Source organism: Scyliorhinus torazame, chromosome 4 (genome assembly GCF_047496885.1).
Source record: "Scyliorhinus torazame isolate Kashiwa2021f chromosome 4, sScyTor2.1, whole genome shotgun sequence".
NCBI classification, from domain to species: Eukaryota; Metazoa; Chordata; class Chondrichthyes; order Carcharhiniformes; family Scyliorhinidae; genus Scyliorhinus; species Scyliorhinus torazame.
Window position 1 is genome coordinate 32,026,474 of NC_092710.1, and position 72,089 is coordinate 32,098,562.

At 45.6% G+C, this 72,089-nt stretch overlaps 1 protein-coding gene and 2 non-coding genes across 9 annotated transcripts; 2 read left to right on the forward strand and 1 right to left on the reverse strand.

Moving 5' to 3' along the window:
* Positions 1 to 8,668: 8,668 nt before the first annotated feature.
* On the reverse strand, positions 8,669 to 58,306 carry LOC140410169 (erythroblast NAD(P)(+)--arginine ADP-ribosyltransferase-like). 7 transcript variants are annotated; one of them, XM_072498138.1, is made up of 5 exons: positions 58,139 to 58,306; positions 39,365 to 39,496; positions 23,121 to 23,216; positions 14,669 to 14,839; positions 8,669 to 12,009 (listed from the first exon to the last, which is right to left on the reverse strand). In XM_072498138.1, the coding sequence occupies exons 4-5, from the start codon at positions 14,712 to 14,714 to the stop codon at positions 11,171 to 11,173; spliced, it is 885 nt and encodes a 294-aa protein (XP_072354239.1). In that variant the 5' UTR covers positions 14,715 to 14,839; positions 23,121 to 23,216; positions 39,365 to 39,496; positions 58,139 to 58,306; the 3' UTR covers positions 8,669 to 11,170. The 7 variants fall into 7 exon arrangements, with proteins under 7 accessions (XP_072354239.1, XP_072354236.1, XP_072354241.1 ...); XM_072498135.1 differs by having other exon boundaries at positions 39,295 to 39,496; XM_072498140.1 differs by lacking the exon at positions 23,121 to 23,216.
* On the forward strand, positions 44,650 to 44,731 carry trnas-aga (transfer RNA serine (anticodon AGA)). Its single transcript has one exon. It is a non-coding gene; the product is annotated as a tRNA-Ser (tRNA).
* A 6,529-nt stretch (positions 58,307 to 64,835) lies between the features above and the next one.
* Positions 64,836 to 64,917, forward strand: trnas-aga (transfer RNA serine (anticodon AGA)). The gene has a single exon. It is a non-coding gene; the product is annotated as a tRNA-Ser (tRNA).
* Positions 64,918 to 72,089: the final 7,172 nt, after the last annotated feature.

Sequence of the window (72,089 nt, forward strand, 5' to 3'; positions counted from 1 at the left end):
GTTTGATGGAACAGGCCACTTTCCTTAAAAGCACATTTTCATTAATCACCATGAATCAAAATTTTGACAGAAAGCTAACAAAAAGAGGAAATTAGGGAATAAGCAGGAAGGGCCCTTAGACTCTCCGCGAGAAGTTCTGTCGATGGGTCAATGCACTCAAAACATGGTTTTCGCTCCACAAAGCTGCTGAGATTATCCAGCATTTTCTTACTTTATTGCATAAAACCTCATTCCTGTGCTGTGGTCTGCACGGAGTTTGAATGTTGATGGTTTTCAAGATGATTTTGACAATACTAAATGTATGGTCCCGCGAATGAATGTATCTGACGAGGGAATGTATTTTAAGTCAAATTGCCTGGATGTTTTACAGAACCACAATGTCCGCTTTTTGCCTCGAACGTTCAGAATGTCCGCTTTTTGTCTCTGCTGCTTCTCAGGCTACACACGAGGCAGAAACGCAGCCGGAAACACATACCCCAAATATTTGCTTTCATTTTACTTTCTCGCCCAAATTCCATGCAAAAAAGAGTTAACCATCCTATACGTTACAGTTTTCTGAATGTGATTTTTGACCAGGAGCTCCAGGAAATAATTTCAGCAGCGAGGGTTTTAATGCGATTTTTCAAGGATTGCGAGGACGTCGCTTTCTTTATGGCTGAAAACAATATGCTGTGATTTTCACAGTATTCCAGGGCAAGAACCTTGCTATAAGAATTACGGATTAAAGTAACGGGTGGGTGAATTTGAGTGGATGTCTGTGTATGTGTGGTGTGTGGCTGTGAGATTGAGTGAGCAAACTGAGGTTGGGCCTTAGGTCAGACACACACTCACTCCCGCACACGTTCAATGAGTCGCACTCCCTCACCACATTCTCACACATCTCTTGCACTTAACTCAACATATGCAGTCGCATTGTCCCCATGCACTGATTCAGGGTTTTCTCCTCTCTCGCGCAAAATAAATAATTTGAAATGCAAATTCAGCATCGAGCTGGGGGCCATGAAACGCAGCGAGCACATAATAATTATCGCTTATTGTCACAAGTAGGCTTCAATGAAGTTACTGTGAAAAGTCTCTAGTCGCCACATTCAGGCGCCTGTTCGGCGAGGCCCGTACGTGAATATGTCGAAATGGTGAACGCGAGTAACGAAGGCGAGGTGAATAACATCAAACATTTGGATGAGCTCAGCTTTACTGAGGATCAAAAGCACTTCAGGTGGATAAGAGCATTCCGGGACCCATGATGTACCAACTCATTGCCAAATGTGTCCGCAGGGCATGGGCTGACGATTGAAACATTATGGAGGCAGAAACAACTCGACTCAGGACGATATGGGACTGAGAGTACTATTGCATGCAGCAGGGCTCAAACAGCTGCAGAAATCGCGCGAATCAGTCTGGACCCGCTGTCGATATTTTACCAAGAACGTTAAAGGCGGGACCGGGATTAAACCGGGGAGCTGAGGATAGGAGGCAATTACATGCACAATCAAACTGAGAATGTGCCTTCCAAGAATCAACTGCTTGTTATGTTTTTTTGTCAGCACATCCGTGTCGTTCTCGCACATTTACAACAAATCCGTTCTATTTACCATATTTTATTGTACAAATAACACCGTGTGAAATTGATCTGACCGTGGAGATGTGGGATTCGGAGTTCCATCCTCTGGCTGAAATCTGATCTACCAGTTTAATTTCAAGCTTAGTCATTTGCGTCAGAACACGGAAAGGCTTTCCTGGTGAAACAGCTCGAAGTGATTTCAAAATGTTTTATTACCTTCACTGTTAACAGTAATATTTGTAAACATTCCTTATTACAGTGAATTTCTGGGAATACATGCATGCAACAGATCAGGCTTTCCCTCCAAAACGGTTTTTATTTTACCACTCGTGACCTGTGTGAAAACTGTTGGCTCTTGATGATATTCACCATTTACCCGCCTTTCAATGAGCATGGCATTGTCTCGGATACTAGGTTAATGACGCTGATTTTCCACAGTTAAATTCATCAATCCATCTGGACATCAGATGCACAAGTAATCAAAGAGACAATGTTGGAAAATCTCAGCAGGCCTGGCAGCATCTGTAGGGAGAGAAAAGAGCTAACGTTTCGAGGAGGGAAAACATCTAACGTTTCGAGTCCAGATGACCTTTTGACATCTGGACTCGAAACGTTAGCTCTTTTCTCTCACTACAGATGCTTCCAAACCGGCTGGGATTGTCCAGCATTGTCTCTTTGGTTTCCGATTCCAGCATCCGCAGTAATTTGCTTTTACACAGATTCACAAGTAACATTGGCACTTGTATAAAAACATATATTTCCTGTGATATGTTCGACATGCGTATTGAATGTTCATCGTTTTCAAGAAGATTTTAAGGTAATAATGCTTGAAACTATCCCTGACGAACGTATCCGGTGTAACAGTTTGATAAAGGGCAAATTACGCAAACATTTCAGAGGAACTGAATGCAATATACCACTGCCCATGACTGAATTTCCCAAAACTCTAACTTTCTTGCTGCACCTTGATGATGATTAACGATTGTCATCACCGGAGAAACAGGGAGTGATCGTAAAATTCAATCTACCCACCTACTATCCGTCATCCTTCTCAATTGTGAATCTGCCCACCTGCCAACCTACTCAGCCGACTCATCAGCCTTCCACCATACCACACACCGAACTGCCAATCTTGTCACTCTACACACTATCCCACTTCGTCACCCACCATTCACCTTGACTAACTTTCCTCAACCAGCATGCCGTATAGATTCGTCCTGCCCTATCCACAACGCACACCGCGTATACAACCACCTCGACTCACCTCGTCTACTTTACACAAACATCTGCGCATTCAGCCTTGACCTTACCCATTGGTTGGGTGGTGTTGATCAGGTGGCAACGGAAAGCGGGGGCAGGAGGTGGGTTGGCTGCGATTCGACAAGAGCGTGATGTTGCACCGGAGTGTCTGAGTAATCTGAGAGGGGGAGAGAATCAGCCTGGGAGATGCCGTGGTCGGACGGACAAGTGAGGGGCAGTGGCTGGACTAGTAAGGATTTCTCGGACGAGAGAGAGGTGGCTGCAGGACAGGGGAAGGAGCACAGAAACAGGGAGACGTGATTTGACCAGGAGGTTGGTGGGGTGGGGGTAGTAATGAGTCCGTGGAGGGGAGGGGAGGCTTTCAGTCTGGGAACTGGTCGGATCATGAGAGCGTGTATCAGTCTGGGAGAGGGGAGTCTGTCAGCCCGGGAGAGGGTGTCAGAACGGACGTTGGGCCAGTCAGGGAGAGAGGGATGTTGGACTGAGGAGCGGGGGGTGGGGGGCGAATCAGTTAGGGATATAGGGTCAGTGCGTGAGAGGGACGATGGCCCCGAGTTGGGTTCAGTGTTGGTCTTGATCATGTCGGAGCGGATGGGAGCTTCAGGTTTTGAAAGTCGTCTGGGATAGATGGTTCATTCTGGACAATAGGATTCGTACCGGGAGAAGGTGAAGCCTGTGAGAGGGGTCCGAAACAAATGGAAGTGGGTCTGTCCAAGAGAGGTGGTTCCGTTTACAAGATGAGGTTCGAAACGGAGGAGATTCAGTCTGGAAGAGGGGCATGACACCGCGTTGAGCGAGTCACTCCGGGATGGAAGCTCGCCGCGGGAGGGGAAGAAGGCCGTGGGAGGGGTTAATTCTGCGCGCATACAACGGACCGGAGTAGTCAGCAATTCTGGTGTGACCTGGGTCGGATCGGAGTGGGCTTGTCAGCCCTGTAGTGGGTGTCAGTTCGAGATGGCGGTGCCATTCCACGAGATAAAGTTGCGTGGGTAGGTGTCAGTCCAGGATGAGGTGTCACAATTTTGGTTTGCTGGAGAGTCGGGTCGCATGCGAGGTGTGTGTGGGTTTTTTTTTTTTTTTGGGGGGGGGGGGCGATGGGGGATGGGTTTTGTGCTCGACAGACGGCTGGTTCGGGCCTTGTCAGAAGTATTGTGAACTACTTGGTCCCCTGGATTTCGTGTGTGTGCCGGGTGTCACTTGCGAGGCTGTCTCTGTGTTTTCTGAAAAGACAGTCGAGATATAAAAGTAACTATCAGGGTAAGAATGGCACAGCCATCCGATGTAATACATTTAAATCGCATCCATGGGATCATTCCTATCTCAATGCAACTGTCCAAAGCGATTGCGAGGTAAACTCTTACATTGGAGCTGGGGTGAGGGGGGGGGGGGGGAGGGGGGGGGGGGGGCGGGCGGAGAGTGGAGGGGGCGGTGTGTGTTAATTGTGACTATTGGTGATAAGACCATAAGACGTAGGAGTGGAAGTAAGGCCATTCGGCCCATCCAGTCCACTCCAGCATTCAATCATGGCTGATTTCAACTCCATTTACCCGCTCTCTCTCCATAGCCCTTAATTCCTCGAGAAATCAAGAATTTATCAACTTCTCTCTTAAAGACACTCAACGTCCTGGCCTCCACCGCCCTCTGTGGCAATGAATTCCACAGATCCACCACTCTCTGGCTGAAGAAATTTCTCCTCATCTCTGTTCTAAAGTGACTCCCTTTTATTCTAAGGCTGTGGCCCCGGGTCCAAGTCTCCCCTGTTAATGGAAACAACTTCCCTACATCCACCCTATCTAAGCCATTCATTATCTTGTAAGTTTCTATTAGATCTCCCATCAACCTCCTAAACGCCAATTAATATAATCCCAGGATCCTCAGACGTTCATCGTATGTTAGGCCTACCATTCCTGGGATCATCCGTGTGAATCTCCGCTGGACCCGCTCCAGTGCCAGTATGTCCTTCCTGAGGTGTGGGGCCCAAAATTGCTCACAGTATTCTAAATGGGGTCTAACTAATGCTTTATAAAGCTTCAGAAGTACATCCCTGCTTTTATATTCCAAGCCTCTGGAGATGAATGACAACATTGCATTTGCTTTCTTATTTACGGTCTCAACCTGCAAATTTACCTTTAGAGAATCCTGGACTAGGACTCCCAAGTCCCTTTGCACTTCAGCATTATGAATTTTGTCACCGTTTAGAAAATAGTCCACGCCTCTATTCTTTTTTCCAAAGTGCAAGACCTCGCACTTGCCCACATTGAATTTCATCAGCCATTTCTTGGACCACTCTCCTAAACTGTCTAAATCTTTCTGCAGCCTTCCCACCTCCTCCATACTACCTGCCCCTCCACCTATCTTTGTATCATCGGCAAACTTAGCCTGAATGCCCTCAGTCCCGTCATCTAGATCGTTAATATATAAAGAGAACAGCTGTGGTCCCAACACTGAACCCTGCGGGACACCACTCGTCACCGGTTGCCATTCAGAAAAAGAACCGTTTATCCCAACTCGCTGCCTTCTGCCTGGCAGCCAATCGTCAATCCATGTTAGTACCTTGCCTCGAATACCATGGGCCCTTATTTTACTCAGCAGCCTCCCGTGAGGCACCTTATCAAAGGCCTTTTGGAAGTCAAGATAGATAACATCCATTGGCTCTCCTTGGTCTAACCTATTTGTTATCTCTTCAAAGAACTCCAACAGGTTTGTCAGGCACGACCTCCCCTTACTAAATCCATGCTGACTTGTTCTAATCCGACCCTGCACTTCCAAGAATTTAGAAATCTCATCCTTAACAATGGATTCTAGATTCTTGCCAACAACCGAGGTTAGGCTAATTGGCCTATAATTTTCCATTTTTTCCTTGTTCCCTTCTTGAACAGAGGGGTTACAACAGCGATTTTCCAATCCTCTGGGACTCTCCGCAATTGTTGGGATATTAATCATGTCTTCTACTGTGAAGACTGACGCGAAGTACTTATTCGGTTCCTCAGCTATTTCCTTGTCTCCCATCACATAATTACCAGCGTCAATTTCGAAGGGCCCAATGTCAACATTTGCCTCCCGTTTGTTTTTAATGTATTTAAAGAAACTTTTACTATCATTCCTAATGTTACTGGCTAGCCTACCTTCAAATTTGATCCTCTCTTTCCTTATCTCTCTCTTTGTTAGCCTCTGTTTGTTTTTGTAGCCTTCCCAATCTTCTGACTTCCCACTACTCTTTGCCACATTATAGGCTTTCTCTTTTGCTTTGATGCATTCCCTAACTTCCTTTGTCAGCCATGGCTGCCTAATCCCCCCTCTGATAACCTTTCTTTTCTTTGGGATGAACCTCTGTACTGTATCCTCAATTACTCCCAGAAACTCCTGCCATTGCTGTTCTACTGTCTTTCCCACTCGGCTCTGCTCCCAGTCGATTTTCGTCAGTTCCTCCCTCATGCCCCTGTAGTTACCTTTATTTAACTGTAATACCTCTACATATGATTCTACCTTCTTTCTTTCAATTTGGAGATTGAATTCGACCATATTATGATCACTGCCTCCTAAGTGCTCCCTTACTTTAAGATCTTTAATCAAGTCTGGCTCATTACATAACACTAAGTCCAGAATGGCCTGTTCCCTCGTGGGCTCCATCACAAGCTGTTCCAAAAAGCCCTCCTGTAAACATTCAATGAATTCCCTTTCCTTGGGTCCACTGGCAGTATTATTTACCCAGTCCACCTGCATATTAAAGTCCCCCATGATCACTGTGACCTTACCTTTCTGACATGCACTTTCTATTTCGTGGTGCATCTTGTGCCCCTGGTCCTGACCACTGTTAGGAGGCCTGTACATAACTCCCATTATGGTTTTTTTGCCTTTGTGGTTCCTCAACTCTACCCACACAGACTCCACATCATCCGACCTCATGTCGTTTAGTGCTATTGATTTAATGTCATTCCTAATTAACAAGGCAACTCCGCCCCCTCTGCCCACCTCTCTGTCTTTTCGATAGGTTGTGAATCCCTGGATGTTTAAATGCCAGTCCTGAACCCCCTGCAACCATGTCTCTGTGATACCTACCACATCATACCTGCCAGTCACAATCTGGGCCACAAGCTCATCTACCTTGTTCCGTACACTGCGCGCATTTAAATATAGCACCTTTAATTCTCTATTGACCGTCCCTTTTTGTTTTCTTAGTGTGGTGGACCTTGGTTTACTGAGCCTTTCCATACACTGTGTCATATTTTGTGGGATGAGGACTATTGTAACCTCTCCTGAGTTCTGTCTTTTCGTGCTTTTTTGTATTCCTAAGCAGCTACGCTTCCCACTGATTACTTCACCTCTTGGTTCCCTGACTTTCCCTTCCCCACCCCCCCCCCCACCCCAATCTTTAGTTTAAAGTCCTTTTGACCACCCTATTTACTCTTTTCGCCAGAACACTGGTCCCAGCTCGGTTCAGGTGGAGACCATCGCAACGGTATAGGTCCCCCCTGTCCCAAAACTGATGCCAGTGTCCCATGAAAAGGAACCCCTCATTCCCACACCACTCTTTCAGCCACGTGTTAACTTCCCTTATTCTTGCCTCCCTATGCCAATTTGCACGTAGTTCGGGTAGTAATCCGGAGATTATGACCCTTGAGGACCTGTTTTTTGATTTGAATCCTAGCTTGCTTTTTGTAATTTGTTTATGTGACATGCGGGCGAATGTTTGGGGTTTGGTGTGGGTGGGGGGGGGGGGGGGGGGGGTTCGTTGTTATTGATATGGGGATTGACATATTTGTTACTGATTATTGTTTATTGTTGGTGGGTGTAAATTTGGGAGAAAATGTGAAAAAAGAGGAGAATAGGAAATTTTTTAAAAAAAGAATTCTTACTTTTGAGCTTTGGAGAGGGATTCCCCAGTGCACCATTGGGGTACACCTGACAAACGACGCCGGGAAACCAGGAAAGAAGTAGGGGTGGAGCGGCAATTGGCTAATTATTGTTGCTCCAAGTATTGTTCGAGACTTTATTCATCACTGGACCCCTGAATTATGGGCTACCTGATAGGCAACTGAGATACACCTCGGATCCTCTGGAAGCGCCGATGATTGTGCCTAGATGGTCATTACCCAGGGAGGTTTATTTCCCAATGCGCAACACCTTGGCTCCCCTCGTGAATGTCAACTGACAATTAAACTCCGAGTCTTGAGACAGTTATATGGCACTTAAATAAAAATTGACCTGGCTAGCTAACAATTAAGAAGTTCGACACCATCCATGAAACGCCAGTCCACTTGAGTGGCTGCATTTTCACCAGTTCCACACTCACGCCCACCACGGCAACGCTGTGGGGCGTTACTGTTTACTGTCTACAAAATGGTCTGCACCAATTTACCAAAGATCCATGAATAACAGCTTACTGTTATCGCGATCTCTACTCCCTGGAAGGTCAAGGAAACAGAATGCAATACCAGATTGAATTTCCCTCCCCCAAGTCAGACACCGTCATCATTTAGAACGTATTTTCCATTTCTTGGGTCAAAACACAGCAAGATATTCCTAACATCACCCTTGTTGTGCCATATGTGTTGCTGCAATTGGCGACAGTTTCGCACCGTTATCTTCTCAGGGAAAATTGTGGATGGACAATGAATGCTCAGAAAGTTAGCGCTGCCCACACCCAACAAAAACAAATTTAGTTTCCCGTCACGCTGCCAATCTAATCTACCCGCTCTAGCTTTCCATTGTATTGTATCTCATACAGCTAAAGCGTTGTAATAGTAACAACCTCTGTCCCAGCGTATCTCTGTCTTCATCCTTGAATGGGTAACAACCCATTTTAGTAATCTGGATACATAGAGAATTAAAACGGGACACAGTTGCTTAGCATTCAATCATTCAGATTTATTTGCAAACATGCATTTGTTCTGTGTCTATATTCATCCTGAAATTTCGCCTGCACAGAAAAAAATTACAGGTGTCAATCCAATAAAAATACCAGCTGTATCATTCATTTTGCCACAATTACAGCATTGATATGCAAATATGTGAAGATATTTCAACTTGTTACTACTTTAGTAAGTTTTTGTCAATCAATTACAGTGGATGAGGGCGTGTTTTGTATCCATCAGTTCATCATTGTTATAGTTTTGGACATCTTCATTATGGTTTTCCTTAACCGTTCTTTACACAGGCGGAAGCAACTCCGTTCCATTTTACAAGTTCTCCAGAAAATCCCTCAATCATGGAGTATTCTGGTTTCGCTCCTCCATGACCTTGGCAAAGTCTTGGAGTCCTTCTGAAAATGTAGTGCACTGAACAAAGCAGAAACGTCTACTTCATGGGTAACCCTTATTGTGGATGTTTTGTGAGGAATTCCTGCTATCTACCGAAAGGATGTCGGTTTCAATTAAATTCCCGAAATCAACATATGCCAAGCTCAGCCCAAAAAGAAGGGTTTCTTCGGGAATACGCAAAGTCCTTTGCATAGCCTGGCCATCATTCCAGAAGCCCCAGATAAATCCCACGCACTAAAAATAGTGTGATAAATGTCGCAATTAGATATAGAATTATGTGTCTGTCGCAGTAATGCTACCAAAATCATTTATATTAAAGTATACTCATTATATGACTGCTCAAGCTGTGATTTTGTGACCTTTTGTGATGCCACTGATGGGGGGGATTGGGTATGTATGTTTTCCATGTCAGTCCTGCCCTGTGTCTGTTTTTCTTTTAGTTTTATTTCTGGAGTTCTGCTCTAGTTTCTGAGGAAAGTTGGTGTGCTTCTCAGACTGGTGGCTGAAGGCGTCTCTCCCAAGGATTTTGTGAACAAACCTGTAAGCTACTGAGTACTAACTTCATGAATAAGTGACTTTTAACCTGTGTGCGGATTTTCCTTGATTGGAATTGTCGAAGTCGATGGACAAGTGGGCTGAACGAACCTTCTTTATTTTTATTTGTAGAGCCATTTAAATGTTGGTTGAACAGGTGTTTCTGTAATTGGACGTAAATGGGGGTACCCCTGTGTTAATAATAAAGTTTGTTCGAATATAAAACATCTGTAGTTGTCAGTTGATCCACTCGTGTTAGGGAGACAGGGTGGTGCAGGGGTTAGTTATGTTGTTTCATGGTGTCAAGAGCCCAGGTTCGAACCCGGCCCCGGGTAACTGTCCGTGTGGAACATTCTCCCAGTGCCTGCGCCGGTCTCACCCGCTCAACCCAAAATGATGTGCAGGGTAGGTGGATTGGCCACGCCGTTAGGGGGGAAAAATGTTGTGTACTCTAAATTTATTTTAAAAAGTAATCTCTCCTGGAGAGAACTATCCTTTTCTCACAGTTCACAAATTGAAATAGTGTCTCCTAATATAAATTGGGGTCTGGTCTGGGTACCATAACGATAGTGATAGGTTTTCCAGATATGTCATATCAAACTCGATTCTTGAATTTCTTCATCGGACGTCCAGTTGTATCGTAGACAGAATGTTTGTTCACTATTCAATTGAGTGATTCTATGAAGGGAGAGGACGAAACATTCAGTGAAATAATGTCCTGAGTTAAATCGGGAGATTCGGCTAACTTCACCTCCCGTGAGAGACGAACTGGTCATGAGCAGCATTCGGAAATATCGTTCTGAATAACGGATCATTCTCTCCCCATGTGTCTGGCCAGTGCGTAAAATGCCAGTTTTTGCAGCTGCGAAGAACAAACAAACGTGTGATTTATATTGTTTACCCTTGATTTCCCAGGGATCATGGATGCTTTATTCTATTCATTCTGGAGCCATTAATCATTGGGTACAGTTCCCTTCGCAAAAGATCTTTGAACTGGATGCTTAATAACAATGTAATCAGCTGATTCAGAAGTGTCGATCAAATATCACCAAACGTGGCTTCATTCTTATTTGGGAAATTAATGGAACATGTTTCGATTGAAAACTGCAGATCCATTTTGATTTAATTTTGTGAATTCTTTTCAGCAATAAACTATGGGGCGGTTGGGACCATAGACATTACGAACTGCTGTACCTGCTCGGTGGTATCTTGTTAATTCCCAAATTCTGCTCCTGGCCTCCAATTTTGAAATTTATCAAGTCCTTATTCTATCCCCATTTTAAACTTACAATTGAAACTGCTCCGTTCAGTCTGTGTGCTTTAATTTACAACAACTCAGCTGTGAAAATAATCTTTTCGTACTATTGGCTCCATTATTTGTTCAAGGTTGAGACAGAGAGATTTTGGAAATACCGAGGAGTCCAGAGGATTGTCGAAGAGTAGAGTTGAGGACAACGTTAGAACAGCCTTGTTTTTTTCAATAATTCAGCAATACTTTACATGGAGATGGGAACCAAGGACAACAGCATCTAAAATGTTACGACCAACCACGAAACTATATGGTGATGGAAATCAGTGCCGCCAGAATCCACAGTGACCTTGAAGCCGAAATATCACTCCCTTTACAAGGTACCACAATTACTTCCCCGTCTTTGCCCATTTCCAGTTTCACCCGGATTCCCTGCTTCCTCTGCCCCATGAGAGAAATACTCTTCCCATATTTCCCGGAAGAGCTCTTTCCAACTCGAAACATCTCATAAGGTGGGATCAGAACCTCCTTCTGGCCTGGAAAACGGGAACACTGCGTGATGTTAGCACCGTACAGTGTGCGTATCTCGAATAAGGTGTTAGATTTGGTTGTTTTGTTAATGAAGCGAAGTGCAACATCTTTACTAAACGAGGAAGAAGTAAAGGATCCAAATCGCATCTCAGATCCCTCCGCGCCCTCAGCCTCAATTCTTATCCCTCTGTAACTCATCACTGCTGATTTTGTAGAATCATCTTTTAGTTTTTGCAGGGCAACAGTGAGCAGGTACTGAAAACTTTTGAATTTGAATTTCTTCGCATAGATTTCGTCAGTGGCTCCGTACTTTCTAACTTCTTCATTGAATATTTTGTTGAACGGGTTGCCTACAGGGTATTGTGCAGTATATGCGTAAACTGCTAGCATGTACTCCTTTCTAAGGCCACGAGGTATAGTGCAATTCATTTTCTCTTCTGCATTGCGCCAAATATCAGCAAATGTGTTGTTTTCTCTATTATGTTTGATGTTTTCTATTGCAATCTTATCGGATTCATCGCTCTGAATGAAGATGTAAGCTGCAGAGCTTTCCATCATTCCCAGGTGGATGACATTGTTCATTTCACTGACACTGGCCACAGAAAGTTCTTCGTCTGTAAAATAGAGAATAAATGTGACCTACTATCAGGACTTAAAAGGATATGTACATTGATTATCTAAGATGAAAACAGCTGCAAAGAACGAATAAAGGAGATATCACATTTATGTGAGATATTTCACACATTTGGAAGTCCACAAGTACTTTACACACAGCGAAGAAAATGTCTGAAGTGTATTTCTTCCTGTAAGTTGGGGAAATGATGTGTTTCTCAAATCAAGCACCCGCCAACAGAAACACCTTAAATTGCCACAATCTGTAGTTCACGTGATGTTTCGTAGAGCATTACTATTGGCCATGACTTTCGATGAGTTTCCCTGCATGTGCTTTAGGTAATGCTACGTGATGATTGACGCCAAGCTAAGGGTATGAACTCCAAATTTACACCTGCGACATTGTGTCCCCTCATCAGAAAACTGTATTTTTGTACTGAAACACTTTTTCAAAGTCCACATCGTTGTCGGAAATAACTAGTCATAACATTTAAACATAGATAGTTAATATAAATAATTTAAAATCAAGATAATAAGAATATAAAAATGACTAGCATTTGTCTGGAAGCTCGAAATACCTTAAACGTTGAATTGCATTTGTTAAGATGGGTAGGGATTTATAAGTTTGCAATTCTTCCTACTAATTTTCGATCATTTACGTGCTGTACATTATGGCATTTATTTCATTTATGTGCTGAATAATGTCCTATTTTAGTGCAAAGGACAAAGCTGAATCATTCACAACTGTGTTCAGCCATAAATACCGAGTGGATGCTCCATGCCTCTTTCCTCAGGGTCCCCAGCATCACAAGTGTCAGTCTGTCAGTCTTCAACCAATATGATTCACTCCACGTGATACGAAGGCTATGGACCCTGACAATAGTCCGTAAACAGTACTGAAAACATTGTGCTCCAGAACCTGCCACACGCCTAGCCAAGCTGCTGCAGTACAGCTACAATGGCGCGGCACTGGGGGAAATTGCTCAGATGTGTCATGTGCACAAAAAACAGGACAGATCCCACACGAACCAATTGCCACCTTGTTAGTCTGCTCCCAATTGGCATCAAAGTGATGGAAGGAGTCAGCAACAGTGCATCAAGCAGCAACTACTCAGCAATAACCTGTTCATGGCAGCTCATTTGGGTTCATCCAGGGTCACGCAAATTCTGACCTCATTCCAGTATTGGTTTCAACAAGATGTGAATGCAAGAGGTGAGGTCACAGTGACTGCACTTAACATCAAGAAACATTTAACAAGATCTGGCATCAAGGAGTCCTAGCTAAAGTGGAGTCAATGGGAGTCAGAGTGAAATATCACCCCTGGATGAAGTCACACCTGGCACAGGGAAAGATGATTATGGTGGCTGGAGGACAGCACTTCAGGAATTCCTAGGGGTTGTGTCCTCGGCCGAACCGTCGTCAGCTGTTTCATAGATGACCTTCCTTCCATCATAAGGTCAGAAGTGGGGATGTTCGCAGATGACTGCGCACAATTCGGCATCAATTGTGACTCCACTGAAGATAAAGTAGTCCATGTTCAAATATAGCAAAATGTACGCAATATATAGGTTTGGGCTGAAAAGTGGCAAGTTACATTTGCGCCACACAAGTGCCAGGCAATGGCCGTCTCCTACGGGAGAGGAACTAGCTACCGCCCTTGACATTCAATGGCATTGCCATCGCTGAATCCCCCGCCATCCAAATCCTGGCGGTTACCATTGATCTGAAACTGAACTGTACTAGCCATATTAATACTGTGACTACCAGAGCAGGTAAAAGGCTCGATATCCTACGGCGAGTAACTCACCTACTCACCCCCCCCCCCCCTCAAAAACCGACAAACTGTGGCAGCCGTCTATACCATCTACAAGCTGCACTGCAAAAACTTGTCAATGTACGTCAGGGCAGCACCTGCCAAACCCTCGACTACTAACACCTAGAGCAACAGATACGTGGGAAACCCACCGCCTGGTGGTTCCTCTCCGTGTCACTCACCACCCCGACTTGGAACTATATTGCAGTTCCTTCAAATTCATTGGGTCAAGATCCTGGAACACCCTCCCGTACAGCAATGTGGATGTGCCGACACCTCAAAACTCCAGTGTCTCAAGAAAGCAGCTCGTCACCAGCATAAAGAGCAAACTGGGATGGGCAATAAATGCTGGCCTAACTAACGACGCCGACATCCCTAAAATGAATAAGACCATAAGAGCATAAGACACAGGAACAGAACTATGCCACTCGGCCCATCGACTCTGCTCCGCCATTCAATCATGGCTTATATTTTTAAGCAAGAACCTTATTAATCGAGAACCTATCTATCTCTGTCTTAAAGACGCTCAGTGATTTGGAACCACAGCCTTCTGCGGCCAAGTGTTCCACACATTCACCACCCTCTGGCCGAAGAAATGTTTCCTCACCTGTGCTTTGAAGGATCGTCCCTTTAGTCAGAGATTGTGACTTCTGGTTCTAGTGTTTCCTATAAGTCGAAACATCCTTTCCACGCCACTCTATCCAGGCCTCACAATATCCTGTATGTTTCAATAAAATACCCCCCTCATCCTTCAATAATTATCGAAAAATATGAAAATCAAATCAACCAATGTAGTGGCATTGGAATCAAAGACATACCGTCTCTGTAGAATAATGTGGATACTTACACGTAAAGCATAGGAGGATAAACGGCATAAGATGCAAACTGTCCATGGTTTCTCTCTTCCCTTCTTCGTTACTCTGGGTTTGAACGGTATTTATTCAGGTTCTGCCTTTATTCTGAGGAATATTATTCAGTGAAGTTGAATGGTTTACTCTGGATATTCCGGCCAATAACCCTGAAAGTGAAACGAAAGGCATCTTAAAATCAGCTGTCTGTCTCCGTTTCAGTTCTCTCTCTCTTTCTTTATAGCTTTATCGCTCTCTCACTCTCCTCATTCCCCTCAGGCGTTTTCTGCCTGTCCGACCGCTACACTGCTAATGAGCGAATGTTCCAGCTTCTGCGCATTTCGCTCTCAGAATGACCGTCCCATGCGGTGAAAGATATATATTTGTTTTTATCCTCCCAGGCTCCTGGATATTTACAATGCACACAAAGGGGATTAAACAGATTATGCACTCCTGTTTCGTACTGTGCATCAGCGTCAACTTCTGTGCAATCGACGTGCTGATCAAATTGCTGCCTTGTGTAACCCAGTGACAACTCATGCGCATTTGCCTTGCACATGTCGTGACAGGGATAAAGTAAGCCCTTTCTAGACCTCCTTGGTGCAATAAGAAAAACTGAAGAAAATAAGAAAAACTGCGCCCACTGTCTCAGAAATTGGGCCAGTCTCTTAAAGGAAAGCTCGCGTCTTGCCCAAGTCCAGCAGTGGTGAACCTGTCATCAGCCACTGAAATGTTTAATAAAAGTGAAGGATACAAAAAACTAGTATATGCGCATTGGAAATATCGGAAGCAGACGGGGAAACATTCACATTACACACTATGACACCGCACAACGGCAAAAAAACAACCTGTAACACCAATGAACATCGCTAGCATAATAGTCAATGCAACGTAAAATTCCGCATGAAACTGCCCACAGCGAAGCCTAAAAGCAGAAATTATATATAATTGCAGTGAGTGAAAAATAAGATGTACAGATGGAGAAGCACTACATTCATTCTCCCATAACTACTTACGTTTTCATTGTTCATAATGCGATAGGATAGCAAGGGTGGCGGTTTAACATTTCAGCTGTAACATGGCGCATCCACCTCTATTATTCTCTCAGAAATGCAGCACCAGTTTGCCAGAGGTTGCCCAGTACTGTACATCGGCCAGCACAATATCTATCGTTCACAGGGTGGAGGTTCGCTTGCCAACTGCTTCAGAGGCAGTGTATCACTCTCCCGTATTGTTTTATTTGTCTCCAATGGTTTGGTTTCTCCACAATGCTGGATGTGGATAGCTATCGTCATTATGACGAAGCGGCGCTCTCTCAGCAATGTACTTCCAACAACGCAGCATTTCCTCAGTAATAGAGCATGCAAATAACCGTGCTCCCTTAGTAACTCCTCTGCACGACAGTGGTTTGCAGGAAAATGAGAGCACAGAGATAGTATTGATGATTTCCCCCTCATTCAGCAATGCAAGACATTGTGACTTTTTTTTTACTGATAGTCAGTTAATCGTGCTGCTCAAAGATTGGCGTGCGACATAACGTTTTTCGCACATGTGACAGAGGCACAAGTATTGGGTAAAGTGGGAACAGTAAGAGTAGGAGGTGTTTCACAAACACGATCCTGCAACCACAGGAATCATAGAATATAATCCCTACAGTGGAGAAGGAGGCCATTCGGTCCAGCGAATCCGCACCGGACTTTGGAATAAATACCCTATTAAAGCCCCCTTGCCTCCACCCTTTCCCCATAACCGCCCTAATCTTTTGTGCACTAAGGGGCAATTCAGCATGGCCACTCCACCTAACCTGCACAACTTTGGACTGTGTGAGGAAACCGGAGCACCCGGAGGAAACTTACCCAGTCATGGGAGAAATCGCAAACTCCACAGAGATCAGGCGATGGAATATGTGACAAATTGATGGGACCATGGTATCAATAACGAAATTCACAATCGAAGTGTGGATGAAAGCAGAGTATACAAATTCAGAAGTGGGGCAGCAGGTAAGAAGTTCATAGAATCATAGGAATCACAGAAAGGTCACAGCACAGGCGGAAACCGATCAGCCCATCTAGCCAGCCCGGGGACGTGTTCTTTCTATTCCCACATTCCAGAACTGACCCATTGCCCTGTAACTTAGAGCACTGAAGGTGCAGATACAGGTATATTCACTGCCTCCTCCACCAACTCGGGCAGCGAATTCCAGACTCCCACTACCCACTGTGAAAACCGTTTACTTCAGGGTCCCTCTACACCTTCCATCTCGTATCTTGAATCCATGTCCCCTGGTTCTAGAATTCACCAAATATGAAACAATTTTATCCTGGCCAATCTATCTATTCCCCTCATAATTCTGTAAACCTCAAGTAAGTCACTGTTCAGCCTTATTTGTATCAAGGAAAATAACCACAACCTAACCAATCTCTCCTAGTAGCCACAATTTCTCCCCCTGGTAACATTCTTGTAAACCTCCTCTGGAGTCTCTCCAGAACAATAGCATCCTTACAGTAATGTGGCGAACAGAACTGAACACAATATTCCAGTTGTGGCCTCACCAGTGTTTTGTAGAATTCTAACGTTATAGCCTTACTTTTATGTTTTGTAACTCTGCCAATGAAGGAGAACATTCCATATGCTTTCTTAACGACCTTGTCTGTTTCAACTGCTACCTTAAGAAACCTGGGTGCACTTGCACGCCAAGATCTCTCACTTAATTTACCCATCTTACTACATTCCCATTTATTGTGTATTTCCTTCAACTGTTCAACCTCTCTAAATGCATGACCTCGCACTTCTCTGTGTTAAATTCCATTTCCAGCTTTATCGCCCACTCCAACAATCCATCTATATTGTTTTGAAGATTATAGTTTTCCTCTACACTGTCCACCACTCGGCCAATCTTTGTGTTACCTGCAGATTTCCCAATCCCGTTCACCACCCACGTTCACGTCCAAATCGTTAATATATAACACAAACAGTTAGGACCCCAAAACCGAGATCTGTGGAACACCACTTGAAACAACTTTCCAATTGCAAGTACAACCATCGGCTCTGTGTTCCTGTAATGTTTTATCAGTTTGCCACATTGCCCTCTATTCTATGGGATTTCAATTTCTTGACCAATCTATCATGTGGAACTTTGTCAAACGTCTTGCTTAAATAAATGTAAACCACGTCCACTGCACTGCCTTCATCAACTCTTCTTGTCACTTCCTCAAATAGTTCGATCAAATTTAGGAGGAAAGACCTTCCTTTAACAATCTATTCTGACGATCCCTGACTAGTCTATGCCTTTCTATGTGACAGTTAATCCTATCTCTCACGATTGATTCTACTTATTTTCCCACTACTGATGTAAGACTAAGTGTCTATAATTTCTGCGGCATTTCTGCGATCCTTATTTAAACAATGTGTGGTAGTCTGTATTAGGGGTATTACGGTACCTAGGATGAGGCTGTAAGACCATTGGTGTGGGAGGTACCTGAGACATGAAACCTGCCTGTTGGTTCCGCCCCGAAAGGTGGAGTATAAGAGTCTGTACACTCTGTACCTGCGCTGCTGGGGAAAACATCAAGTCCAATAAAGCCTTCAATTGGCATAAAATCTCGCTTCTGGAGTTATTGATCGAGCATCAATTTATTGGACTAAATTTTAAAGAATGGAGCTCTGAATCAAGTCGGAGTGTCTGCAACTCAGCCCCCATGTGGCAAACTCAGCGACAACCTTCAAACACTGGCTGGCGTGCTTCAAAGGGTATCTCAGGACGGCCACGACTGTGCCCACGGAGGACCAGAAACTGAACGTTCTCCACTCGTGGGTGAGCCCAGAGATCTACGCACTCATCGAGGATGCGGACGATTTTGAGGCCGCGATGGCCCTGTTGAAAGGACACTACATTCGCTCATTAAACCAGGTTTACGCCTGGCATCTGCAACAAGGCGATAAATCCCAGGGGAATCGCTGTATGAATTCAATCGCGCACTCCTGGTACTGGTAGGAACTGTGACTGCCCGCAAGTTCAGCCAGCGACCACACAGAACTTTTAATCCGGGTTGCATTTGTTGCAGGTATGCTGTCCTCCCAAATCCGTAACGGCTGCTGGAGAAAGAGACACTAGGCCTCAAGTAGGCACGGGCCCTTGCGAGCTCCCTGGACGTGGCCTACCGAAACGCCCGCGCAAATGTTCCCGACTGCGTGGCAGCCCCTTGGGCAGCATGGAACCCACCTGCGGCCGACCCCGAATCATCCCCCATCCCCCCACAAGCTTATGCCACGTGGCTACCAGGCAAACAATGGGGGCCCCGCTGTTATTTTTGCGCGCTAGCCAAGCACCCCGGGCAGCGCTGCCCGGCCCGCTCCTCCATCTGCAAAGGTTGTGGCAAAAAGGGCAATTTCGTGACAGTATGCCAGACCCGGGCGGTCGCCGCTTTCTCCGGGGGCGAACCGGGGCCGCCACCGCAACTCTCTCCACAGACCATGTGCGGGCAGCGGGCGCCGCCATCTTCTTTTTCCTCAGCCATGTGCGGGCCCCGGGCTCTGCCATCTTGTTCCCCAGGGACCACGTGCGATGCGTGGGCGCCGCCATCTTGCCCACCCGCAGCCGTGTGCGACACTTGGGCGCCGCCATCTTGGCTGGAGTCTCAGGACCCCGATTCGGATGACCACCCGAAGAAAATCTCCAATTTGTACCATGACTCGCCTCGGTGACCCTGGACGAGCTTCGGCCCCGAACATTCTCGACCGCGACGACGACCGTACTCATCAATGGGCGCAAAAAATCCTGTCTGATCGACTCCAGGAGCACAGAGTGCATCATACATCCCATCACTGTTCTCTTCATACATCCCAGCGCTGTTCTCTTCCCATATACCTACTTAACCAAAAAATCTTCCTGGCCTCCGGGTCTCACTCCTTAGAGGTCAAGGGGTTCTGTGTAGCGAACCTCACGGTCCAGGGAAGAGAATTAAAACATTTCCGACTTTACGTCCTCTACGCTGCCCCGCTCCTGCGGTGGACTTCCAATGCAACCTCCAGAGCTTAACTTTTAAATTCGGCGGCCCTATACGCACCCCCCCCCCTCACTGTCTGCAGCCTCGCGACCCTCAAGGTCGACCCGCCTTCCCTTTTTGCGAACCTCACCCCGGATTGAAAACCCGTCGCCACCAGGAGCCGATGGTACAATGCCCAGGACTGGACCTTCATTAGGTTGGATGTCCAGTGGCTACTGAAGGAAGGTGTTATTGAGGCTAGCAACAGCCCCTGGAGAGGGCAAGTAGTGGTTGTAAAGACCGGGGAGAAGCACAGGATGGACAGTGATACTGAGCTGGGATCGAACCTGGGACCTAAGGCAGTGGTGCTACTCACTGTGCCGCCGTGCTGCCAATGCGTAATTCTTCATGCCTATCGCATGCTTTCTTTTTCTATTTGAACTTCCCATGTTGCCTTCTAGACACCATGGAAGATCTAGATTTGGCAGTGCCAAATGTTTTTTCTTTTTTCTTTCATTTCAAAGAACAAAGAAAAGCCAAGCAAAGGAACAGGCCCTTGGGCCCTCCAAGCCTGCGCCGACCATTCTGCCCATTTAACGAAAAACCTTCTAGACCTCCGGGGTCCGTATCCCTCTATTCCTATCCTATTCACGCATTTGTCAAGATGCCCCTTAAACGTCACTATCGTCCCTGCTCCACCACCTCTTCTGTCAGCGAGTTCCGGCACCCACTAACCTCTGTGTAAAAGACTTGTCTCGCACATCTCCTCTAAACCGTGCCCCTCGTACCTGAAACCTATGCCCCTTAGCAATTGACCCCTCTATCCTGCGAACAATTCTCTGAAATCCACTCTGTTTATGCCACTCATAGTTTTGTAGTCCTCTATCAGGTCGCCCCTCATACTTCTTCGTTCCAGTGAGAAGAAACCAAGTTTATTAAACCTCTCCTCATAGTTAATGCCCTCCATACCAGGCAAGACCCTGGTAAAGCGCTTCTGCACCCTCCCTCAAGCCTCCAAATCCTTCTGGTAGTGTGGTGACCAGAATTGAACACTCTCCTCCAAGTGTAGCCTAACTAAGATTCTATACAGCTGCAACATGACTTGCCAATTTTTGTCCTCCTTGCCCCGGCCAATGAAGGCAAGCATGCCGTATGCCTTCTTGACTACGTTCTCCACCTATGTTGCCCCTTTCAGTGACCTGTGGACCTGTGCACCAAGATCTCTCAAACTATCAATTCTCTTTAGGGTTCTGCCATTCACTGTATATTCCCTAACTGTATTAGACCTTCCAAAATGCATTACGTCACATTTGCCCGAATTAAATTCCATCTGCCACCTCGCCACCCAAATCTCCAAGCGATCTAAATCCTGCTGTATCCACTGACAGTCCTCATCGATATCCGCAATTCCACCAACCTTAGTGTCGTCCTCAAACTTACTAATCAGACCAGTTACATTTTCTCCAAATCATTTATAAGTACTACGAGCAGCAAAGGTCCCAGCACTGATCCGTGCGGAACACCACTAGTCACAGCCCTCCAATCAGAAAAGCACCCTTCCATTGCTACTCTCTGCCTTTTATGACCCAGCCAGTTCTGTACCCATCTTGCCAGATCACCTCTGATCCCGTGAGACTTCACCTTTTGTACCAGTCTGAGGGACCTTGTCAAAGGCCTTTCTGAAGTCGATATAGACAACATCTAATGCCCTCCCTGCATCAATCATCTTTGTGACCTCCTCGAAAAACTCTATAAAGTTAGTGAGTCACGACCTCCCCTTCAGAAAACCGTGCTGCCTCTCGCTGATACGACCCCTTGCTTCCAAATGGGAATAGATCCTGTCTCGAAGAATTCTCTCCAGTAATTTTCCTACCACTGATCACCGACCTGTACTTCCCTGGATTATCCTTGCTACCCTTCTTAAACAAAGGGGCAACTATTGGTTTTGGAGAGGACATTTCTATTTTGTCCATTTCGGATGTCTCATTTAGTGCTTGCCATTGGTTTTCAACAGATTTATCCTCCACCAATGCTGGCCAGTTCACATCAGCCAAATGCCTTCTCGTTTCTACAGAATCTGCCTTCCCCCATTTGAAGCTTTTTACTGCTGCTTTTTGTCCGTCCTTTCCCATTGTAATAGTAATTCTAACTGAATTGCGATCATTATCTCCGATATAATCATCAACTTACACTTCACCTACTTGCCCTACTTCGTTCCCAAAGGTGTAGGATTGCATCTTCTCTCGTTGGGTTTGTCAGTAATTTGCTGAAATGGTTTTTCTGGACACACTGCATGAATTATTACCCTCGGTTTCCCTTATATTATTTCATTTCGAGTTGATATTGGGATAGCTAAATTCTCCTACTATTATTTCCCTCTTGTACTTACAGGCAGAGATTTGCCGGAATATTTGCTCTTCTATCTCCCTTTCACAATTTGGGGGTCGATCGTATACGCCAAGTGCCGTGACTGTCCATTTTCTATTTTTATGTTCAACCCATCAAGCCCCGTTTGCTGACCCGCTTCGTCCACCATCCATACTCACAGTTGGAATTGGTTTCTTAAACTTTCGTGCTCCTCCCCCTCCATTTTTTAAATAAATTAAGAGTGCCCAATTATATTTTTCCAAATTAAGGGTCAATTTAGCAGTGGCCAATCCACCCAACCTGCTCATCTTTGGGTTGTGGGGATGAAACCCACGCAGAAACGGGGAGAATGTGCAAACTCCACATGAACAGTGACCCAGGGCTGGGATTCGAACCAGGGACCTCGACGCCGTAGGCAGCAATGCTAACCACTGTGCCACGTGCCGCCCTTCCCTCTCCTTCTTTATCTCCATCTCTTGATTCAGACAATTAACTACGACAAGATTAAAGATACTCCACTTGAATGCAGTAAGCTGTCGCCATAAGATAAAGGAATTGACGACATAAATTGAGGTAAACATGCATGATCTAATTCTCATTACAGGGACATAGCTGCAGGACCGCCAAAACTGGAGACTGAACGATCATGGGATTCAATATTTAAGAACGCAATGTAAAGTATAAAGGACGAAAACATTGCGTTGATAGAAGATTTTTTTTGTAGCATAACGTTGTAGAGTCGGTTTGGGTAGAGCGGAGAAACATCAAGGGGAAGCAAACGTTTGTTGTTTAAAGATCGGTAAACATGTATATATATGTCGGCACCAAGCAAGTCAAGAAATTAGAAGCCCATCTGAAAGGCAACGGCATAATAGTCATGTCACTGGAATAGTGATCCAACGACCCAGGGTAATGAGCTGGAAAGCCGCGTTCGAAACACGCAAATGTTGCAATTGTAGCTCAATGAAATATCTACAATTAAAAATCTAATGATGACCATGGGACCAATGTCAATATGACCATCAAATCATGATTGATTGCCCTAAAATTCCATCTGTGTCACTAACATCCTTTCGGTATGGAAAGCTACCATCCTTACCTTGTCTTCCCTACATGTGACTCCAGGTCCCCAGCAGTATAGTTGATTCTTAAATTCCGTTTGAACTGTCCGAGCAAGCAACTCAGTTGTATTCAGCTGCGAAGAGTACACAAAAATAGAATGAAACTGGAACGACCCCCAAGCATCAACCTAGGCATCGGAAATGACAATGCAAATTCAACACTGTCCATCCTGCAAAGTCCTCCTTACTAATATATGGGGGGGTTGTACAATGAATGGGAGAGCTGTCCACAGACTAGTAACGCAATAGCCTGACATAGAATCATACCTTACAGGTAATGCCCTGGACACTGCTATCTCCATTCCAGGGTAGGTCCTGTCTCACTGGCAGGACAGGCCCAGCAGAACTGGCGGTACAATGGTATACAGTCGGGAGGGAGTGGCCCTGGGAGTCCTCAACATGAATGCTGGGCCCCATGAATTCTCATAGCTTCACGTTAAACATGGGCAAGGAAACCTGCTGATTACAATGTGGCTGTCACCATCAGCTGATTATAATGTGGCTGTCACCATCAGCTGATTAATCAGTATTTCTCCATGCTGAACACCACTTGAAGGAAATACTGAGGGTGGTAAGGGAACAGAATATGGTCTGGGTGGGGGATGTAATCGTCAATCAACAAGAGTGGCTTGGTAGCACGACCAGAACTGAGTTGACCGGGTCCTACAGGACATAGCTGTTGAACTGGAGCTGCAGCAGGTAGCGAGGGAACCAAAAGGAGGGGAAGCATACTTCACCCATCCTTACCAACCTGCCTACTACAATGCTTCTGACTAGGACGGAATAGGTAAAAGTGACCACATTGTTCTGTTTTCACATTGAGGAGACGCTGGGTCATGTTGTGTAGAACTGCCTCCCTGCTAAATGGGATTGACTTCGAACAGATCTCGCAACTCAAGACTGGGCTTGCTGAGGCGCTGGGAGCCATCATCAGCAGTTGAATAATATTCAACCACAATCTGCAAACTGAACGCCCTATCCCCCTTTCTGTCAGAACCACCAAGCCAGGGGATGAACCATAGTTCAATGAAAAATGCAGGAGAATATGCCTGGAGCAACACCACGCATTCCCGAAATGAGGTGCCAACCTGGTGAAGCTACAACACAGGACTGCTCGTGTGTCAAACAGCATAAGCAACAACTAATAGACAAAACTAAGCGATTCCACAGCGAACTCAGATCTATGCTCCCCAGTCTTGTCACATCCAGACTGATATGGTGGTGGAGAACTAAACGACCTCGCTGAAGAAGGAGGCTCCACAAAATCCCCATCCTCAATGATGGTGGAGCCCAGCACATATGTACAAAAGACAAGGCTGAGGTATTTATAATAGCCTTCAGCCAGAACTGTCCAGTGAATGATCCAGCTCGCTCTCCTCCGCAGGTCATCAGCATCACAAATGTCAATATGATTCACTCCAACTGTTATCAAAGAACGGATGAAGGCAATGGATATTGTAAAGACTATGGGGCCTGACAACATTCTGGCAAAAGTACTGAAGACGTGCTCCAGAACCTGCCTCACTCCTAGTCAAGCTGTTCCAATACAGCTATAAGACTGGGATCCCGGTAATGTGGAATTTTCCCAGGCGTGTCCTGTGCACACGGAACAGGGAAAATCCAATCAGCCAATTACCGCACCATCAGTCTGCTCTCCATCATCAGCAAAGCGGTGTAAGGAGTAATCAACCCTGCTATCACGTGGCACTTACTCAGCAATAACCTACTGACGGACGCTCAGTTCGTGTTTGGCCAGGTTCATTCAGCTACTTACCTCATTGCGGTCTTGGTTTAAACATGGACAAAACAGCTGCATGCCAGGATGAGGTAAGACTGACCCCTCGACATAATGGCATTTTTTTTTGACGATTATGATATCAACGAACAATACCTCAATTAGAGATATTGGTATTAAGAGGGCAAACTCTCCACTGGTTTGAGTCACAGCTGGCACAATGGAAGATGGTTGCGCTGGCTGGAGGTCAATCATCTCAGCTCTCGGGCATCACTGCAGGGGTTCCTCAGGGTAGTGTCCTAGGCCCAACCATCTTTAGCTGCTTCATCACAGAATCACAGAAGAATCGTCATGTTGTGAAAAATGCATCAAGGCCTTCAATGGTAAGGTAGCATTGCGCAGGTCAAAGATCCACAGCCTGAGTGAGTGAGACACAGACAGAGTGAGAATTTGAAACTTGGTAATTTGGTGCAGTGAGGTAATTCGGTGCAGAGTGGGAGAAGGTGCTTTTTCCCTACTGTTTTGTTCTCTCTCTTTCTTCGGGCCTAATTTCGGGAGCCGTTCGGAGGAGGAGGAGCAGTCTCTGTGAGTATAAAGATCTAACGGTAACTTACTGTTTTCCACTTTTTTTCAAAAGTGACGTCAGAGCGAAGCTGTGATCTGATTGGTTGATAGCAAATCTGCCACAATTTTTTTAAAAAACACAGCTAATCTCGTAAACTTAAATTAAACTAATTAATTAATTAGAGATGGCTGGTCAGGTGGTGTGCTTGAGCTGCTTGATGTGGGAACTGGCTGATCCCATTGCGAGCTGCAACGACCACATCTGCAGTAAGTGTTGGCTGCTCGAAGAGCTCCGGCTCAGGATTGATGAGCTAGAATCTGAGCTTCAAACACTGAGGCACATCCGGGAGGGGGAGACGTGCCTGGACACAGTGTTTCAGGAGGCAGTCACACCTGTCAGAGTAAGTAGTTTAAATCCTGCCAGTGGCCAGGGACAGCAGGGTGTGACTGCAAGTCAGGCAGGTAAAGGGAACCAGCAGCCAGGAACTCAGGAGCCTCAGCCCTTGACCCTGTCCAACAGGTATGAGGCACTTGCTCCCTGTGTGGATGGCGAACAGGGCTGCAGGAAGGATGAGTCAGCTGACCAAGGCACCATGGTTCAGCAGGCCATTCAAGGGGAGGGAGTAAATAGGCACGTTGTAGTTGTAGGGGATTCTATTATCAGGGGGATAGATAGTATCCTTCATGAGCAGGATAAAGAGTCCCGCATGGTATGTTGCCTGCCCGGTGCTAGGGTGTGGGACATCTCTGACCGGCTTGAATGGATACTGGAGAGGGAGGGGGAGGATCCAGTTGTTGTGGTCCATGTCGGTACCAATAATATAGGCAAGTCTAGGAAAGAGGACCTGTTAGAGATTATAAAGAGCTAGAATTGAAATTGAAAAACAGGTCCTCAAGGGTCATAATCTCCGGATTACTGCCCGAGCCACGTGCAAATTGGCACAGGGAGGCAAGAATAAGGGAAGTTAACACGCGGCTGAAAGAGTGGTGTGGGAAAGAGGGGTTCCTTTTCATGGGACACTGGCATCAGTTTTGGGACAGGGCGGACCTATACCGTTGGGATTGTCTCCACCTGAACCGAGCTGGGACCAGTGTTCTGGCGAAAAGAGTAAATAGGGTGGTCAATAGGACGTTAAACTAGAGATTGGGGGCGGGGGGGGGGGGGGGGAGGAACGTCAGGGAACCAAGAGGTGAAGTAATCAGTGGGAAGCGTGGCTGCTTAGGAATACAAAAAAGCACGAAAAGACAGAACTCAGGACAGGTTACGATAGTACCCATCTCACAAAATATGACACAGTGTATGGAAAGGCTCAGTAAACCGTGGTCCACCACAGTAAGAAAACAAAAAGGGATGGTCAATAGAGAATTAACGGTGCTATATATAAATGCGTGCAGTATACAGAACAAGGTAGATGAGCTTGTGGCCCAGATTGTGACTGGCAGGTATGATGTGGTAGGCATCACAGAGACGTGGTTGCAGGGGGTTCAGGACTGGCATTTAAACATCCAGGGATTCACAACCTATCGAAAAGACAGAGAGGTAGGCAGAGTGGGCGGAGCTGCCTTGTTAATTAGGAATGAAATTAAATCAATAGCACTAAACGACATAGGGTCAGATTATGTGGAGTCTGTGTGGGTAGAGTTGAGGAACCACAAAGGCAAAAAAACCATAATGGGAGTTATGTACAGGCCTCCTAACAGTGGTCAGGAACAGGGGCACAAAATGCACCACGAAATAGAAAGTGCATGTCAGAAAGGCAAGGTCACAGTGATCATGGGAGACTTCAATATGCAGGTGGACTGGGTAAATAATGCTGCCAGTGGACCCAAGGAAAGGGAATGCATTGAATGTTTACAGGAGGGCTTTTTGGAACAGCTTGTGATGGAGCCCACGAGGGGACAGGCCATTCTGGACTTAGTGTTATGTAATGAGCCAGACTTTATTAAAGATTTTAAAGTAAGGGAACACTTAGGAGGCAGTGATCATAATATGGTAGAACTAAATCTGCAATTTGAAAGAAAGAAGGTAGAATCTGATGTAAAGATGTTACAGTTAAAGTAAGGTAACTACGGGGGCATGAGGGAGGAACTGACGAAAATCGACTGGGAGCAGAGCCGAGTGGGAAAGACAGTAGAACAGCAATGGCAGGAGTTTCTGGGAGTAATTGAGGGCACAGTACAGAGATTCATCCCAAAGAAAAGAAAGGTTATCAGAGGGGGGATTAGGCAGCCATGGCTGACAAAGGAAGTTAGGGAATGCATCAAAGCAAAAGAGAAAGCCTAGAAGGTGGCAAAGAGTAGTGGGAAGTCAGAAGATTGGGAAGGCTACAAAAACAAACAGAGGATAACAAAGAGAGAAATAAGGAAAGACAGGATCAAATATGAAGGTAGGCTAGCCAGTAACATGATGAATGATAGTAAAAGTTTTTTTAAATATATTAAAAACAAACGAGAGGCAAAAGTAGACATTTGGCCCCTCCAAAATGACGCTGGTAATCTAGTGATGGGAGACAAGGAAATAGCTGAGGAGCTAAATAAGTACTTTGCATCAGTCGTCACAGTAGAAGACATGAGTAATATCCCAACAATTCAGGAGAGTCAGGGGGCAGAGTTGAATATGGTAGCCATCACAAAGGAGAAAGTGCTAGAGAAACTAAGAGGTCTAATAACTGATAAATATCTGGGCCCAGATGGGCTACATCCTAGAGTTCTCAAAGAGATAGCTGAAGAAATAGTGGAGGCGTTAGAGATGATCTTTCAAAAGTCACTGGAGTCAGGGATAGTCCCAGAGGATTGGAAAATCGCTGTTGTAACCCCCCTGTTCAAGAAGGGAACAAGGAAAAAGTTGGAAAATTAAAGGCCAATTAGCCTAACCTCGGTTGTTGGCAAGATTCCAGAATCCATCGTTAAGGAAGAGATTTTTAAATTCTTGGATGTGCAGGGTCGGATTAGGACAAGTCAGCATGGATTTAGTAAGGGGAGGCCGTGCCTGACAAACCTGCTAGAGTTCTTTGAAGAGATAACGAATAGGTTAGACCAAGGAGAGCCAATGGATGTTGTCTATCTTGACTTCCAAAAGGCCTTTGATAAGGTGCCTCGCGGGAGATTGCTGAGTAAAATAATGCTATTCGATGCAAGGTACTAACATGGATTGACGATTGGCTGTCAGGCAGAAGGCAGAGGGTTGGGATAAAATGTTCTTTTTCGGAATGGCAACCGATGACGAGTGGTGTCCCGCAGGGTTCAGTGTTGGGGCCACAGCTGTTCTCTTTATATATTAACGATCTAGATGACGGGACTGGGGGCATTCTGGCTAAGTTTTCCGATGATACAAAGATAGGTGGAGGGGTAGGTCGTATTGGGGAGGTGGGGAGGCTGCAGAAAGATTTTGATAGTTTAGGAGAGTGGTCCAATAAATGGCTGATGAAATTTAACGTGGGCAAGTGCGAGGTCTTGCACTTTGGAAAAAAATAGAGGCATGGACTATTTTCTAAACGGTGACAAAATTCATAGTGCTGAAGTGCAAAGGAACTTGGGATTCCTAGTCCAGCATTCTCTAAAGGTAAACTTGCAGGTTGAGTCCGTAATGAAGAAAGCAAATGCATTGTTGTCATTTATCTCAAGAGGCTTGGAATATAAAAGCAGGGATGTACTTCTCAAGCTTTCTAAAGCATCAGTTAGGTCCCATTTAGAATACAGTGAGCAATTGTGGGCCCCACACGTCAGGTAGGACATACTGACACTGGAGCGGGTCCAGCGGAGATTCACACGGATGATCCCAGGAATGGTAGGCCTAACATACGATGAACGTCTGAGGATCCTGGGATTATATTCATTGGAGTTTAGGAGGTTGAGGGGAGATCTAATAGAAACTTCAAGATAATGAATGGCTTAGATAGGGTGGACGAAGGGAAGTTGTTTCCATTAGCAGGGGAGACTATGACCCGGGGGCACAGCCTTAGAATAAAAGGGAGTCACTTTAGAACAGAGATGCGGAGAAATTTCTTCAGCCAGAGAGTGGTGGGTGTGTGGAATTCATTGCTACAGAGGGCGGTGGAGGCCGGGAGTTGAGTGCCTTTAAGACAGAAGTTGATAAATTCTTGATTTTTCGAGGAATTAAGGGCTATGGAGAGAGAGCGGGTAAATGGAGTTGAAATCAGCCATGATTGAATGGTGGAGTGGACTCGATGGGCCGAATGGCCTTACTTCCGCTCCTATGTCTTATGGTCTTATGGTAAGTTGGGATGTTTGTGGATGACGACACAACATTCAACACCATCGGCGACTCCTCAGATAATGAAGCAGACCATGCCCAAATACAGCAAGACCTGGACAATATCCAGGCTTGGGCTGACAAGTGGTAAGTTATATTCTGGTCACACAAGTGACAGGCAATGACAATCTATGACAAACGAAGGTCTATTCGTCGCCCTTTGACATTCAATGACATTACTATCGCCTAATCCCCCTGAATCAACATCTTGCTGGTTACCATTGATCAGAAACTGAACTGGACTAACCATATTAATATTATGGCTACCAGGGCAGGCCGAAAGCTCGGAATTCTACGTGAGTTACTCACCTCCTGGCCCCCCCAAAGCCTGTCCACCATCTGCAAGGCACAAGTCAGGAGTGTAATGGAAAGCTCTCCACTTGAGTGGATGAGTTGAGCTCCAGAAATACTCAGAAAACTCAACACCATCCAGGACAAAGTACTCTGTTTGATTGCTCCCCTTATACAAACATTCCATTGACCGATGAGGAGTGGCAGCCATGTGTACCGTACAAAAAATGCATTGCAGGAACGTGACAGTATACCATAGGCAGCACCTTCCAACACCATGACTGATATCTGGAAGGTCAGAAGCAGCAGCAGATACATGGGATTGTCGCCACCCATACGTTCCCCTCCAGGTCAACCGTCACCTGATTTGGAATTATGTATCGCCGTTCCTTCGCCGTCGCTGGGGCAAAATCCGTGAACTCCCTCCTAACAGGAGTCGGTGTAAATATATTTCAGCGACTGCAGCAGTTTTGATGAGAAAAATGTGGATCAAGTATAACTAATTTGTTAAGCTGGAGAGGCAACTGAAATGGTTGTGACTTATTTGCATGCTCCTCTTACAGTCAAATTTTAGGTAGCACTAGCGAAGCACCATGAGAAGGAATGTCTGGGGATGAGGATACAGGGAAGAAAGCTATACTGAGTACTTCTGAGTTAGTACCGGAGCTATAGATGCTGAAATTTAGAAGTGGAAGAAAATAATCAGGATGCACTTATATTCAATCTACAAACGTTATAGAGAGTAATATTGATAGTTGGATAAGAGCATTAAAGATATAAGGCACTATTAGACGATGAGGAATCTTATTATTTGGGCATATTTTAAAGGTTCATTAATGGCCGTGGTAGAGGCTCACGTGGAAGAACAAAGATTCAACACAGCCAGGATCGTCGCTGAACTTGTTCATGGCTAAGAAATAGTTCATAGAATATAACCTTTTTCCGATTGACTTATAAGTCTGAGAAGGATAGAAAACGAGATGATGAGGAAAAGGTCGTCAAGAAAGAGGAGTGGTTGATAATCCGAAGAAGATTTCACCTCAGAATAAGAGAAGAAGATGCTGGCTGTACAAGTGACATGAGGAAGAATGAAACGACTCATTCTTTGTTTGATAAAGACTCGTGTCGGGCAGCACGGTGGCGCAGTGGGTTAGCTCTGCTGCCTCAGGACGCCGAGGTACCAAGTTCGATCCGGGCTCTGGGTCACTGTCCGTGTGAAGGATACACATTCTCCCCATGTTTGCGTGGGTTTCGGCCCCACAATACAAAGATGTGCAAGGTAGGTGGATTGAGCACGCTAAATTGCCCCTTAATTGGAAAAAAAATGAATTGGGTACACTCGATATATTTTTTAAAACGATAAAGACTCGTCTGGAGTAAGAACCCGTCAGGTCAGACAGTGAAGCGGCTGAACTTGTAGATGATTATGGATTTGTTGATAGATAAAACAAACATTTTGGGTGTGCTTTTAAATCTGAAAGGGATAGAAATTGAGATGCTGACTAACAATTAGTCATGCAAAAGCAGTATTTGAAAGTTACAAAAAGATTATACCTCAGACTAAAAAGAACACGAACTGGGTGTACAAGTGATAAGACAAAAGATAGATGCGTTCATTGTAATAAACGGCACCATGAATATCAGTATGCTGGTGTTTAACTGGCAGACTGGTTGAACTGGTAAGTCGTAAAACATTAATATTAAATGAGAGTATGAGGAGAGGAAAATATGGTCGGTTTTTCATACCTGGAAGAATAGACAAGAGGACTGAATGAATGTGTAAGAATGTGTGCGCGACTTATTCGGGGACTGGGTGAAGAGCAAGTGTCTGATGGTCTAGAAGATTTTGCGTGGAAAGGGACAACCTTCTCATGGTTAAAGAATAGCACTGGGTAAGATATTAATATTTTAAGAGTTACAGGTGAAAGTCAATCAATAATATTGTGAGATATTGTTGTTTAGATGGGATATTCAAGGACGCGTTTGAAGTTAGCAGCATGCACACAGAGGTTAGATAATTATTTTGCTGAAGGTGAACTTATGAACGGTTTCAAGAAAATAAAAATTTTAAAGAGGCGTAGAATCATTACCCAATGCCAGGAATCAATTTATTTCAGGGAAATATAGAGCTGGATTACAGATAGTTGTGAAGCCTATTATCGTTGTATAGCATGTAAAATATCGAGCCGGAGACAAATTGCAATTGGACCATCCTGGGGTATTCTTTGATTGTATGGCAACGAGGGCATAGGTATATGTACTGTACGAGGTATATGTAATATACTGATATACTAGGTTGAGAAAATAGAAGCAGGAGACACAAGCACAGGGTGGAACTAAATTTATTGAGATGAATGAGGATGAAAGAACATAAGAACATAAGAATTAGGAACAGGAGTAGGCCATCTGGTCCCTCGAGCCTGCTCCGCCATTCAATGAGATCATGGCTGATCTTTATGGACTCAGCTCCACTCTCCGGCCCGTACACCATATCCCCGAATCCCTTTATTCTTTAGAAAGGCATCTATCTTTTTCTTAAAAACGTTTAAAGAAGGAGCCTCAACTGCTTCACTGGGCAAGGAATTCCAGATATTCACAACCCTTTGGGTGAAGAAGTCCCTCCTACACTCCGTCCTAAATCTACTTCCCCTTATTTTGAGGCTATGCCCCCTAGTTCTGCTTTCCGCGACCAGTGGAAACAACCTGCCCGCATCTATCCTATCTATTCCCTTCATAATTTTATAAGTCTCAATAAGATCCCCCCCCCCCCCCCCCGCATCCTTCTAAACTGCAATGAGTACAGTCCCAGTCTACTCAACCTCTCGTCATAATCTAATCCCCTTAACTCTGGGATCAACCTAGTGAATCTCCTCTGCACTCCCTCCAGTGCCAATATGTCATTTCTCAGGTAAGGAGACCAGAACTGAACACAATACTCCAGATGCGGCCTCTCCAATATCTTATACAATTGCAGCATAACCTCACTAGTCTTGAACTCCATCCCTCTAGCAATGAAAGACAAAACTCGATTAGCCTTCTTAATCACCTATTGCACCTGCACACCAACTTTTTGCGACTCGTGCACCAGCACACCCAGGTCGCTCTGCACAGCAGCATGTTTTAACATCTTACCGTTTAAATAATAATCCATTCTGCTGTTATTCCTCCCAAAATGGATGGCCTCACACTTGGCAACATTGAATTCCATCTGCCAGACCCTAGCCCATTCACCTAACCTATCCAAATCCTTCTGCAGACTTCCGGTATCCTCTGCACATTTTCCTTTCCCGCTCATCTTAGTGTCGTCTGCAAACTTTGACACATTGCACTTGATCCCCAACTCCAAATCATCTATGTAAATTGTGAACAACTGCGGGCCCAACACTGATCCTTGAGGGACCCCACTAGTTACAGGTTGCCAACCAGAGAAACACCCATTTATCCCCACTCTCTGCTTTCTGTTAGTTAATCAATTCTCTACCCATGCTACCGCTTTACCCTCAATGCCATGCATCTTTAGTTTATGCAGCAACCTTTTGTGTGGCACCTTGTCAAAAGCTTTCTGGAAATCCAGATATACCACATCCATTGGCTCCCCGTTATCTACTGCACTGGTAACGGCCTCAAAAAATTCTACCAAATTAGTCAGACACGACCTACCCTTTGTGAACCCATGCTGCGTCTGCCCAATGGGACAATTTCCCTCCAGGTGCCCCGCTATTTCCTCCTTAATGTTAGATTCCTGCATTTTCCCTACAACCGAAGTTAAGCTTACCGGCCTATAATTACCCGCTTTCTGCCGACCTCCTTTTTTAAACAGTGGTGTCACGTTTTCTACTTTCCAATCCTCTGGGACCACCCCAGAGTCTAGTGAATTTTGATAAATTATCACTAGTGCGTTTACAATTTCCCTAGCCATCTCTTTTAACACTCTGGGATGGATCCCATCAGGGCCAGGAGACTTGTCTACCTTTAGCCCCATTAGCTTGCCCAATACTGCCTCCTTAGTGATTATAATCATCTCAAGGTCCTCACCTATCATATCCTTATTTCCATCAGTCACTGGCATGTTATTTGTGTCCTCCACTGTGAAGACTGACCCAAAAAACCTGTTCAGCTCCTCAGCCATTTCCCCGTCTCCTATTATTAAATCTCCCTTCTCATCTTCCAAAGGACCAATATTTAACTTAGCCACTCTTTTTTGTCTTATATATTTGTAGAAGCTTTTACTATCTGCTTTTATGTTCTGAGTCAGTTTACTTTCATCGTCTATCTTACTCTTCTTTATGGCTTTTTTTAGTAGCTTTCTGTTGTCCCCTAAAGACATCCCAGTCCTCTAGTCTCCCACTAATTTTTGGCACTTTGTATGTTTTTTCCTTCAATTTGATACTCTCCCTCACCTCCTTAGATATCCACGGTCGATTTTTGCCCTTTGTACCGTCTTTCTTTTTTGTCGGTATGAACCTTTTCTGAACACTGTGAAAGATCGCTCGGAAGGTTCTCCACTGTTCCTCAGCTGCTTCACCATGAAGTCTTTGCTCCCAGTCTACCTTAGCTAGTTCTTCTCTCATCCCATTGTAATCGCCTTTGTTTAAGCACAAAACACTAGTGTTTGATTTTACCTTTTCATTCTCCAACTGTATTTTAAATTCCACCATATTGTGGTCGCTCCTTCCAAGAGTATCCCGAACTATGAGATCATTAATCAATCCTGCCTCATTACACAGGACCAGATCTAGGACCGTTTGTTCCCTTGTAGGTTCCATTACACACTGTTCCAGGAAATTATCCCGGGCACATTCTATAAACTCCTCCTCAAGGCTGCCTTTACCAACCTGGTTAAACCAATCGATATGCAGATTAAAATCTCCCATGATAACCGCTGTACCATTTCTACATGCATCCATTATTTCTTTGCTTATTGCCTGCCCTACCATCCTGTTACTATTTGGTGGCCTATAGACTACTCCTATCAGTGACCTTTTCGCCTTACTATTCCTGATTTCCACCCAAATTGATTCAACCTTGTCCTCCATAGCACCAATAGCATCCCTTACTATTGCCCGGATGCCATCCTTAAACAACAAAGCTACACCACCGCCCTTACTGTCCATTCTATCCTTTCGTATAGTCTGATACCCTTGGATATTTAACTCCCAGTCGTGACCATCTTTTAACCATGTTTCAGTGATGGCCACTAAATCATAGTCATTCACGATGATTTGCGCCATCAACTCATTTACCTTATTTCGTATACTACGAGCATTCAGGAAAGGAAATGAGAAAAGAGGAAAATAAAAGTAATTCACAGAGATAGGCAGAACTACAACCGGGTATTTAAAATTAAATTAAACTCATCAAACAACACGGATTTGGGAACTCAATGTATACTGATACGATATGTGAAACTTTTGCACGTTAATGAGAAAATGGATGCATACTCATGTCAGTGCAGAAGAAAGATGGACAGTAATACAATTGATTCTCAAGCGAATTATTATTCAAATGAAACGAATTATTATTGTCACAAGTAGGCTTATTTTAACACTGCAATGAAGTAACTGAAAATACCCTAGTCGCCATACTCCGGCACCTGTTCGAGGACATTGCGGGAGAATTCAGAATATCTAATTCACATAACAGCCCGTCTTCCAGAAGTTGTGGGGGAACAATGGAGCACCCGAAGGAAACCCACGCAGACAGGGCGAGGACATGCCGAGTCTGCACAGACAGCAACCCAAGCCAAGGAATCGAACCTGGGACCCTGGCGCTGTGAAGCAACGACTGTGCTACCGCGCTACCCTCAGATTCTATTACTTCCTGAACACTCTATCCAAACTCACTGCTCTTCCCTCCGCTCTCCCCCGCCCCACAACAACTGCATAAAGGGCAGCACGGCAGCACAGTGGTTAGCACTGTTGCTACACAGCTCCAGAGTCCCACGTTCGATTCCCGGCTTGGATCAGTGTCTCTGCGGAGTATGCACGTTCTTCCCGTGTCTGCGTGGGTTTCCACCGGGTGCTCCGGGTTCCACCGACAGTTCAGGTTAGGTGGATTGCCCATTCTAAATTGCCCTCAGTGTCCAAATAAAAGGTTAGCTGGGGTTACTGGGTTACGGGGATTGGGTGGAGGCGTGGGCCTTAAGTAGGGGGCTCTTGGGCAGCATGGTGGCGCAGTGGTTAGCATTGCCTACTCATGGCGCTGAGGTCCCAGGTTCGATCCCGGCTCTGGGTCACTGTCCGTGTGGAGTTTGCACATTCTCCCCGTCCTTTGTGGGTTTCGCCTCCACAAACCAAAAGATGTGCAGAGTAGGTGGATTGGCCACGCTAAATCCCCCCTTAATTGGAAACAAAATGAATTGGGTACTCTAAATTTATAAAAATAAAAAGTAGGGGGCTCGTTCCAAGAGCAGGTGCAGATTCGATGGGTTGAATGGCCTCCTTCTGCACTGTAAATTCTATGATTCTATGAAATCACATACTTTTACCAGTTCTCTAAGACTTTGATAAAGATTTACACGGATTCGAACACTTTGCTCTATTTTGTCTTCGCGCATGTTGTCACACCTGCTGAGATTGTCCAGTATTTTCTGTTTTATCTTATTCAATTGACATCTGGTGATTGTTGTTCACCTATTGTGGCGGAGTCAAAGCCCGATGGAACACAGGCATTCAATGGATGGCAGGACAATAAAGGTCGTAACCAAGAGGGATTTGTTCCCTATTAAAAATTTTAGGATTGTGTAGAAATGGTTGGACAGTCTAAAGTCGTTACATAAATTGATTCGCGAAACGGATATTGGGAATTAGCTTTGGTAAAAACGGCAAAAGAAATTTCAGCATTCGTGGTGCCAAATGGAGCTAATCAGTTTAAGTTATGTTGTTTGGTGGTGGAATGCACCGGCAACGTTTCAGAGACTTAACACTAAAGGTATTCAAGGAATAACTTATTATGCAGCAGATTTTGACGATTTAGTGGTGTCAAATCCGAGTTGGGAACAGCATCTACAATGCGTAAAATCAACGGTTAAAAGAAACTAACCTGGTCATAAATATGACAAAAAGTGTTTGATAAATCGTACGTTTCGCAATTTGGACCGAGTGAGTCATGATCAGACGGCTCTGGCAAATGCAAGATAAATGGAAATTTGCGATTTTCCAGAATCTATGACAAGAGAAGGGATTTTAGTATCTCTGAGAATGGCTGGGTTTTATCATGCATCTGTGTTGAACTTTAGCAGTGTGAAGCAACCACTCTTGATGAAGAAAAATAACTGGATGGTGGGCTGTCAAACTGAGATCCAACATTTAAAATAAATGGTTCGTTTAACTTTCAAAACTGAGGAATATTGATTCGTCGAGTGTGTGATATTTAGCAAACTAATTGCTTGCAGGCACTGATTGTACATGGACTTTGCGTAGTTTGTCAAACTTTGCAATATCAGGAAAACGATTCTATGTGTATAATTGATATACCAAGCACTGGCAGGTAAAACAAAGGCAAATCAGTTCTCTCAAAAAACACATTGACTAGCGCCCCTGTGCCATGAATTTCTAATGGCATACTTATGCCTCTTCATGCATAGGATATCTGGGCCAATTAATCCATCTTCCCAGATATTGTATGCTGTCTCATTTCAAATAAAGCAGAAATGGAAACCATTCGAAGGAGCTATTAAACACTGACTAAGGTTATGTCGTTATATTCTATGCACACTCTACATAAAGTTTAATTACTATCTACTTTGCAAATGTCGTAATGAGGTATTAAGGCTATCAGCAAATTTACCACAGTATACTTCCTTTAAAAAATAAAGTATCTATTTCCAACTACCAAGAAACACAAAATAAAGCACTCGGAAAAAGGCCTGCAAAAATAATTGATAGATGTCTGATGTAATACTAATTTACAAAGTACTGAGATCAGGGTAAGAGAAAATATTCCCCGATCCGAAATGAATGGGCAAGGAAGGTACAATTAAATATATTTTTAACAGAGCAAAAAGTAATTCGAGTAACAGAATTTATTTTTACTGAGGAGGTTGGACCAACGATTAATTGACAACGTGAGGTACCAGTCAGTTGATGCTGGGAGGCGACATCAGTCGATAACCAACACCCTTGTTGGGCAATCAGAGACTGATCATACAACCTTTGAGCCACAGATTCTCCTCATTAGGCCGACCAGAGTGTAATAACGTCATTCATTACGCTGGTAGTTTGGGCTTGGAAAGAATTAAGAAGCAGCTGCTTTCACTGACCAGGGTGCTCAGAAAGTTTGAAGATCAACCTTGCAAAGTATTAAAGATCACCTGAAAAGGGGTTTGAGAGGAACAGCAGTTTAACGGGGTATCTTCATACTTTGGGTCCATGAAGTCAATACCGCTATTGAGAATTGCGGGGTGAAGTTTCTGGAGCAGGTGGAATATTTCCCAATTGAGAAAACATTTAGGTTTTGGAAACTTCCAGAGCTGTGGAATGTTGTTAGTTGCAGAGCATTGCTTATTATTTTAGGAAAAGAGAAAATGCAAATCTCACCGCCAGCCTAGGGGTCATAAAGAGGTGTGAGAATATGGAGGAATGGTTAACGGGATTAATGAAGGTGAGGTCAAATCAGGAGACATGTGGGTGAGCTCAGGTTTCCAAAGGGTCCAAGGTAATTCCAATAGATCAGAAGATTTATGGACCCGCGGTGTCACCGCAGTAGATAACGGTTTAATCAATACATGAGCACACAATTGAAATAAATGAGACTGAAATTGATAAAATCACGGGCACACGGGACGTAGCAAAGACTGAGGGAAGCATTAGATCCGCTAGGCGTGAACAAGTTCCAGCTGCCGTGAATATTTCCTGGCTTGGTTCAAATTGATTTACTCGGTCCCAAACAAGGGAAGGTCTGATAGAGATCTTCAAAATCCCGAGGACCCTGGTTCGAATAAATAGGGAAAAACGAAGAGGGATTTGCAGAAGCAGCAAAAACACAGCGAATGTTTCGGCTCTGGAACACACTGCCTGGCAGTGTTCTGCAGCAGGTTGAACTGAGGCGTTCAAGAGGACATTCGATGTTTACTTGAATATAAACAAAGTGTAGGGGTGGGGGAAAAGGCGGGGGGTGGGGGGGAATTACACGAAGTCAGTATGCTCGGTTGGAAAGCCGGTGCAGACATGCCTGTCCAAAAGGCCTCATTCTGTGCCGCAACAATTCTGGAATGAATGGCTGGACCTGGACTGAAACAGAGAACCGAGGATAAGGGAGAGGCACAAACACCCTGAAGATATAAACTTACCTCGAGTCACCAGCCTTCTCCTATGTTTCCCTTCAGAACACCTGTGTCGAGCTTAGAGCGCTATGTTTACCTTTGAAGCAGGTCGACGTGTCTGATTTTCTTTCGTCGAGTGACGTCTTGAAAATTTGTTGTGACCTTGAAGCTGTGATATTCAGAGCTCCGACATCCCTGTGCAATCTGGGAGTGCCATTCCTCGTGAAACCTAATCGAACCAGTTTTAAATGTGTTAACAATATTAAAGTAAACAGAAAGAATTATGAGCCTTAACCGTTTCATAGAGGTTCTGTAAATAATTGATTTCATTATATTTGCCCGACCAATCAGATTTTTTTCTTCTTATCCCTTTCGCGAGCTGGGCAAAGGCGAGTGAGGATGTCAACAATTTACAATCCGAGTTAAATTACCCTTTACGTCAACTGGTTATTACTCGGCTGATAAATTCTGACATTCCACAGGAATATTCAACATTGCAAATCGACATCACATACAGATGGAACATTTCTGCATACATGAAGTGGCAAGTTCTGTAGAAGGATCAGTGAGCTCGAAACGTGATCCTTGTTTCTCGGCCATAGATGCTGCCGGAACTGTTCGATTCTCCAGATTTTGATTCATAAACGTCAATCCTGTCCTGGGCTTTGTACTGAGTTTGTATGTTGATGATTTTCAAAATGATTCTCAGGCAATAGTAAAATACTACCAATTGCAGTAATATTTCAGAGACCTTTTTGGCGCTTATGACTCCACTGCTTCTCTGGATTCAGAAGAGGCTGAAGCACCGCCTGAAACATGGGCCACAAGTATCCTCCAAGCATTTGCCTTTAAATTAACTTTTCTATCACAAATTCCATCCAACCGATATTTTACAATCTTCTGAATGTTAAATTCCAACGTCTTCTCAATGTGATTGTTGGCCAGATGTTCTGGTCAATACTTTCAGCAGAGACTGTTTGAAAGTTCGTTCTCAAGGGATGTGTGAAGTTGGTATTATTTGTCACGGAACGTCATATTCAGTGAATTTCACAGCTTCCACGGCAACAAATTTGAAGTAAACATTGCGTATTAACATTCTAAACTTTTAAATCGACTGTAGTGAGTTAGGTCCAATTAACGCAAACCGAGGCGCCGATTGGGAACTCCACCTCTGCGAGTCGAGACCAAATCATTCTACCCCAACAGCTGTCTATATAAAATGCATGCGCAACACATTGCACACTTTCTAATTCAGGTTTGTTCAACCTTTTCGCTTGACGAGCCCACTTGATTCTTTTTCTTACTCGAGGGGTCGTCAAGCAAATGTCAGAGTGATAAGGATTGGCACAAAAAATTGAGGTTTGAAGGAAATAAATATTTGTTGAGCAAAAATACTAATATCTTCGCAATAATTTGTTGAGTTAAATCAAAGCAAGTAATTAAAATGATCAGAGTGTGAAAGGGTCGGTATTGATGTGTGGGTGAGGGTCAGTTGGTTTCTGTGTATATGTGGTGTTTGGATGTTTTTGAGAGTGAGTGAGCAAACTGAGGTTGGGGGTAAGTCAGAGGCACCCACACTCAGTCACGCAGTACCACTCTGCCTTACCACACTCTCGTTCAGTATCTTGCACCTCGCCACAGATATTCTCTTGGAGTCTCTCTCACCCCCATACACTCAGTGAGCTAAACACTCCAGCACACACGAATCCAGTCACCCACATTCACCTGCACACATACTCAGTCTGTATAACTGCGGCCACACACTCTATGCATTGCATTCACCCGCCCCCGTCCTGCGCACAACACTCACTCCGTGTCTCACTACCGTTGCACTGTACACAATGTATCGCACTCACGCCAAACAACCGGTCACTCGTATTCCTCTCGAAAAACAAAGTGTTCCGCCACCCTTTCCTCTCGCACGCACGCGTTCAGAACAGAAGGAATAATGTTTTGCCACACCAGCATGCAGTACCTCCCTCCCACCAGTAGTCAGTTCCTCTTCTCCTAACTACACCAGCAGACAGCTTTTTTTTCTGTTCCCCAAATGCATGCAGTTGTTCTCCCTTCACGCCAACCAGCAGACTGTTCCACTTCGTCACACCAAGAGCAGTATTTTCCTCACCCCCGCCCCCACCAGCAGATAGTTCCTCTCTCCCAAACTTCACAAGCAGCTAGACCCTCTGCCCTAACCCCAACAATAGTTACGGGCGACACGGTAGGGCAGTGTTAGGACACCACTAATCACAGGTTGCCATCTTGAAAAATACCCTTTATCCCTACTCCATCCCTTATGTCAGTCAGAATATCCTCTATCCATGCCAGGATCTCTATCACGACCACCGGTCAATTTCTATCATCTCATAACCACCAATAGACAGTATCCAACGCCCCACACAGCACCCAGTGAATCTCCTCCATTCCCACATGCAACCAGCTCCTTTCGCCATCACAAACCACAGCCATTTCCTATCATTCAACGCCACCAGCATCCAATCCCTATACTCCATCAACGACAGCAGTAAGTTCCAGTCATCCACACCAGCAATCCGTCTCCTCTAAATGCCATCAGTAGCGAGGTGTTATGCCCCCATTGGCACCTGCGGCAAGCCCCTATCACCCCACCACACCATCAGTCAGTCCCAATCCCCCGTCCCCACCTGTAGCGTGTCCCTTCTCCACCCATCACCCTAACGCCTCCAGAGTTCAGGTCCTATCCCCACCTGCAGCCAGTCCCTCTCTCCCATCCCCACCTACAGCCAGTCCCTCTATCCCATCTCCACCAGCAGGCAGTTTCTATCCCCGCCCCAGAAACAGTGTGTTCCTCCCCCTCTACCACCAGATGCAGCCAGTCTCTTACCTGAATACGCAGCAACAGCCAGTTCTTCACCACTAGAAGCTAAGACTCTTGCTCCTCCACCATGAAGAATCCAGTTCCTTGCCCACCCCTCAACAATACCACGTGTCTCTCCTTCCACTCTGCCTGCAACCAGTTCCTCTTCACATCCAGAAAAAAAATAGTAGCCAGTTTTCTCCACGCCCCTCCACACCACTTGTAGCCAATGACTTTTTCTCCACCCACCACCTGTATCCAGTCGATTTCTCCTGCACCACCCAAGTCACTATGCTCTCCCACCCCCAGAAACAGCAATTTTCTCTGGCCCACCACCAGAATTCAAGCCTCGTGTTCCCGCCATACCAGCTGAAGGCAATATCTTCTCCCGCAACCACTATGAAGCCGTCGCTCACTACTCTCCAGCCTCTGCCTTTTCCGCAAAAGCTCACAGTCCCCCTCAGACCAATCAAAACCTAATTCCTCTCAGCTGAGCGGTTTGCTGTTCCTCACACGTCCCCTACCACAAATCAGCTCCTCAACCATGCCCAGAACCAAGCCTCTTATTTCCCCACCGGGACAAGCAGTCGCACGCGGACCCCATCACCTCTCTTCCCAGCAGTAGCTATCTCCCATATCTCCCCCTCCTCACTTATACACACACACTCCCAGTAACATCTAATTCCTCTGCAATCAGTATACCTGCAGCCAGGTACACGTCCCATCCACACCATCGCCCATCTCGTCATTACTTCTATCTCCACATTTAGTCAATCTCCTCTCCTACCGGCACCACTAACAAGTGGTCGCTTCGCTCAAGAACCCAAGCTAGTTCCGCTCGCCAATCACAATTATCAAGGACTTTTTCTTCCCCTAAACTAGCTGAAGACAACGTCTTCTCCTCCAATCATTGACCCCAATTAAACCATTCCTTCCACAAGAAAAGATCTCCCCTTCCTCACCCCAACCCCACCAAAAGGCAGTTCCTCAGCCCGCATTGACCAGCAGCAATTGTCCTCTCCCCCCCCCCCCCCCCCCCCGCCAGCTGCCATTTTCTCTCCATCACCGCCATCACCAGCTAGTGCGTCTCCCCACATCAGCAACCGAGTTTCTTTACCATCTCCAGAAATCAGCCGGACGTTTCCTTGCCCATGAGATTTTCTGAGGTACAGAGTCGATGCTCATAACGCCATGGTAGCTCCCTCCTGACGGTATGCCAGTACAAAGAACAAAGAACAAAGAAACGTACAGCACAGGAACAGACCCTTGGTCCCTCAAAGCCTGTGTCGACCATGCTGCCCGTCTAAACTAAACTCTTCTGCACTTCCGGGGTCCGTATCCCTCTATTCCCATCCTATTCCTGTATTTGTCAAGATGCCGCTTAAACGTCACAGTGCTCTGCCATCGCTGGTCTTAATTATAGATGATGGTTATGGTATCTGGAACTTGGCATGCAATATTCGTTCCGTGAATGTAACTATGTCAGACCCTATTGCTTCACTCCGTCTATGGGATAACTCTCACAATTTTGATGCCAGCCCCCAGATGTTCGGAGGAGTACTTTGGAGGATTGAGAGACCGAGTTTTACTGTTGTTTCGGATGCTGATGATTATGTGAAACGGTCCATATGGTTTCATTCCTTTTGGATTTTCAACGGTCAGCTAGGCCATTCCAGAGAAAACAACGTTGCAGTAGTTTTGGAGTAATATGTAGGTCAGACCAGGTAAATATGGTACATTTCCTTCCCTAAAGGGACACCAGTGAAACAGATGGACATTATTTTAAAAATGGTAATGTTGTCATGTTCATTACTGGGCTGTTATTCCAAAGTTACAATATTTACTTTATTTTCAGGAAACTGCAGTGACAAGAAATACAATCAGAGCATTAACTGAACTGTCTGGATTACTGCCACTGCCGATCCATAGAAATAGAGAAAATAGGAGCAATAGGATGCTATTCGGCCCTTCAAGCCTGCTCCTCCATTCATTATGATCATGGCTGATCGTCCATCTCAGGAGCATAATCCAGAATTCCCCCACATCCTTTCATCCCCTTACGCTAAGTGCCAAATCTAACTGCTTCTTAAAACCATGCAATGTTGTGGCCTCACCTACTTCCTCAGTGACGAATTCCTCAGGCTCACCATCCTTTGAATGAAGGATTGTTTCCTCATCTCTGTCCTAAATTGTCTACACCAAACGATCAGACTTTGACCCCTGCTTCTTGACACACCCACCATCAGGAACAGCCTTCCTGCATCTCGCCTGTATAGTCATGTTGGAATGTGAGAGCTTTCTATGTAATCACCACGTCATCCTTCTGAACGCCAGCGAATACAATCCTAACTGATTCAATCTCTTCGTAGACGTCAGTCTCACCAGGCCAGGACTCTGGTAAACCTTCGGTGCACTCCCTTCCGATCAAGAACAGCCGTCCTCAGATAAGGAGACCAAAGCTTCTCACAATATGCGAGGTGTGGCATCACAAAAGGCCAGATTTTCAAGATGCTGAAATTCTGCTTCCATTTTTTCTATCATGGACAAATGTAGTCGTGGCCGAGTGGTTAAGGCCATGGACTAGAAATCCATTGGGGTCTCCCCGCACAGGTTCGAAACCGGCCGACTATCGATCTCCTTTTGGGCAGCATGGTACCACAGATGGTATCACTGTTGCTTCACAACTCCAGGATCCCAGGTTGGATTCCTTCCTTTGGTCACCGTCTGTGTGCAGTCTGCACATTCTCTCTGTGTCGACGTGGGTTTGCTCCGGGTGCTCCGGTTTCCTCCCACAAGTCCCGAAAGACGTGCTGTTAGGTAATTTGGACATTTTGAATTCTCCCTCTGTGTATCCGAACAGGCGTTGGAATCCCCTCGGCAACTTGAGGATTTTCGCAGTAACTGCATTCCAGTGTTAATGTAAGCCGACTTGTGACAATAAAGATTATTATTATAAAGATTATTATAAGGAACTAGTCTGACGCTAAAAGTTACAGAGCCTTAGAGTCTGCAAATATTTTGGCCTGGAACAAGTTTAACTTCCTCATTTCATCCCGGAAGACCACAGAATACATTTGGATGACTTTGTACACGTCATCTCGCCCACTTTGAGTATGTCCACTCAATTGAAGTTGATGTATTAGACAAGAGCCAGTCAAGCCCCATTAAGCTTGGGCCATGTCCATTTATCAATACAAGTGGGAGCCAGACTGACTCACGCTTTGGAAATGCTGTCTAAAACGAGGGTACATATAACGCGCTACAAATGTGGAGGTCACCAGAATTAGTGAGAACGAAGGAACCGAAGGAAATCAGTATTATTGGGAAATGGTGTTGGGGACATTGGTGGGATTTAAGCCGACATACCCCTTGGGCCTGATAACCTGTGTCGCAGATTACTGAAGAAAGTGGCCCCTGATATAAGGGCATCGGTAGGCATCTTCCAAGAATATTATAAACTCTAGAAGTGTTTCCACGGATTTCTGTGAAGCTAATGTATTTTTAAAAATTTAGGGAGAGGGATCACAGGGAAGTATAGATGAGTCAGTTTGCCGTCAGTTTTGGGTAACATGTTGGATTCCATTATAAGATGTGTAATAGCAGAGCACTTGGAAATCTGTGCCAAGATCGGACAGTGTCATCATAATTTTATGAAATGGAACTCATGTGTAACAAATCAACTGGAAATAAACGATGAGGTAAGAAATAGAGTTGATGCGGGGGAGCCAGTAGATGTGATTTATTTGGGTTTTCTGAAGCTTTAACACATACTCCCACGTAAGAGATTAGCGTGTACAATTTAAGTGCACAGGATTGGGAGCAGTGCACTGACATGGTTAGAAAACTAGTTGGTGGACAGGAAGGACGAAAGAGTAGGAATAAACAGGTCTTTTTCCAAGTGGCAGGCAGTGACGAGTGGGGTAACATGGGGATAGAGGCTCTTTCCATTCGATACAAATGGTTTAGACGAAGGAATTCAATGTATTAGTGAGTATAACGAAGACTTTGCAGACTGAATCCTGGGATAGTGAGACTGAAGTATAGGAGCAGATTGAGTGGATTGGGATTATATTCGCTGAAAATCAGAAGAATAGGGGAGGTCCACATAGAAACATATATGGTTCTAACAGGAATAGGCAGGGTAGATGCAGGAAAAACGTACCCGATGGCAGCGGAGTTCAGAATCAGAGGATCACACTTTAGAATACATTGTAGACCGTTTAGGGTTCGTAGTAGGAGACACTTGTTCAAAGAGTATCCTGTCGCATCCTTTACCAGAGAGATCGGTTGAGGCCAAAACAGTGTATGTTTTCAAGAAGTGAAATATAGCTCTTGAGTAAGTGGATCAAAGGATATTCGAGGGAAAGTGGGAACAAGCTAGCTCAGAATGAATGGCAGAGTAGTATTCAAGTGTCTAATGGCCAAAGTCTTTTCCTGTTTTCTGTGATTTTATGTTACCATGTTTTCGTCACATAACTGATGATAGAGAGCCGATTATAAAATGGTGAATGGCCGGGTTGCATTCGTACAGCGTTTTGTGTACGTAACATAGCTGCACAATTGTGTGCATTGCCGGGTATGTTCTAGTGATGTAGGGGCATGGCAATTTCTGGAGTAGCGCTAATTAGAAATATTGGCAGAATGTTGTCAGGGCACATAAATTGAGCCTTTGCTGTTTACTTACTTTGATCCCATTTATTTCATTATAACTTTATTATTTTTGGTTCATTGTCGACAACTAACATGTACCTTTAAGTCGAGCGGAGGCAATAAAGGATCAACGTCTAAAACAGCTTGTTGAATCGTGTTCTACGATCTCAGGTTTTGTTCTTGGGAAGTGAAAACTCCGACATTTCAATACCCATCAGACTGGAGGGAAGCGATTCAATTGGTTAACTGGCAAACAATGGGTTGGCTAAGGACTATCAGGGGGAAACAGCAGCAGCCAGAGCAGTGGCACCACGGCTGGCTATGATGTTCAGAAGGGAGGGTCAAAGCGCAGAAGGGCAATAGTCATAGGGGACTCTGTAGTCAGGGGCACAGATAGGCGCTTCTGTGGACGTGAAAGAGGCTCCAAAATGGTATGTTGCCTCCCTGGTGCCAGGGTCCAGGATGTCTCCGAACGGGTAATAGCATCCTGAAGTGGGATGGCAAACAGGCAGAGGTCGTTGTAAATATTGGTCTAACGACATAGGCAGGAAGGGGCATGAGGTCCTGCAGCAGGAGTTCAGGGAGCTAGGCATAAAGTTAAAAGACAGGTCCTCTAGGGTTGTAATCTCGGGATTACTCCCGTGCCCCGGGCCAGTGAGGCTAGAAATAGGAAGATAGAACAGCTAAACACGTGGCTAAACAGCTGGTGTAGGAGCGTGGGTTTCAGTTATCTGGACCACTGGGAGCTCTTCCGGGGCAGGTGTGACCTATATAAGAAGGACGGGTTGCATCTGAACTGGAGGCGCATAAATATCCTGGCCGTGAGGTTTGCTAGTGTCACATGGGAGGGTTTAAAGTAGTATGGCGGGGGTGGGGGGGGGGGGGGGGTGAGCACGGGCGCAATAGGTCAGAAGGTGAGAGCATTAAGGGAGAACTAGGGAATAGGAACAGTATGGCTCTGAGGCAGAGCAGACAGGGTGAAGTTGCTGAACACAGCGGGTCTGGTGGCCTGAAGTGTATATGTTTTAATGCAAGAAGTATTACGGGTAAGGCAGATGAACTTAGAGCTTGGATTAGTACTTGGAACTATGATGTTGTTGCCATTACAGAGACCTGGTTGTGGAAAGGGCAGGATTGGCAGCTAAACGTTCCAGGGTTTAGACGTTTCAGGCGGGATAGAATGGGATGTAAAAGTGGTGGCGGAGCTGCGCTCCTGGTTAGGGAGGACACCTCAGAGGGCAGTGAGGCTATATGGGTAGAGATCAGGAATAAGAAGGGTGCAGTCACAATGTTGGGGGTTTACTACAGGCCTCTCAACAGCCAGCGGGAGATAGAGGAGCAGATAGGTAGACAGATTTTGGAAAAGAGTAAAAACAACAGGATTGTGGTGATGGGAGACTTCAATTTCCCCAATATTGAGTGGGACTCACTTAGTGCCAGGGGCTTAGACGGGGCAGAGTTTGAAAGGAGCATCCAGGGCGGCTACTTAAAACAGTATGTAGGCAGTCCAACTAGGGAAGGGGCGGTACTGGACCTGGTATTGGGGAATGAGCCCGGCCAGGTGGTAGAAGTTTCAGTAGAGGAGCATTTCAGGAACAGTGAGCACAATTCAGTACGTTTTAAAGTGCTGGTGGACAAGGATAAGAGTGGTCCTAGGGTGAATATGCTAAATTGGGGGAAGGCTAATTATAACAAAATTAGGCGGGAACTGAAGAACCTAGATTGGGGGCAGATGTTTGAAGGTAAGTCAACATCTGACATGTGGGGGATTTCAAGTGTCAGTTGAAAGGAATTCAGGATCGGCATGTTCCTGTGAGGAAGAAGGATAAATACGGCAATTATCTGAACCTTGGATAACGAGAGATATTGTAGGCCTCGTCAAAAAGAAAAAGGAGGCATTTGTCAGGGCCAAAAGGCTGGGAACAGACGAAGCCTGTGTGGAATATAAGGAAAGGAGGAAGGAACTTAAGCAAGTACTCAGGAGGGCTAGAAGGGGTCACGAAAGGTCACTGGCAAATAGAGTTAAGGAAAATCTCAAGGCTTTTCAAACGTATATAAAAAGCAAGCGGGTAGCCAGGGAAATGGTTGGCCCACTGAAAGATAGGCAAGGGAATCTCTGTGTGGAGCCAGAGGAAATGGGCGAGGTACTAAATGAATACTTTGCATCAGTATTCATCAAATAGAAGGAATTGGTAGATGTTGAGTCTGGAGAAGGGTGTGTAGATAGCCTGGGTCACATTGAGATCCAAAAAGACGAGGTGTTGGGCGTTCTGAAAAATATTAAGGGTGATAAGTCCCCAGGGCCTGATGGGATCTACCCCAGAATACTGAAGGAGGCTAGAGAGGAACTTGCTGAGGCCTTGACAGAAATCTTTCGATCCTCACGGACTTCAGGTGATGTCGCAGAGGACTGGAGAATGGCCAATGTTGTTCCTCTGTTTAAGAAGGGTAGCAAGGATAATCCAGGGAACTACAGGCTGGTGAGCCTTACGTCAGTGGTAGGGAAATTACTGGAGAGAATTCTTCGAGACAGGATCTACTCCCATTTGGAAGCAAATGCACGTATTAGTGAGAGGCAGCATGGTTTTGTGAACGGGAGGTCGTGTCTCACTAACTTGATAGTTTTTCAAGTAGGTCACAAAGATGATTGATGCAGGTAGGGCAGTGCATGTTGCCTACATGGAGTTCAGTAAGGCCTTTGACAAGGTCCCTCATGGTAGACTAGTACAAAAGGTGAAGTCACACGGGATCAGGGGTGAGCTGGCAAGGTGGATACAGAACTGGCTAGGTCATAGAAGTCAGAGGGTAGCAATGGAAGGATGCTTTTCTAATTGGAGGGCTGTGACTAGCGGTGTTCCACAGGGATCAGTGCTGGGACCTTTGATGTTTCTAGTATATATAAATGATTTGGAGGAAAATGTAATTGGTCTGATTAGTAAGTTTGCGGACAACACAAAGGTTGGTGGAATTGCGGATAGCGATGAGGACTGTCAGTGGATACAACAGGATTTAGATTGTTTGCAGAATTCAGCGGAGAGATGGCAGATGGAGTTTATTCCGGACAAATGTGAGGTAATGCATTTTGGAAGGTCCAATGCAGGTAGGGAATAGACAGTGAATGGTAGAACGCTCAAGAGTATTGAAAGTCAGAGAGATCTAGGTGTACAGATTTGTACACAGGATATTGGTGCCCCTCTGGTTCAGATGCAACCCGTCCTGCTTGTACAGGTCCCACCTTCCCCAGAATGCGCTCCAATTATCCAAATACCTGAAGCCCTCACTCCTACTCCATTCCTGCTGCCACGTGTTCAGCTGCACTCTCTCCCTATGCCTAGCCTCTCTATCACGTGGCACCGGCAACAAACCAGAGATGACAACTCTGTCTGTCCTGGCTTTTAACTGCCAGCCTAACTCCCTAAACTCGTTTATTACCTCCACACCTGTTTTCCTACCTACGTCGTTGGTACCAAGATGCACCACGACCTCTGGCTGCTCCCCCTTCCCCTTAAGGATCCTTAAGACACGATCCGAGACTTCCCTGGCCCTGGCACCCGGGAGGAAACATACCTTCCGGGAGTCTCGCCCGCGACCACAGAATCTCCTATCTATTCCCCGAACCATTGAATCTCCTACAGCTATTGCTTTTCTATTCTCCCCCCTTCCCTTCTGAGCCGCAGAGCCAGACTCAGTGCCAGAGACCTGGCCGCTAGGGCCTTCCTCCGGTAGGCCATCCGCCCCCCAACAGCATCCAAACCGGTATACTTGTTTTGAAGGTGAACGGCCACGAGGGATCCCTGCACTGTCTGCCTGTTTCCACCCCCCCCCCCCCGACTGTACCCCAGCTATGCTTGTCCTGTACCTTGGGTGTGGTTACCTCCCTGTAACTCTTCTCTATCACCGCCTCTGCCTCCCGGATTATCCGAAGTTCATCCAGCTTCAGCTCCAGTTCCCTAACACGGTCTTTGAGGAGCTGGATTTGGGTGCACTTCCCGCAGTAATAGTCAGCGGCGACACTGGCGGTATTCCTCACCACTGACATCCTACAGGAGGAGCATGCAACTGGCCTAGCCTCCATCCCCTCTTACCTTACAGAATATAGCTGCCCTGTGGTCCAACTGGATCTCTGCCCTCCGACTCTGCTCCCAGACAGCTGCACTCTCTGTAAACTCCTGGCTCTCTTCTCACTCTTTGCAGAAATGTAGGAAACAAAATGAAAGGAGCACCTTACTCCCTCCTCACCTAACTCCCTCTGTCACCAAACTCTCACTATAGCACTCAAATGCACCAAATTCAGCACTCCCTCAGTCACCAAACTCTCACTATAGCACTCAAATGCACCAAATTCAGCACTCAGTGCAAAAAAAGTCTGCGCTGTAGGGGATCACTTTTATACTGTGACTCTCGCCTCTGAAAACTGGCCTAATCCAATTAACTAATTAACAAGCTCCAGGTGCAAGTGCCTACAAGTAGAAGCTTTGTTTAAAGCTGATTGAAAATTCACCTTCTTCTAAACCAAACGGCAACTTTTAAGTTAATTAACTAAATAAAAGAAAGACAAGACTTCAGATAAAAATGAAGCCTTATACTCCCTCAGTCACCAAACTCTCACTGGCACTCAATTTCACCAAATTCGGCACTCAGTGCAAAAAAACTATTCAGTATTATTATTGCGAAAGCATTGTCGCAGATTTAAATGTAGATGAGTGACAAATATAAGAATTAGAGAATCTTAGGTAATGGGAAATGAAGGACGAAAGGAGAAAGTGTTTTGGTTTGTGTCACGTACGTTGGTTTGAAATGTGCTTGCAATGACGCTTCATCCCTCTAAGGGGGAGGTGTGTTAAAGTCCTTCCTGATCATTTCCTTTGCTCCTATTTATTTTATTTTACCTTTTTTTTTGGTCCATGGATCAGGAATTGAGGTGTAGATTTTAAGTCATGCAGAGGAAGTCGAGAACCCAGCTTTGATTTTTGTGAAAGAAGGATTCATAATTTTCGTCACCCAGCAGGTTGCAGGGAAGTGTTTCAGTTGGTTAACTGACAGGCAATAGCTTGGCCAGGTATTTTATTCTGCCTGACAACGGTCACTGATTTGTTCCTTCCAGGTGTTTTTGTTCGGACAGAACATGCCAGAAGTGTATCGCCCCCTAGGAACAAAATGAGCTGCTCTCACTCTGTCAGCCCCTGATAAAGGTCGTTATCCCTGCATTTTATTGTTTTCCCCATTCATCAATGCTTTTCGTCTGTGCTCTTTAACTGTGCGCAGAGTGGCAGAAGTTAGAAAATGCTGGGGTGGAGGCATGGTGACGCAATGGTTAGCACTGCTATTTAATAGTGCCGAGGCCTGGGTTCAATCCGGCCCCAGGTCACTGTCCGTGTGGAGTTTGCACATTCTCCCCTGTCTTAATGGGTCTCAACCCATAACCTAAAAATGTGCAGGGCAGGTGAATTGGTCACACTAAATTCTATGATTCTATGTATTGCCCCTTAATTGGCAATAAATGAATTGGGCACTTTAAATATATAAAAATAAATAAAGAGAATGGTGCGGGAATCAGATAGTAGTAGTCATTGGTATATTTGTCTTTTTAATTATAATTATTGTTCATAATAATAGGTTACTCGTGGGTACATTTTACAAACCTGGTGACTAAAATGAATTTACCTCAACCAAAGCCGTGGGTATTAATACAAAATCTAGTTTCATCTGTTTTACGACTCCGGGTAATTTGGGGCTAGAATTGAACACGGACTATCCCAAGGTCTGGTGACAGCGTGGACTTAGCAGTTTTTTCCCCCATTTTTATCATGGGTAGTGAGTGAGCCGAATCATGAACTTAGGTTGTAATTGAAGTCACTAGATTACTTCACAATATGCTGTTTGATGAGATTTCTATTACTGTATTTTTGCACTGCGAGCCTTTACCGTACGCATCTGGCCTGCTTAACTATATGCTATTTTTTCCAATCTGTGCTTATATAAAGGACAAACTAAAAATATAATTGCCGGGAAGGTTCACCCTGTTTGAATGAGGTATGGCGTTAAGGAAATTATATATATATATTTTTTTAATGCTGCACAACTAACTTTGTTTTGCTGACTAGGCTTCGGTAAGAGGAACCTCTCTGCTGCGTGTTAATAATACATTTGCCCAAATTTAGGTTTGCTCCACACTTCAAGGTTCTTTTCTTTCCTCCACAGTACAATTGTAACAATATCACCGCAATTTTAATTTTAATGCAGCGCTGATAGTTATGCCGTCCCTAAGCAGCCAATTTATAAAATATGTGGAGTTAATAGCGTTGGGATGGGGTGGTCAGAGTAAAAAGTCTTACAACACCAAGTTAAAGTCCAACAGGTTTAATTGAAATCACTGGATTTTGGGGCATAGCTCCTTCATCAGGTGAGTGAAGAGGTGGGTTCCACAATCACAAATATAGACAAAGTAAATGAAGGAAGACGGTACTTTGAATGCGGGTCTTTGCAGGTAATTAGTCTTTACGGTCCAGACGGTACGGCTGGAGATAAAGATAATCCGATATTAAAGAAGTATGAATTGTCTCAAGGCAGGACAGTTACGTAGAACCATAGATACTTAGACACATAGATACAGAGATACACAGATACATAGATACATAGGTGCATAGAAACATAGAACCAGGATGAGGCCTTTTGGCCCGTCGAGCCTGCACCGACATTTATCACGACCATGGCTGATCATCCAACTCAAAAACTAATCCTGCTTTCTCCACATATCCTTTGATCCCATTCGCACCAAGTGCTATATCTAGCCGCCTCTTGAATATATTTAATGTTTTAGAATCAACTACTTCCTGTGGTAATGAATTCTGCAGGCTCATCACGCTTTGTTTGAAGAAATGTCTCCTCACCTCTGTCCGAACTGGTTTACACTGAAACTTCAGACTGTGCCTCTGATTCTGGACACATCTACCATCCGGAACATGTTCCCTGCATCTACGCCGTCTCTATGAGATCCCCTCTCATTCTTCTGAACTGTAGCGAGAACAATCCTCACCTAGTCACTCTCTCCTCATAGGACAGTACCGCCATCGCAGGAATCAGTCTGGTAAACCTTTGCTGTACTCCCTCGAGAGCAAGAACACCCTTCCACAGAAAATATGACCAAATCTGCGCACAATATTCCAGTTGTGGCCTCACCAAGGCCCTGTATAATTGCAATAACACATTCCTGTTCCTGTACTCGATACCTGTCGCAATGAAGGCCAACATACCATTAGATTTCATAACCGCCTGCTGCACCTGCATGCTGACCTTCACCGACTGATACACAAGGACACCCTGGTCCCGCTGCACACATCCCCATCCCAATTTACAATCTTTCAAATAGTATCTGCCTTCCTGTTTTTGCTTCCAAAGTGAATAACCTCACAATGATCGATATTATACGGCATCTGCCATTGATTTGCCCACTCGTCCAACCTGTCAAGATCATGCTGGAACATCTCTGCATCCTCGTCACAGCTAATATTCCACCCAACTTGATATCATCTGCAAACTTTGAGATGTTACATGTTGTTCCCTCATCCAAACCCTCAATATATATTGTGAATAGCTGGCGTCACAGCACCGATCCCTGTGGCACCCCACGAGTTACTGTCTGCCAATTTGGAAAGGACCCATTAATTCCTACTCGTTGTTTTTTCTCTGCCAACCAGTGTACACTTCCCCCAATCCATTGCCTCAGGCATCCTGCGTCTCCTGGAAGTTTATCAGTACATTGTATTGTTAAGTTTACATTAAACGTGCCAGTCTGGTATTTTATCTTTAATCATAATTTACCCTGCGTGTTCCTGATAGGCTCATAACTGACTCATCGGCAGTGTTCATCATTCACATGCTGTGTAAAGAATTGGTGAACATTAAGATTAAAAATGAATCATGGACATAAAGCAAAAGGGGGACATTAGTAAAGGTGCCTTCTGAAGGGGTTTTGACCACTGAAATAACATACTAGTGACATACTGATGTTTACGTATTGCTACTAGCGGAAAATGATTGGGTAACTTCAAAGTTGAAATATAAGCAAACTGGCACACATACGCAAGATCAGACTCGATGGGTTGGGTGATACTAAAGGAAAATAATGATATCTACACAGCACAATAACTGCATAAAGTGGCAATGTAGCAGCAGCTATCATCACTGCCACATCGAGCTGTGCAAACACAATCCTGAAAAAAGCTATTGCTGTATAGGCAACGAAAATCCATAAGTTCGAACCAAGAAGATGCCGCATTTTCTGACACTATAAAAGGTTTTCCCAGATGAGGAGAAATAAACTGCCCGTGGTAATTAACTCCTGGATTTATCTCATAGATTTATATAATATTGGATGTTGTTTAGGAACAGCGGTCGTCTCAGGGACCAGGGGCGACATTCTCCGACCCCCCGCCGGGTCGGAGAATCTCCGGGGGCTGGCGTGAATCCCGCCCCCGCCCGGGTGGACCGAAGTCCCGCCGATAGATTGCCTGTCCCGCCGGCGTAAATTAAATCACCTACCTTACCGCGGGCTCCGGGGTCCTGGGGGGGGGGGGGGCTTGGGGCGATCTGACCCCGGCGGGGTGCCCCCACGATGGCCTGGCCCGCGATCGGGGCCCACCGATCTGCGGGCGGGACTGTGCCATGGGGGCACTCTTTCCCTTCCGCCTCCGCCACGGTCTCCACCATAGCGGAGGTCGAAGAGACTCCCTCCTCTGCGCATGCGTGGGAAACTGTCAGCGGCCGCTGATGCTCCCACGCATGCGCCGCCCGGAGATGTCATTTCCGCGCCAGCTGGCGGGGAAACAAAGGCCGTTTCCGCCAGCTGGGGGGCGGAAATTCCTCCGGCGTTGGCCTAACCCCTCAATGTTGGGGCTCGGCCCCCAAAGATGCGGAGCATTCCGCACCTTTGGGGCAGCGCGATGCCCGTCTGATTGGCGCCATTTTGGCCGCCAGTCGACGGACTTCGCGCCACAGAATTTTGCCCCTGGAAACCAAGGTAGTCGGGAACAAAGAGATGAATCATGTAAGACTGTGTAGCCAGCAATGGTGTCATGGGCACTGTTGTAGTTCATAGAATCTATGTTTGTGTTTTTCTTTTCAGTTAATAGATATTCTTTATCAATTGATCAAAAAAATGACTGGGCGATTCTTTCCTAGTTTTCATTTCCTTCCTCAGAATATACCAAACTGAAAATGTACCTACGTTCCAAACACCCTTTTGAGTATTGGGACACCCTTACATTAAGCATCAGCGGGGTTCTTAACAGCTGCCAGATGATTCCGGGGGTGGGATTCTCCACTCCCACGCCGAAGTGGCCGCGCCGTCGAGGTTAATGACGGCGTGGAACGGCCCCGGTCCCGACCGATTCAGGCCCTGACAATGGGCCAGGATCGGGGCCACGGCATCTACACGCACCAGGCCTTGTCACCCGCATAAAAGCGGCGCCGCAGAGATGACGCGGCCGGCGCCGCATAACAGGCATCATCCGCACATGCGTGTTTGCCGTCCTCTCTAAGTCCGCCCGGCAAGAAGATGGGGGACGGATCTTGTGGGGCCGCGGAAGGAAGGAGGTCCTCCTTCAGAGAGGACAGCCCGACGGTCGGTGGGCACCGATCGCGGGCCACCCCACATTCCAGGTGAAGCCCGGTGCAGGATCCCCCCCTCGTCCCCCCCCCCCCCCCCCCCCACAAGCCGCCCCCCCCACCCCAGCGTTCACGCACCGTTCACGACGGCAGCGTCCATGTGTGGACGGCGCCGGGGGGAACCCGCCGTTTTGGCCTGGCCGCTCGGCCCATGCGGGCCTCAGAATAGCGGGGGTGCCGGAAGTTCGCCATTTTGGGAGTCTCCGGCGATTCTCCGGCCTGCGGCCCGCGAAACTCGACTGGGCCGTTCCCGCCGCTTGGGAGAATCGCGGGAGGACGTCGGACCGGCGTCCCCAGAAATTTTGGCGGCCCAGGCGATTCTCCCAACCGGCGTGGGAGTGGAGAATCACGCCCCGGATTCCTCCCTATGTTAGCTGCAATTCTCCTTCCATGCTCACCATCTGCCAGGTTTATTTTCCTGTTCGCTTATCCACCAAAACCTGTTTTATTTGGCCTAGTTCTCGCTTGAAGAGACACACTCTTATGAATTGTTTGGTCATATTTTCTTTCTGGCTGTTCTGTATGAATGTAAGAGCAAAGAGCAGGAGTAGAGCATTCGATCTTGCGGCATTCTCGTGATTTTACAAGTTCATGGCTGGGGGCGGAATTCGCCGGCGTGCTCGGCGCTGCGCCGGTCGTGGTATGGGCCGGCGCGTGGTAATCTCCGAGCTGGATAGGCCGAGCAGCCGTCGACAAAAAGCCGAGTCCCACTGCGCCGTTCTAACATCCTCTGTGCCGACAGGACCTCGGCGTTGAAGGGTTGGCCTGTGGGGGTAGGGGTGGGGCGGGGGTCCAACGGGGGAGGGGGGGTCCAACCCCCAGGGGGGGCCTCCGTAGTGGCCTGAACCACGTTCGGGGCCCACCGATCGGCGGGCTGGCCTCTCTGCCCCCCCCCCCTCCTTTCCACGGTGCCGGCTCATGTAGCCCTGTGCCATTTGGCATTGCGGCCACCGCAGGGAAGAAGGCCACTATGCATGCGCTCGTTGGCTCCGGTCCAACTGCGCATGAGTGGACATCACGGCGCTGGGTTCAGGCTGTATCGTTTTTGTCACAAACTTGTCAAGTAACTACCCAATCTGCATATTTTCGAATGACATATGAAACAATGCATTCTCTTTCCCGACAACTGAAAAAAATATGTTTCGCCATATAACTTGCTCTCGATGCGCATTATTCATTTAGCTTGCCACGTTCTTTGATACTCTAAAGGAACACAGTTAGATTATTTTTATAATTAAAACTTGAGCTTTTTCATTGGTTATTTCTCTTGCCAATACAGAACTTTGCAGCTTTGTGTTCAATATTCCACAATTACTTTGCAAAAGTGCTGTTGTATTGAACGCTGATTTGTATTTATAATCGCCATACAATAAATTCCACGTTAAAGACTAACTAGGGTTATGCTGTTTGTAGCCATGGCTATCAGACTCTGGGGTTCAATGCTGCAAACCCACCCCTCTAAATAAAACTACAGAATATATGTACACATCTTCCTGAAATGATCAATCGTTACTCTGATGCACGTACATTTGGATTATTGATTTTAGCTGTTCACTGCATCTGCTGAAATGAATTAGCGTTTTAAATACGTAATCTATGTCCTTCTACGTGATTTTTACCCAACCTTGTCGATGCAAATCAATACTTACACCGATGCTCGGCGATTATCATACTCTAGTGCATTAGCGCACAGTAATTGTACTCCTTAAATCCCTTTCTTACCTTGTGCTAAAGCGTTCAATGCAGGTTCAAGATATTCTGTGTAAATTAGTGTTGTGAATTGTTTCTAAACGAACACGTACTAACTAAAGGTCAGTCACAGCACTGAGCCATAAAGATGACCTTCAATCTGCTCTGAAAAACCACTCCTTGTACACAGGCAACTGCTATTGATATCGACCTGAGTGACTCTTCCAACTAAACGTTTCTGATTTTTTTTCATCATTGCAAAAGTATTATATCATTCGGATGAAATATGCAATGTTGACATACTCACTTTAATCTCCAATTCAATCGATTTATTAACCAGCCCGTGGAGTTGGAACCGATTCCGAACTTCACAGATACTGCATTAGACATCGTAAAAGTTGTTTATTAACTTCACATTATAAGATGCTGATAGCAAGGGACAAAGGTTGCTCTTGGTGGATTTTAGAGAATAAAACGTCCACGATTAAGTTGACAGTGAACTATTCAATTGACATGTTACATGAGTTTATTTGATGTATTTACATTTCTCCTTCTATTTTAATCAGGTGGTTTCAAACGTTGAAAAATTGACACACTTTGGCGATGGACGAAATGTGCAGAAGTTCAGTTCGCCTATTCAATCCAGTGTTCGATTCAATATTGTCAGGACCAATATGTAGCTTCACTTTGCTTATCACTAGATTTCTTTCCATGGGAATCCTTACCTATGTTTCTGAGCTTCCAATATCGTTGTTATGACCATGACAAAAACAAACATTTTTGGAAGAAGGAGTCCAGCGTTCCGAGTTATCTCGGTACGCTGGGCAGCACGGTAGCATTGTGGATAGCACAATTGCTTCACAGTGCCAGGGTCCCAGGTTCGATTCCAGCTTGGGCCACTGTCTGTGCGGAGTCTGCACATCCTCCCCGTGTGTGCGTGGGTTTCCTCCAGCTGCTCCGGTTTCCTCCCACAGTCCAAAGATATACAGGTTACGTGGATTGGCCATGATAAATTGCCCTTAGTATCTAAAATTGCCCTTAGTGTCGGGTGGGGTTATTGGGATAGGGTGGAGGTGTTGATCTTGGGTAGGGTACTCTTTCCAAGAGCCGGTGCAGGCTCGATGGGCCGAATGGCCTCCTTCTGCACTGTAAATTCTACGATAATCTTTCCGGGATGTTGCTGCTTTTTACACACTGTGTAAGATATAGATCTACTCTTAATGACCTGCTCCATTATTCTGAATGGCCCTGATGAAAAGGTAGATCAACTGGGTTAGATCAATAGCACTGCGTGGACCATCCAATGACCCCGATATGTCGCTTCAATGTTGAAGAGGCTGCTACCTCTTATGGAGACCACCTCATTTACTTCAAATGCGCTTGCGGTGGTCGACTAGTCATAGTTCCATTGTGGTCATCTTGCCTGGACTCAACGCTCCCTGCAAAATTAAAGAAAATTTGGCTCAGTCTTTTCCTCAAACAATGGGCCATGATTAGCTCCAGTGGGGCAACTCTTGCCGTGGAATGCGGGGCACCCCTATGTCACAACATACACCATGACATTTCGATATCCAAGGAGGACGACGACACTTTTCTTACTCTGACTTTGAAGGTCTGCACAGTGCACTTCATTAAGCGGTTCGACGATGGCTGGTAAGGTGCCCATTTCAACTGTCTGATCCCGATGGAAGGCATAACTTGCTGGAATTCCGCACTGGTAAAAAAGGTACCATTGCCCGAAAACGGGTCCTTGGTTACACATTAAACACAAACACACTGGCATAACAGTTAGATTGTCGCAAAGGATTTAGATGTCTTCATTCGCTATACATCCATCTACTTAGATTCTCCCTCCACCTACAAAAGTAATCTGATCCCCAGGATAGGCCCAGGAAAGTCGACATATACCATCACCAAGGCCTACCGGGACATTCCCAGGGTTGCAGAGGGAAGGCAGTGAGCATCCTCCGCTGCTATTGACACTGGTAGAAATATTCGACCATGCTGCCAATGTCGGCATCGGCGGCGCACCACCATGCAAAGATCAATGTCGGCATCGATGGCGCACCACCATGGAAAGATCAATGCCAAAATCCTCGTTCTAGTTATGCCCAGGTGAGCAATATGGAATTCGTCCAATAGCAACCGTCTACTGGGGCCTGGAGTAATGACACGTGAACAGCACAGGAACAGACCTCGTCGCAGTTCAACTGATGTCTCCTGGTCAAACAAGGTTTCAATATTTCTGAAACAGGACTAGCGAAAACAGCGTTCAAAACCATATGCTTGATTTTGACATGATACGGCCATTGTGCGTTCTAGGCCTGATTTGCCTTATCAACACGGACAGCACGTCCAAGAAGTTTAAATTTATCACGACTTCTTCGGGCACTAGTGTGCACGTGGACGTTACGGAAATGAGAGGTGCATCAACGCATGAGTGCCTCATATCTGGGTCCAAGGCCAATGCTCCACGGTGCATTCATATGCTGAAAGTAGCAACTCACTGTGTTGTATTTAGGCAGAGGCAATAGTTAAAATGGTCTTTTCTTCATTCAATAATCCGAACGAGTCCTTCTGATCCAACACCAAATTAAAATGCCATTCATATTGGTAAAATCTAGGAAGTTTGAACATGACCGGTAGCCGCTCTTTTTCAACTTGAGAGTATGCGTTCTATGTCTCGGAGAGGGTCGGGTATACATAAATGATGCGCCTGTCTCTCCATCAGTCAATTGATGAGAACGAACATCTCAAATCCACATGAAGATATATCTCAGATAAAGACAAGTTATATTTGAGGGTCAAAATGGACCAGTAAACTAGCGGACTGAAGATGCTTTTATCTTCACTGAAGCTCTTGAAGAGCCTTTTGAAAGCCATTTCTGGTGTTTTGTCAAGAAAGCATCGAACGGTGCAAACAAGATGCCCAGATTCGGTAGTAATCAAACATAATGGCTAATCATCCAAAGAAGGACATCAATGCCATCGTGTTTTTGAGGGGCACACTTCTTTAATGTTTTTATCTTCTCATCAAATGGGTGCAACCCGTTTTTGTAGACCCTGCAGCCCAAAGAGGTCATCTCGTTGGGCTGGAATCGTCACGTCTACCGTTTGCAGCGCACGCCACTGTTCATGAATATTCTTAGCACCTCTTCCAAGTTTACTAAGTTTTCCTCTCCAGAGGATCCATTATCAGGCCATCATCTAAATAACCTGCAACTTTCGGCTGCCCCTGCAACAAATTTTCCATGGCAAATTGCAAAATTGCGCACGCCCATGATACCCCGAAAGATAAACACTTATATTCATACAAACCTTTTCACGTATCAAACAAAGAACAAAGAACAAAGAAATGTAGAGCACAGGAACAGGCCCTTCGGCCCTCCAAGCCCGTGCCGACCATGCTGCCCGACTAAACTACAATCTTCTACACTTCCTGGGTCCGTATCCCTCGATTCCCATCCTATTCATGTATTTGTCAAGATGCCCCTTAAATGTCACTATCGTTCCTGCTTCCACCACCTCTTCCGGTAGCGAGTTCCAGGCACCCACTACCCTCTGTGTAAAAAAACTTGCCTCGTACATCTACTCTAAACCTTGCCCCTCTCACCTTAAACCTATGCTTCCCTAGAAATTGACCCCTCTACCCTGGGGAAAAGCCTCTGACTATCCACTCTGTCTATGCCCCTCATAATTTTGTAGACCTCTATCAGGTCGCCCCTCAACCTCCGTCGTTCCAGTGAGAACAAACCGAGTTAATTCAACCGCTCCTCATAGCTACTGCCCTCCATACCGGGCAACATTCTGGTAAATCTCTTCTGCACCCTCTCTAAAGCCTCCACATCCTGCTGGTAGTGTGGTGACCAGAATTGAACACTATACTCCATGTGTGGCCTAACTAAGGTTCTATACAGCTGCAACATGACTTGCCAATTCTTATACTCAACGCCCCGGCCAATGAAGGCAAGCATGCCGTATGCCTTCTTGACTACCTTGTCCACCTGTGTTGCCCTTTCAGTGACCTGTGGACCTGTACACCTAAGTCTCTCTGACTTTCAATACTCTTGAGGGTTCTACCATTCACTGTATATTCCCTACCTGCATTAGACCTTCCAAAATGCATTACCTCACATTTGTCCGGATTAAACTCCATCTGCCATCTCTCCGCCCAAGTCTCCAAACAATCTAAATCCTGCTGTATCCTCTGACAGTCCTCATCGCTATCGGCAGTTCCACTAACCTTCGTGTCATCTGCAAATTTACTAATCAGACCAGTTACATTTTACTCCAAATCATTTATATATACTGCAAACAGCAAAGGTCCCATCACTGATCCCTGCGGAACACCACTGGTCACAGCACTCCAATTAGAAAAGCATCCTTCCATTGCTACTCTCTGCCTTCTATGACCTAGCCAGTTATGTATCCACCTTGCCAGCTCACCCCTGATCCCGTGTGACTTCACCTTTTGTACTAGTCTACCATGAGGGACCTTGTCAAAGGCTTTACTGAAGTCCATATAGACAACATCCACTGCCCTACCTGCATCAATCATCTTTGTGACCTCCTCGAAAAACTATATCAAGTTAGTAAGACACGACCTCCCCTTCACAAAACCATGCTGCTTCTCACTAATACGCCCATTTGCTTCCAAATGGGAGTAGATCCTGTCTCGAAGAATTATCTCCAGTAATTTCCCTACCACTGAAGTAAGGCTGACCGGCCTGTAGTTTTCTGGATTATCCTTGCTACCCTTCTTAAACAGAGGAACAACATTGGCTATTCTCCAGTCCTCCGGGACATCACCTGAAGACAGTGAGGATCTAAAGAGCTCTGTCAAGTCCTGAGCAATTCCTCTCCAGCCTTCTTCAGTATTCTGGGGTAGATCCCAAATGGCCCTGGGGACTTATCTAACTTTATATTTTTTAAGACGCCCAACACCTCGTCTTTTTGGACCTCAATGTGACCCTGGCTATCTACACACCCTTCTCCAGACTCAACATCTACCAATTCCTTCTCTTTGGTGAACACTGATGCAAAGTATTCATTTAGTACCTCGACCATTTCCTCTGGCTCCACACATAGATTCCCTTGTCTATCTTTCAGTGGGCCAACCCTTTCTCTGGCTACCCTCTTGTTTTTTATATACGTGTAAAAAGCCTTGGGATTTTCCTTAACCCTATTTGCGAATTACTTTTCGTGACCCTTTCTAGCCCTCCTGACTCCTTGCTTAAGTTCCTTCCTACTTTCCTTATATTCCAAACAGGCTTTGTCTGTTCCCAGCCTTTTAACCCTGACAAATGCCTCCTTTTTCTTTTTGGCGAGGCCTACAATATCTCTCATTATCCAAGGTTCACGAAAATTGCCGTATTTATCCGTCTTCCTCACAGGAACATGGCGGTCCTGAATTCCTTTCAACTGACACTTGAAAGCCTCCCACATGTCAGATGTTCATTTGCCCTCAAACATCCGTCCCCAATCTAGGTTCTTCAGTTCCCGCCTAATACTGTTATAATTAGCCTTCCCCCAATTTAGCACATTCACCCTAGGACCACTCTTATCCTTGTCAACCAGCACTTTAAAACTTACTGAATTGTGGTCACTGTTCCCGAAATTCTCCCCTCCTGAAACTTCTACCCACTGGCCGGACTCATTCCCCAATACCAGGTCCAGTACCGCCCCTTCCCTAGCTGGACTGTCTACATATTGTTTTAAGAAGCCCTCCTGGATGCTCCTTACAAACTCCGCCCCGTCTAAGTCCCTGGCACTAAGTGAGTCCCAGTCAATATTGGGGAAATTGAAGTCTCCCATCACCACAATCCTGTTGTTTTTACTTTTTTCCAAAATCTGTCTACCTATCTGCTCCTCTATCTCCCGCTGGCTGTTGGGAGGCCTGTAGTAAACCCCCAACATTGTGACTGGACCCTTTTTATTCCTGATCTCTACCCATATAGCCTCACTGCCCTCTGAGGTGTCCTCCCGTAGTACAGCTGTGATATCCTCCCTAACCAGTAGCGCAACTCCGCCACCCCTTTTACATCCCCCTCTATCCCGCCTGAAACATCTAAATCATGGAACGTTTAGCTGCCAATCCTGCCCTTCCCTCAACCAGGTCTCTGTAATGGCAACAACATCATGGTTCCAAGTACTAATCCAAGCTCTAAGTTCATCTGCCTTACCCTTAATACTTCTTGCATTAAAACATATGCACTTCAGGCCACCAGACCCGTGTGTTCAGCAACTTCTCCCTGTCTGCTCTGCCTCAGAGCCACATTGTCCCTATTCCCTAGTTCTTCCTCAATGCTCTCACCTTCTGACCTATTGCTCCCGTGCCCACCCCCCTGCCATACTAGTTTAAACCCTCCTGTGTGACACTAGCAAACCTCGCGGTGAGGATATTAATGCCTCTCCAGTATCGTTGAACACATAATCGCGGGATGCTTCGTCCATGTCCAGTTGCACGTAAATATGGCTGATGCCCAGATTATTGAACGTAAAAAAAACCCACAAGTGTTGCATTCATGTCTTTAGTGGTAAGTATGTGTTACCAATCGACTTTTCATGCTTGATTGACAGTTAGTTTATATCCCCGCAAATTTGGACAATCTTATCTGGCTTGAGGACGTGTAAAATGCTTGAGTTCCACTGTACTAACTGTCCCGGTCTAATATGGCCAGATTTTCAAGATGCTGAAATTCTGCTTCCATTTTTTCTATCATGGACAAATGTAGTCGTGGCCGAGTGGTTAAGGCGATGGACTAGAAATCCATTGGGGTCTCCCCGCACAGGTTCGAAGCCTGCCGACTATCGATCTCCTTTTGGGCAGCACGGTACCACAGATGGTATCACTGTTGCTTCACAACTCCAGGATCCCAGGTTGGATTCCTTCCTTCGGTCACCGTCTGTGTGGAGTCTGCACATTCTCTCTGTGTCGACGTGGGTTTCCTCCGGGTGCTCCGGTTTCCTCCCACAAGTCCCGAAAGACGTGCTGTTCGGTAATTTGGACATTTTGTATTCTCCTTCTGTGTATCCGAACAGGCGTTGGAATCCCCTCGGCGACTTGGGGATTTTCGCAGTAACTGCATTGCAATGTTAATGTAAGCCGACTTGTGACAATAAAGATTATTATTATAAAGATTATTATAAGGAACTAGTCTGACGCTAAAAGTTACAGGGCCTTAGAGTCTGCAAATATTTTGGCCATGGAACAAGTTTAACTTCCTCATTTCATTCCGGAAGACCACAGAATACATTTGGATGACTTTGTACACGTCATCTCGCCCACTTTGAGTATGTCCACTCAATTGAAGTTGATGTATTAGACAAGAGCCAGTCATGCCCCATTAAGCTTGGGCCATGTCCATTTATCAGGACAAGTGGGAGCCAGACTGACTCACGCTTTGGCAATGCTGTCTAAAGCGAGGGCACATATAACGCGCTACAAATGTGGAGGTCACCAGTATTAGTGAGAACGAAGGAAATCAGTATTATTGGGAAATGGTGTTGGGGACATTGGTGGGATTTAAGCCGACATACCCCTTGGGCCTGATAACCTGTGTCGCAGATTACTGAAGAAAGTGGCCCCTGATATAAGGGCATTGGTAGGCATCGTCCAAGAATATTATAGACTCTAGAAGTGTTTCTACGGATTTCTGAGAAGCTAATGTATTTTAAAAAATTTAGGGAGAGGGATCACAGGGAAGTATAGATGAGTCAGTCTGCCGTCAGTTTTGGGTAACATGTTGGATTCCATTATAAGATGTGTAATAGCAGAGCACTTGGAAATCTGTGCCAAGATCGGACAGTGTCATCATAATTTTATGAAATGGAACTCATGTGTAACAAATCAACTGGAAATAAACGATGAGGTAAGAAATAGAGTTGATGCGAGGGAGCCAGCAGATGTGATTTATTTGGGTTTTCTGAAGCTTTCACACAAACTCCCACGTAAGAGATTAGCGTGTACAATTTAAGTGCACAGGATTGGGAGCAGTGCACTGACATGGTTAGAAAACCAGTTGGTGGACAGGAAGGACGAAAGAGTAGGAATAAACAGGTATTTTTCCAAGTGGCAGGCAGTGACGGATGGGGTACCATGGGGATCGAGGCTCTTTCCATTCGAGACAAATGGTTTAGACAAAGGAATTCAATGTATTAGTGAGTATAACGAAGACTTTGCAGACTGAATCCTGGGATAGTGAGACTGAAGTATAGGAGCAGATTGAGTGGATTGGGATTATATTCGCTGAAAATCAGAAGAATATGGGAGGTCCACAGAGAAACCTATATGGTTCTAACAGGAATAGGCAGGGTAGATGCAGGAAAAACGTACCCGATGGCAGCGGAGTTCAGAATCAGAGGATCACACTTTAGAATACATTGCAGACCGTTTAGGGTTCGTAGTAGGAGACACTTGTTCAAAGAGTATCCTGTCGTATTCTTTAACAGAGAGATCGGTTGAGGCCAAAACAATGTATGTTTTCAAGAAGTGAAATATAGCTCTTGAGTAAATGGATCAAAGGATATTCGAGGGAAAGTGGGAACAAGCTAGCTCAGAATGAATGGCAGAGCAGTCTTCAAGTGTCTAATGGCCAAAGTCTTTTCCTGTTTTCTGTGATTTTATGATACCATGTTTTCGTCACATAACTGATGATAGAGAGCCGATTATAAAACGGTGACTGGCCGGGTTGCATTCGTACAGCGTTTTGTGTACGTAACATTGCTGCACAATTGTGTGCATTGCCGGGTATGTTCTACTGATGTAGGGGCATGGCAATTTCTGGAGCAGCGCTAATTAGAAATATTGGCAGAATGTAGTCAGGGCCCGTAGATTGAGCCTTTGCTGTTTACTTACTTTGATCCCATTTATTTCATTATATCTTTATTATTTTTGGTTCATTGTCGACAATTGACATGTACCTTTAAGTCGAGCGGAGGAAATAAAGGATCAACATCTAAAACAGCTTGTTTACTCGTGTTCTACGATCTCAGGTTTTGTACTTGGGAAGTGAAAACGCCGACGTTTCAATACCCATCAGACTGGAGGGAAGTGATTCAATTGGTTAACTGGCAAACAATGGGTTGGCTAAGGACTATCAGGGGAAAACAGCAGCAGCCAGAGCAGTAGCACCACGGCTGGCTATGATGTTCAGAAGGGAGGGTCAAAGTGCAGAAGAGCAATAGTCATAGGGGACTCTGTAGTCAGGGGCACAGATAGGCGCTTCTGTGGACGTGAAAGAGACTCCAGAATGGTATGTTGCCTCCCTGGTGCCAGGGTCCAGGATGTCTCCGAACGGGTATGGGCATCCTGAAGGGGGATGGCAAACAGGCAGAGGTCGTTGTAAATATTGGTCTCACGACATACGCAGGAAGGGGCATGAGATCCTGCAGCAGGAGTTCAGGGAGCTAGGCAGAAAGTTAAAAGCCAGGTCCTCTAGGGTTGTAATCTCGGGATTACTCCCTGTGCCCCGTGTCAGTGAGGCTAGAAATAGGAAGATCGAGCAGCAAAACACGTGGCTAAACAGCTGGTGTAGGAGGGAGGGTTTCAGTTATCTGGACCATTGGGAGCTCTTCCGGGCAGGTATGACCTATATAAGAAGGACGGGTTGCATCTAAACTGGAGTGGCATAAATATCCTGGCCGCGAGGTTTGCTAGTATCACACGGGAGGGTTTAAAGTAGTATGGCGGGGGGGGGGGGGGGGGTGAGCACGGGCGCAATAGGTCAGAAGGTGAGAGCATTGAGGGAGAACTAGGGTATAGGAACAATATGGCTCTGAGGCAGAGCAGACGGGGCGAAGTTGCTGAACACAGCGGGTCTGGAGCCCTGAAGTGCATATGTTTTAATGCAAGAAGTATTACGGGTAAGGCAGATGAACTTAAAGCTTGGATTACTACTTGGAACTATGATGTTGTTGCCATTACAGCGACCTGGTCGCGGAAAGGGCAGGATTGGCAGCTGAACGTTCCAGGGTTTAGACGTTTCAGGCGGGATAGAATGGGATGTAAAAGGGGTGGTGGAGCTGCGCTCCTGGTTAGGGAGGACATCACAGCTGTACTACGGGAGGACACCTCAGAGGGCAGTGAGGCTATATGGGTAGAGATCAGGAATAAAAAGGATGCAGTCACAATGTTGAGGGTTTACTATAGGCCTCCCAACAGCCTGCGGGAGATAGAGGAGCAGATAGGTAGACAGATTTTGGAAAAGAGTAAAAAGAACAGGATTGTGGTGATGGGAGACTTCAATTTCCCCAATATTGACTGGGACTCACTTGGTGCCAGGGGCTTAGACGGGGCAGAGTTTGAAAGGAGCATCCAGGACGGCTTCTTAAAACAGTATGTAGCCAGTCCAACAAGGGAAGGGGCGGTACTGGACCTGGTATTGGGGAATGAGCCCGGCCAGGTGGTAGAGGTTTCACTAGGGGAGCATTTCAGGAACAGTGAGCACAATTCAGTACGTTTTAAAGTGCTGGTGGACAAGGTTAAGAGTGGTCCTAGGGTGAATGTGCTAAATTGGAGGAAGGCTAATTAAAGCAATATTAGGCGGGAACTGAAGAACCTAGATTGGGGGCAGATGTTTGAAAGTAAATCAACATCTGACATGTGGGGGGCTTTCAAGTGTCAGTTGAAAGGAATTCAGGACCGGCATGTTCCTGTGAGGACGAAGGATAAATACGGCAATTTTCGGAAACCTTGGATAACGAGAGATATTGTAGGCCTCGTCAAAAAGAAAAAGGAGGTATATGTCAGGGCCAAAAGGCTGGGAACAGGCGAAGCCTGTGTGGAATATAAGGAAAGGAGGAAGGAACTTAAGCAAGTACTCAGGAGGGCTAGAAGGGGTCACGAAAAGTCACTGGCAAATAGGGTTAAGGAAAATCCCAAGGCTTTTCAAACGTATATAAAAAGCAAGCGGGTAGCCAGGGAAAGGGTTGGCCCACTGAAAGATCGGCAAGGTAATCTCTGTGTGGAGCCAGAGGAAATGGGCGAGGTACGAAATGAATACTTTGCATCAGTATTCATCAAAGAGAAGGAATTGGTGGATGTTGAGTCTGGAGAAGGGTGTGTAGATAGCCTGGGTCACATTGAGATCCAAAAAGACGAGGTGTTGGGCGCCCTGAAAAATATTAAGGGTGATAAGTCCCCAGGGCCTGATGGGATCTACCCCAGAATACTGAAGGAGGCTAGAGAGGAAATTGCTGAGGCCTTGACAGAAACCTTTGGATCCTCACGGTCTTCAGGTGATGTCGCGGAGGACTGGAGAATAGCCAATGTTGTTCCTCTGTTTAAGAAGGGTAGCAAGGATAATCGAGGGAACTACAGGCTGGTGAGCCTTCCGTCAGTGGTAGGGAAATTACTGGAGAGAATTCTTCGAGACAGGATCTACTCCCATTTGGAAGCAAATGGACGTATTAGTGAGCGGCAGCATGGTTTTGTGAACGGGAGGTCGTGTCTTACTAACTTGATAGTTTTTCAAGCAGTTCACAAAGGTGATTGATGCAGGTAGGGCAGTGCATGTTGTCTATATGTAGTTCAGTAAGGCCTTTGACAAGGTCCCTCATGGTAGACTAGTACAAAAGGTGAAGTCACATGGGATCAGGGGTGAGCTGGCAAGGTGTATACAGAACTGGCTAGGTCATAGAAGGCAGAGAGTAGCAATGGAAAGATGCTTTTCTAACTGGAGTGCTGTGACTAGCGGTGTTCCACAGGGATCAGTGCTGGGACCTTTGATATATTCTAGTATATATAAATGATTTGGAGGAAAATGTAATTGGTCTGATTAGTAAGTTTGCGGACGACACAAAGGTTGGTGGATTTGCGGATAGCGATGAGGATTGTCAGTGGATACAGCAGAATTTAGATTGTTTGCAGACTTCGGCGGAGAGATGGCAGATGGAGTTTATTCCGGTCAAATGTGAGGTAATGCATTTTGGAAGGTCCAATGCAGGTAGGGAATATACAGTGAATGGTAGAACGCTCAAGAGTATTGAAAGTCAGAGATATCTAGGTGTACAGGTCCACAGGTCACTGAAAGGGGCAACACAGGTGGAGAAGGTCGTCAAAAAGGCATACGGCATGCTTGCCTTCATTGGCTGCGGCATTGAGTATAAGAATTGGCAAGTCATGTTGCAGCTGTATAGAACCTTAGTTACGCCACACTTGGAGTATAGTGTTCAATTCTGGTCGCCACACTACCAGACGAATGTGGAGGCTTTAGAGAGGGTACAGAAGAGATTTACCAGAATGTTGCCAGGTATGGAGGGCATTAGCTATGAGGAGCGGTTGAATACACTCGGTTTGTTTGTGATCACTGGAACGATGGAGGTTGAGGGGCGACCTGATAGAGGTCTACATAATTATGAGGGGCATAGACAGAGTGGATAGTCAGAGGCTTTTTTCCAGGGTAGAGGGGTCAATTACTAGGGGGCATAGATTTAAGTTGCGAGGGGCAGGGTTTAGAGTAGATGTACGAGGCAGGTCTTTTACACAGAGGGTAGTGGGTGCCTGGAACTCGCTGCGGGAGGAGGTGGTGGAAGCAGGGACGATAGTGACATTTAAGGGGCATCTTGACAAATACATGAATGGGATGGGAATAGAGGGTTACGGACCCAGGTAGTGTAGAAGATTGTAGTGTAGTCGGGCAGCACGGTCGGGACGTGCTTGGGGGGGCCGAAGAGCCTGTTGCTGTGCTGTACTTTTCTTTGTTCTTTATTCTTGACTTCCGTCTGCCTGACACGGTTCCTTTCCGGCTAGGTGTTTTGTTTCCGGAGAGAACTTGCCAGAAACGTCGAGTCCCTGTAATGTAGAGGAGCTGTGTTTTCTCTCTCTCTCTGGTGCTGGTGGCCCGATGAATTTGTCAGTCTTCAGTGAAGATCATTACTAACCGAATAAAATAAAGAACTCAACTGTTGGCCTAAACTTGAGAAAGAAACTAGCTGGAAGACATCCATCCCAATCAAAGACCCTTATACTTCTATATAATTTAATTTATTTAATTTTAACCCACTCTTTTACTCTGTGTTGTCTGTGTGTGTGTGTGAACACGGGGCTGGTTTAGCACACTGGTCTAAATCGATGGCTTTTAAAGGCGACCAAGGCAGGCCAGCAGCACGGTTGCATTCACGTACCAGCCTCTCCCAACATGCGCTAGAATGTGGCGACTAGGGGCTTTTCACAGTAACTTCATTTGAAGCCGACTTGTGACAATAAGCGATTTTCATTTCATTTCACGTGCAGAGAGTGGAGAAATTAGAAAAAAAGAGGGAGGGGTGAGTATTAATTAGTAATGAACCAGTTGCATCTTTTGCGAAGGTACTTATAATTACTGTTCGAAATAAACTATTACTTGCACTTAAATTTTACAAACTAGTGACTATAGTCAATTTAACTAAATTAATGCAGTTGGTATTGATATAAAATCTAGTTCCATTGTATTGCAACTCCGTGTTAAGTGGGGCTGGGATTGAAAGCGCACGAACCCAGGGTGTCATCACACAGATTGGGGTGTCGGTCCTGGGATATTTGGAACATGACAAGGAGACGTTTTCGGATAAAGTATATCATGAAAGAGGCACTCGGTTTCTAATAGAATAAGAGGATTTCCGGTGACGGGGATATGCTGAGAAGTCGCACATCAGGTGGTTCTCCTCCCACAAACCTTGTAAATTAGATTTGTTCGCCCGAAATAGCCCGCTAACATTAAGGGAAAATATCACCATACCTTTACCAGCAACATTACGAGAAGGAAATGCCAAATATCAGCCAACCCAGACAACGTCTGGAAACTAGGAGCAGAAAAATCCTGGAGAAACAAACGACTGAGGCAGCCGACGCATTAGGCGGCGAAGCTCAGGCCTCGCTTGAGCAAGAAGGACCGGATCACCATGTCACCCCCCCCCCCCCCACCGCCCCCCACACACACATCAGGGGATGGGATGAGAATGTTTCTTTCAAGAGATATGCGAGAACATCGGGAAGAGAACATAT

What these genes read in the sequence shown, in the direction of transcription:
- LOC140410169 (XM_072498140.1), bottom strand. Translation starts at nt 14,714, where the DNA reads ATGGACAGTTTGCATCTTATGCCGTTTATCCTCCTATGCTTTACGT. An exon ending in TATCCTCCTATGCTTTACGT is followed by an intron (nt 12,010 to 14,668) that starts GTAAGTATCCAC and finishes TCTATTTTACAG; the next exon opens with ACGAAGAACTTTCTGTGGCC.